Below are 72089 nucleotides of genomic sequence, written 5' to 3'. Positions count from 1 at the left end.
AACATCTATGTTCTATGTTCTATCAGAAACATCCTCCCCATATCCACTCTATCCAGGCCTTTCAATGTTCGATTGATCTCAATAAGGTCTCCCCCATCCTTCTAAACTCTAATGAGTACAGACACAGAGCCATCAAACACGCCTCGTTCATTAACCCTTTCATACCCAGGATCATTCTTGTAAACCTCCTCCGGACCATCTCGAATGGCATCTCATCCTTCCTTAGATAGGGGGCCAAAAGGTGCTCATAACATTCCACAGGCTGAATACGCTGTGATTTTATTCCTTGGAGTGTAAGAGACTGAGGAGTGATCTGCTAGAGATGTACAAAATCATAAGAGGCACAGTTAGGAAGAATGCACACAGGCTTTTTCCTAAGATCAGTCCATCAAGAACGAGTGAAACTAGGTTCAATGTGAGAGAGGGAAGATTTAATAGACGACTTTTTCACTCAGAGCATGGTCAGTATATTTAACAAGCTGCTAGAGGAAGTAGTTGAGGCAGGTACATTAACCACAATCTTAAAATATTTGGACGCCTGTGTGAATAGGAAGGGGATTGCGCTAAACCTAGACAAGAGAGACTAGCTTAGAAGGGCCTCTTGGTCAACATGGACAAGATGGGCTGAAGGGCCTGCTTGTATTCTATATGAATCTTGGACCTCCATATTAAAGCACGACATCTTATTATCAAAATCCTCTCCACCCCCATCCCTATAATCATCTTGAGCTCAACAACTCACTGAAAAATTTGCATTTGTTAGAATTAGGATCGTGTCCTTCTACAGTACACAGTCAAACCTGAGGCTGATTCTGACTCTACCATCTCCTCTGGCAGCAACTTCCAGATATCAACCACTCTCTCTGTAAAAAATTTTCCCCTTAAATCCTCTGTAAAACTCCTTCTTCTCATCTTAAGCTTTGGTACTCTTGTTTTCAATATCCCTCGCACAGGAAAAAAGATTTCGACAGTTGACCTGATCTGTATCCCCCTTCATTCTCATGGAGCCATGGGGTCACACAGTGTGAAAACAGGCCCTTTGACCCAAATAGTCCAGCCAATCACAGCACCCTCCCTTCCAGCCCCAGTTGCCTGCATCTGGCCCATAACCCGCCAAGCCCTTCCCTCCATGGACCTACTTAAGTGCCTCTTTAATGTTACAGTTGTACCTGTCCTTGGCCAATTCCTCTGGCAGATCATTCCAGGTACTCACTCACCTCTGTGTAACAAAGTTACCTCTGAATTCTCTTAAATCACTCCCTTCTTGCATCTGTGCCAAACCTGGGGAAAAGACTACCTTATCCCTCTACCGTATCTGTACCCCTCATGATATTCTGTGAGGACATCCTTCATTCTGCTATAATCCAGGGAATAAAGATCCAGCATGGCTAACCTCTCCCTGCAGACATCCTTCATCCCACATCCGCATTGGTGGCCTTTGAACACAGAGCACAGAGCAGAGGCCTAAACTCTGGCTTGGCCTCTAACTCTCCCACACCTCTGTCCCTAAACCCTAGCTCCTCCCTCTCTGTCCCCTAAAACAATCCCTACAAGCCTAAAAACAATTAAGTCTGAACTACAACCTTAACGGAAACCCCAGCTCAGCCTGGCCCTGGGAAAGTGGCTCCCAGAATGTAACAAGACCTCTCTGAGTGATGATTACTGTGGCGACGACTCTGGGATGGAAAGGGTTAACAGCTTTTTTTTTTATCCTTTGCATGGGACTGGGGGGGGGGTTTTCCCTGGTTACCAAGTCCACACCCATTAAATTATCCATTCGATGTTATCAACCCATCTGCTGTAAGGTCAGGCATGGATGATCAGACAGAAACTGATATAGACTATCTAGAGCTTTGATGGTTACACTGATGATTACTTGTGAGGTTAGCCTTCCTTTGCTGCAGGCTACATGTGCTTCACTGCATTGCAGTATTCGAGTTCTATTAACGGAATCTCTTCAGCCGCAGATACAAGATTCCCACTGACCCACCTCCACCCCAGCCTCGCCACAAGAGCCGGTCGTGACAGAGGGCCATGTTTGTTGAGTTGTATCGCAAGCTGCTCGGAGACAAGCTGTGGTGCTAAGTGAGAAGTGGAGTGGCCCTGCGATTTAGAGACCTAGATTATGGAGTCACACAGCAGAGAAGCAGGCGCTTCATCGCATCAAGTCCATTACAGCTGTCAGCCCCATTTATCACTATTACTCCCTCTCACATTCCCATTAACTAACACGCTCCCCCCCCAACCCCATATCTACCACTCACCTAAACACCACAATGGCTACTTACAATACCATTCTATAGATCTTTGTCATGGGGGAGGAAACTGGACCGTGTGGATCCTAGAGCTGTGTGCAGTGTACAGACTTTAATAATAAATGATCCTTTGAAACCCACACGGTCATGAGGAGATCTTACAACTTCTCACAGGCAACGGCGGGAATCAAACACCTATCAGCGATATCTGGCGCTGTGAAGCAATTGCGCTAACTGCAATGCTACTGGGCCGCCTTGATTCCCCGGAGCACAGGAGAATGAAGGGAGATTGGATAGAGGTACACTGCTCAATACAAGAGGACACGGCTTTAAGGTAAGGGGTGGGAAGTTCAAGGGGGATATTGGAGGAAGGTTTTTTACTCAGAGAGTGGTTGGTGCGTGGAATGCACTGCCTGAGTCAGTGGTGGAGGCAGATACACTGGTGAAGTTTAAGAGACTACTAGACAGGTATATGGAGGAATTTAAGGTGTGGGGTTATATGGGAGGCAGGGTTTGAGGGTCGGCACAACATTGTGGGTCGAAGGGCCTGTAATGTGCTGTACTATTCTATGTTCTATGTTCTATACAAAATTATGAGGGGTATAGATAGGGTAAAGGCATGCAGGCTTTTTCTACTTAGGCTGGGTGAAACTAGAAGGGTGAAAGGTGAAATGTTTAAAGGGAACGTGAGTGGAAAATTCTTCACTTGGAGTATGGTGCGAGTGTAGGATGAGTTGCCAGCGGAAATGGTGGACGCAGGTTTGGTTTCAATGTTTAAGAGAAGTTTGGATAAGTACATGGATGGGAGGGATATTGTCCAGGTACATGTCAATAGGACTAGGCAGATTAATGGTTCAGCATGAGCTACATGAGCCGAAGGGTTTTTAAATTTTAGTTTACTTATTTTATTTGAAGATACAGCACTGAACAGGCCCTCCTAGCCCAACTAGCCACACCACACAGCAACCCACTTCTTTAACACTAGCCTAATCACAGTTTACGAGGACCAGACAGCTCTGCTAACTGGTACTGTTTTGGACTGTGGGAGGAAACTGGAGCATCTGGAGGAAACCCACACAGAACTCTGAACTTCAAACTCTGACACCTGAGCTAGCCATTACGCTACCGTGAGTTTTCTGTGCTGTGGTGTTCTATGCCGCTATGTCTCTAAGGTGAAGAGAGCAGTGGATTCTGCCCAAAATTTCATAGGCAAATGGCAACATCCATTAACAAAGATATTGACCCTCTGGATCATCCCACCTTTCCCTCCACAGATCCTGACCTGCTGCGTTCCTTCAGCATTTTGCATGTGTTGCTCAAGAACATAGAACGTAGGATATGGCACAGTACCCATGATGTGACTTTCAATCTACCCTGCTACATAACCCAAGCCACTCCATTTTTCAATCCTCCATGGCCCTAAAACTCCCTGAAATGTCCCTAATGTTTCCAACTGAACCACCACCCCCCACTGTAACTTGGAGCAGTTCAGCAGAGTACAGGCTCTTTGGCCCATCAGGTTGTGCTATCCTTTTAACCTAATACAAAATCATTCTAACCTTTCAGGGCGCAGGCCTGGGCAAAGTTGCATGGAAGACCAGCAGTTGCCCATGCTGCAAGTCTCCCCTCTCCACGACACCAATGTTGTCCAAGGGAAGGGCATTAGGACCCATACAGCTTGGCACCAGTGTCATCGCAGAGCAATGTGTGATTAAGTGCTCAAGGACACAACACATGTTGCTTCGGCTGGGGCTCGAACTCACGACCTTCAGGTAGTTAGTCCAATGCCTTAACCACTTAGCCACGTGCCCACACATAGTCCTGCACTTTTCTATCATCCAGGTGCCTATCTAAGAGTCCACTTAAATGCCCCTAATGTATTTGCCTCTATCACCAACCCCGCCAGGGCCTTCCACACACTCACTATTCTGTGAAAAACTATACTTCCCATCGCTCACCTTGAATAGATGTCCTCTGGTATTAGCCACACTGAGAAGAAGCTGATGGCTGTACACTCTGTCTATGCCTCTCAATCTTATCCACCTCTCTCAAGTCACCTCTCTTCCAGTATCTGCAGAATCTCTCGTGTCCCAGGCACAGAAGAGCCTGAAGTCTCACAACACCAGGTTCGAGAACAGCTAATTCCCTCCAAACATTAGGTTCTTGAACCAACAGACACAACCCCAATCACTACTTCACTACTGCAACACTATGGCCCGTTTACACTACAATGGACTATTTCTCTTATTGTGTACTTTTCTGCATTATCTTTTATCACTTACACTCTGTGGCCACTTCATTCCTTATTTCCTCCATCTAACAATGTGGCCATTGAGTGTATGTTTGTGGTCTTCTGCTGCTGTAGCCCGTCCACTTTAAGTTTCAAAACGTGCATTCAGAGATGCTCTCCTGCACACCACTGTTGTAATGGCTGGCTGTTCAAGTTACCGTCAACTTCCTGTCAGCTTGAACCAGTCTGGCCATTCTCTGATCTTTCTCATAAGTGGGTTTTCCCCCACATGGCCCAGTTTGTTTCCATAGTCCAAAGATGGGTCAGGTGAGAAAATAGACCATGAGACCATAGGATTCATAATGATTCTTTTAGTTGCTCTGTGTAGGTTTTTAACAGCTTCCCAATCCTCTATCTTCCCACTAATTTTTGCTTTGTTGTATGCCCTTTCCTTTGCTTTTACATTAGCTTTGACTTCCCTTATCAGCCACGGTTGTACTATTTTGCCATTTGAGTATTTCTTTTTTGGAAAACCTTCCTCATTTTTTCCCAGGAAGTCGTGCCATGGCAACTCTGCTGTCATCCCTGTCAGCATCTCCTTCCAATTTACTTTGGCCAACTCCTCTCTCATACCACTGTAATTTCCGTTACTACACTGAAATACTGCTAGGCCAGACCTACTTCCTCCCTATCAGTTTCAAGTTGAACTCAACCATAATGTGATCTTTGACTCCTAAGGTTTCCTTTACCTTAAGTTCCCTAATTACCTGCAGTTCATCACATAACATCCAATCCACTATAGTTGGTCCTTTAGTAGGCTCAATGACAAACTGCTCTATAAAGCCATCTCATTGGCATTCAACAAATTCACTCTCTTGATGTCCATTACGAACCTGATTTTCCCAATTTACCTGCATGTTAAAATCTCCATGACTATCCTAACATTACCCTTTTGATACATTTTCTATTTCCCATTGTATTCTGTAGTCCACATCCCAGCTACTGTTTGGAGGCCTGTATATAACGGCCATCAGGGTCCTTTCACCCTTGCAGTTTCTTAACTCAACCCGCAAGGATTCAGCAATTTCTGATCCTATGTAACATCTTTCTCATGATTTGATGCCATTCTTTACCAGCAGAGCCACGCCGCTGTCTCTGCCTACCTTCCTATACCCCGATACAATGTGCAACCTTGGAAGTTCAGCTCCCAACGACAAACATCCTTCACCCATGATTCAGTGATGGCCACGGCATCATGTCCAACAATCTGTAAAAGTGCAACAAGATCATACACCTTATTTCCTTCAGTTCACTGCATTGAGATATAATATTTTGAGTACTGTATGCGCTATCCCTTTTGATTCTGCATCCCTAACGCACTGATACTCACCCTGCTGGTTGCAATTTTGTCTGATCATCTGCCAGCCTTTGCTGACAGTCTGACTGCACGCTATCTTTGCTTTCTTACCATCTGTCCCAAACTGTGTCCCTTCACTCCAGTTCCCATCCCCCTGCAAATGAGTTTAAACCCTCCCCAACAGCTCTAGCAATCCTACTCGTGAGAAGATTCGTCCCCTTCAGGCTCAAGTGCAACCCATCCCCTTTGTACAGGTCATACCTCCCCCAGAAGAGATCACAATGATCCAAGAATCTGAAGCCCTTCCCCCTGCACCAGCTTCTCAGCCACCCATTTATCTGCCAGATCATCCTGTTTCTACCCTCACTGGCGCATGTCACAGGTAGCAATCCAGAAATTTCTACCCTGGAGGTCCTGATTCTCAGCTTTCTGCCTAGCTTTCTAAATCCTCTCTTCAGAACCTCTTTGCTTCTCCTTCTTACGTCATTGGTACCACTATGTACCAAGACATCTGGCTGCTCTCCCTTACCCTCTAAAATGCTGTGGATGTGATCCGAGACATTATTGACCTTGGCATCTGGGAGGCAGCATACCATCCTGACATTCCGTTCAGATCCACAGAATCTCCTGTCTGTTCCTCTGATTATTGACTCTCCTATTCCTACTGCTCCCTGCTTCTCCCTCTTTCCCTTCTGCACCAAGGACCCATGCTCAGTGACAATAACCTGGTCTCCCTGGTGTTCCCCTGGGAGGTTATCCCCCACGACAGCTTCTAAAATGGTATACTTATTAGTGAGGGGAATGGCCACAGGGGTGCTCCGTGCTAACTGCCTATTCACCTTCCCATTCTTTCTCCTGACAGTCACCCAGATATCAGCCTCCTGAAACTTCAGGGTGACTGCATTCCTATAACTCCGATCAATGATCTCCTCAATCTCCCAGAACTCCAACCTCTGGCATGAAGAATACACAACTATAATTCAAACTATACTAAGAGCAGCTGATTCATTAAAAAAGAAGGGAAAACTTAACAGAGACCTACCCGCACAATTTACCCAGAGCTAACACCTCTTCTGAGCTGAAGCCTCCTTTGAGCCAAAGTCTGACACTCCCATTCGGCTACTGGTCCACTCCCAACAATGGCCGCTCCGCTTGTCCTTTCTGTAATTTTATTTACTCCTTTTTGCGCTGCCACCTCGGCTGATTGGCCACAGGAATGATGGTGGTAGGTTAATTAATCATTGGAGTTAATTGGATTTGTTGGGGATGGCTGGGGTGCATGGCTCGAAGGGCCAGAAAGGCTTGCTCCGCATTGTATCGCTAAATAAATATATACACAAGACATTTTTGCCCACAGAACTGCTGCTCAATGGATGCTTTTTTTTTGTTTTTTGCACAATTCTCTATAAACTCTAGGGATTGTTGTGTGTGAAAATCCCAGATCAACAGTTTCTGAGATACTCAAACCGCCCTATCTGGCACCAACATTCATTCCATAGTCAAAGTCACTTAGAGTACTTCTCTTCCCCATTCTGATGTTTGGTCAGAACAACAACTGAACCTCTTGACCATGTCTGCATGCTTTTTTGCATTGAGTTGCTGCCACATGATTGGCTGATTAGATATTTGCACTGAAGTGCAGGTGTACAGGTGTATCTAGTAAGGTGCAATGAGTGTACATTTAATTTACATTTATCTTCTGAATGTTGTGTCTCTAATGCTCTCTGATGCTGCTGCAATTAGCCTTTTTTTTATCATTCTCTATGCCAACATGACAGTAAACTCAATAAACCCATCTACAGCAAGACACAAAAAATGTCAGAGCAGCTCAGCAGGTCAGGCAGCGTCAATGGAGAGAAATAAAAAGTTGACATTATGGCAGTCTCAGTCCAAAGCACTGACTGTTTAATCCTCTCCACAGTTACTGCCTGACCTGTTAAGTTCTTCCCTCGATCAAGTTCTCCTTGCAACTTTTGTGTCCACTGGCCAGGCCTCTATCATTCCCTGAGTCATTTAAAGGACAGCAACTTCTTCACCCAGAAGGTGATCTTTATTTGGAATGAGCTGCCAGAGAAAGTGGTTGAGGCAAGTGCAGTAGTGACATTTAAAAAAAAACATTTATTTAGGAGGGGTTTAGAAGGATATAGACCAAACACAGGCCAATATAACAAGCTTGCTTGGTACTATGGTGGGCATGGACGAGTTGAACTGAAGGACTTCTTTCCATACTGTATTACTCTGTGACGCTACAACTCTAAGGCATTCCTATTCCCTGCCAGCCTCACAGCCAATTTCTGTACCGTCCGCAGATTTATTTACATTGCCTTCCGCTCTGAAAGTGACTGCAAGAAAGGGCAGAGAGTTGTGGACGCAGCTCACCACATCGTGGGAACCAGCAACTCCCCCCCCATGGACTGTCCATACTTCTCACAGCCTCAGTAAAGCAGTTAGCATAATCAAACACACCACCCAGTTCAGACTTTCTCTCTTCTCCCCTCTCCAATAGGGCAGAAGATACAAATGCCTAAAAGCACACATGAGCAGACTCCAGGAGCTCCTGTGCATTCAGCAGGACTCCTAACCTCACAATTGGCCTCATTATAATCTTACACTTTGTTGTTTACCAGTATTGCATTTTTTTTCAACAGCATTTACACTTCATTCTGCATTGGTATTATTTTACCTTATTCTACTCTATGCACTGTGTAATGATCAGATCTGTATGAACAGTGTGCAAGGCAAGCTTTTCACTGTATTTCGGTACACATGACAATTTGATAAAACCAATACCAATACCAAAGCTGACTCACGCTCTGTATGTATGCAATGGTCGTCAAGGATATGGTGAGCAGAACAATTCCTCTATTGTACAGTGCTGTTAGCACTAACAACAAAGATCAAGTCTGAGTCACCAATATCTTTGAGAAAAGGTATGGGGAAATATTCTATTTTTTGAAAGCAAGAAAGAAAAACATATAATGAAAGCACTTTGTCTGTTGGAAAGCATTGGCAAGATACAGTAGAATGATAGGGTGGTACACCTCGGCAACAGGCCCATCAGTCTGCAGTCCATCCTGACACCAAACACACATCTTAACACTTATCATCATCATCATGTGCCGTAAGCGATCACACGATGTGGGCGATCATGGTGACCATGATTGTTCGTGGGAATTTTTTCTGAAGGAGTGGTTTGCTAATGCCTTTATCTGGGCAGCGTCTTTACAAGACGGGCGACGCCAGACCCTATCAATACTCTTCAGAGATTGTCTGTCTGGCGTCAGTGGTCACGTAACCAGGACTTGTGATGTGTACTAGCTGCTCATATGACCATCCATCACCTGCTCGCATGGCTTCATGTGACTCTGATAGTGGGGCTAATAAAGGTGCTACACCTTGCCCAAAGGTGACCTGTAGGTTAGTGGAGGGAGTACCTTACACCTCCTTTGGTAGGGGCTTACCTCCATCCCTCCACCCAAATTTTTAATAAATAGATTAATGTTTATTTTTACGCTAATCATACTTTAACTCATTCCCATCAACAAGGCAAGATATTTCTCCCCGTAATGACAATATGTAGCTTTTTTCTTGAGAAATAATTGAGAGGCCTAGATAGAGTGGACGTGGAGAGGATGTTTCCAATAGTGGGAGAGACTAGGATCAGAGAGCACAGCTCTGAATACAAGGACATCCCTTTAGAACAGAGATGAGGCTAAGATGTGGACAGTATCCAACACGGTGTACAAGGAATAAAGGGGACAAAGAACAAGTGAAAACCTGAAGGAGATGTAGTGTGGCCAATGAGACCCTGGTCCACATCTCTGGGAGATGCGTGGAGGTGAAAAGGAGCCAGATTAAGAGGCATAACAAGGTGGCTGAAAGATTGAAGGACAAAGCCTGTAAGCTTGGATGGGATGCATACATCGAACCTCATATTAGAACAGAGGATGGATTGCCATGGAAGCCGGACCTGATCTTTGTTAAGAGAGGGAAAGCGGCCATAGTCGATGTGACCATCAGGTATGAGGACAACCATCAGTCCCTAGAAAGAGCGTGGAAGGAGAAGGAGGAAAAGTACAAACATCTCACATGCCAAATAAGAGAGCTTACAGGTGCAGAGTCAGTGGAGTACTTTTTGGTTTCGTGGTTGGAGCGAGAGGTCCCTGGAGGAATTTCTTTTGCCAGAAAGTGGTGAATCTGCGGAATTCATTGCTATAGACGGCTGAGGAGGCCAAGTCATTGGGTTTTTGATTGGTTCTGGTGCCAAAGGTTACAGGGAGAAGGCAGGATGATATGGCTGTGAGGGATAATAAGTCAGCCATGATTGAATGGCAGAGCAGATACAATATGCCAAAAGGCTGAATTCTGCTCCTATGACTCGTGGACTTAAGAGAGCCCTTGAAACTATTTTATCTCTAAGTTAACATTTCTCCTAGTCCCATTTGAGGCATGATGGCATGGTTCAGAACAGTAAAATTGTGTGAATGAGATAGCCCATCCAAACCCTAGGGAAGTAGTTGAATAAAGTGCCCCAGGTTATGTTGACTGGGTCAAGGCTGGGAATCGGAGATCAAAGGGCAGTCACTTCCTGTTTTTCTTGTCCTCTTTGTTCGTGTTCAGTGGTCACGGTGAATGATGCTCATGACATTCCATGGTGACTTGCTGGAGTTTGACTGGATGAGAAGTGTAAACACGGGAGGTGGGGGAATACACATCCTGCACTAAGCTAATGCCAGTCCAGTGGTTTTTGACCCCAGAGAGATTATTATATGATTAATTCCTCAGGAGAAATTGAACTTAACTCCTCTGAGTCATTAAACGCTTCAGGGAAAAGCATTAAATCATACTGGGTGGCACAGTAGCATAATGGTTAACACAACTTCCTCACAGAATCGGAGGTCTCTGATTACAGTTCAATTGCCACTAATGTCTGTAGGTTTATATGTTCTCCTTGTGACCACGTGAATTTCCTCTGGGTGTTCTGTCTGGTCTTCTTTATACCTGCTTCAATATTTTGGGACCAGGTTAGATCCTCAGATATGTTGACACCCAGGAACTTGAAATTGCTCACTCTTTCCACTTCTGATCCCTTTATGAGGATTGGTCCCCTCGTTTTACCCTTCCTGAAGTCCACAATGAGCTCTTTGGTTTTACTGACATTGAGTGCAAGATTGCTGCTGATACACCACTCAACTGGCTGGTATATCTTGCTCTTGTGTGGCCTCTCACCTCATCTGAGATTCTGCCAACAATGGTTGTATCATCACCAAATCTATAGATGACACTTGAGCTATGTCTAGCCACACAGTTATGGCTATAGAGAGAAGAGAGCGGTGGGCTAAGCACACACCCGTGGGGTGCTTCAGTTTTAATCATCAGCAAAGACAACATGTTATTACTAATCTGCATGGATTGTGCTCTTCCTGTGAGGAGGTCAAGGATCCAATTGCAGAGGAAGGTATGGAGGCCCAGGTTCTGTATCTTATCAATCAGGACTGTAGGAATGATGGTGTTAAACGCTGAGCTGTAGTCAATGCTGATAAAGGTGCTTGTGTTGTCCAGATGATCTAAGGTATCACAAACAATGATCCCAATGGCACATTTCATGGCATGGTTCGATGTTTCGATGCGCATGTGCATGTGACAAATGAAGGTAAACTTTACCTTTATTTTATTCATTTGTTTGTTTGTTTATTTATTGATTGTGTGTGATACAGCATGGAATAGGCCCTTCTAGCCTTTCAAGCCACAATGCCCAGCTATTCACCCCCCCCCCCACCCCGATTTAACTCTAGCCTAATAATTGGACAATTTACAATGACCAGATAACCTACTAACCTATACGTCTTTGGACTGTGGGAGAAGACGGAAGCATCCTGGAGGAAACCAATGTGGTCATGGGCAGAACGTACAAAACTCCATATGGACAGCAGCTGGGATTGAACCCGGGCTGCTGGTTCTGTAAAGCATTGGGCTAACCACTATGCTACCGTGACGCCCCAGCTTCTCAGTCAACATTCCAGACTACAAGTTACAAGGGTGGGGTGTCCCCTGATGGATAAACAGAGAGGGCAACAATCACAACATTGACCTGTGTTTATGTAGCACCTTCAATGGGATAAACAGACCATAACATTTTATGCTGGTTTCAAAGTGGTTTATTGTCATATTCACAAGTACTGTCCATGTGTACACAGGTGCAATGTAAAGCTTGCTTACAGTAACATCACATGCATATAGCATATTTATTTATTGAATATTGATTTCTCCTACTGGTAACAAAAAAATTCCCTCCCTCCTCCTTCTATTCTCCACTCAGGCCTCGTACCTCTTCTCACCTGCCTATCACCTCCCCCTTTCTCCTGTAGTCCACTCTCCTCTCCTGTCAGATTCCTTCCTCTCCAGCCCTTTACCTTTCCCACGTGACTTCACCTATCACCTTCTAACTATCCACCTTCCCCTTAGCCTATCTTTTTATTCTGGCATCTTCCTTCTTCCTTTTCAGTCCTGAAGAAGGGTCTTGGCCTGAAAAATGTCGACTGTTTATTCATTTCCATTGATGCTGCCTGACCTGCTGAGTTTCTCCAGCATTTTGTGAGTGTTGATTTTCATATTTCTTCATTTATTTATTTAGTAATACAGTGAAGACTGGGTCCTTCCGACCCTTCAAGTTACGCCACCCAGCAAACCCACAACCTCAATTAACCCTAACCTCATCCCAGGACAATTTACAATGACCAATTAACCTTCCCAGTACAGACAAGAGAAAATCTGCAGATGCTGGAAATCCAAGCAGCACACACACAAAATGCTGGAGGAGCTCATCAGGCCAGGCAGTTTCTATTGAAAAAAGTACAGACGACGTTTCAGTCCGAAAACCTTCGACAGGACCTGCCGTTACGTCTTTGGACTGTGGGAAGAAACCACAGAACCTAGGGAAAACCCCAGCTTTCCACTGAGATGACGTACAGAGGCTCATTACAGAATTGAACTCTCAGCACTGGAAAGCATCGAGCTGTAACGGGGTCATGCTAACTGCTACACTACCACGGTGCCCAGCATTCACAAAAAAAACATAAATTATGCGCATGTTTTACAAGAAAGAACACAATTAGAACAACAACAAGCCCATCTTACTGCCGAGTGATCAAAGTGGTCATCGCGTTACCGTTCTGAGTTAGAGATTAAGGTTGCGCTGGTTAGTTGAAGAATCAAATGTTGAGGTATCTCTTCTTGGAAGTCCGTCGGGAACGATGACAGCGATGACAGCATTCCTCTGCTGAAGTGGCTAATAATAAACACAAGAGATTTTGCAGGTGCTGAATATCTTGACTTATACACACCAATCGCTGGAGGAGCTCATCAGGCCAGGCTCCATCTATGGAGGGGAATCAGCAGTTGAAATTTTGTGCCGCGTCTGGAAGCTGTTCTTGGACCTGATGGTATGGGACCTTGTGCCTCTGTGTTTCCTGCCCAAAAGGAGCTGTGAGGAGATGGCATGGCCCGAATGGTGTGGAACTTTGCTAGTGGACTTTGCCTTGTTGAGGCAGCATCTCCTGTATAGTACCGATGGTGGGAAGGGATTACTGGGCTGAATTCACTGTTCTTTGCTGCTTCCTACAATCCTGCATATTTCAATTGCTGTACCAGACGATCAGTCAGCTGCAGTTCAGCAAATAGCACACTTGTCTCTGAGGCAAGCATTTGAAGGTTTGTGTTTCCTTTAACTGAGGTCAATGTCAATTGCACACAAGTTCAAGTTTATTGTCATTCAACTGTATACATGTACACGACCAAACAAAACAAAGTTCTCTTGACCAACCCGCACAACACAGTACATGCACCACACACAAAGTAAAATTCCCACAAATAAATTAACAAATAATAAAATGTATTCCAGAAGATTGCCGGTTAGCATAAGTTGCATTTACAAAACAAGCTAAAAAGTAAACAGTAACACTGCTGGTGTTTCTTAAGTGATGAAACCTATCTGGTAGCAGGGAGTTCAGTCGTCTCACAGCCTGGGGGAAGAAATTGTTTTCCATTCTAGCAGTCCTTGTCTGTATGTTACGGCACCTCCTGCCTGATGGTCGGGGGTCAAAGAGATTAAGGGATGGATGGGCTCTGCGTACTCAACGTTCCTGACAAATATCTCAGGTAGGTGGAGAGGAGACACCAATGATCCTCTCAGCTGTCTTCGCAATTTTTTGTAGGGTCATGCAGTCAGATGCCTTGCAATTCCTGTACCAGACAGTACTGCAGCTGGTCAGGGCACTCTCAGTGGTGGCTCTGTAAAAGTTGGTTAGAATTGGTGGGGGGCATCAGGGGGCAGGGGGAGGCTCACTACTTTCCATGGCCATGTACAACAAACTTCCTGGAGTTGGTATGAAAGATTCTTTCAACTGAATCCAAAAGTTTTGGAATATCCCCTCAGAATTTTTGACCAAGCTTTTCATTATCTCTGCCAGTATGTCAAGATTTTCCAGCAATACATCTGTGAGGTATCTATTCTGTCATTTAATTATGTTAAGGACACCAAATGTTCATGATTTTCTACTACTGTAGCCCATCAAGAGTCGACATGTTGTGCATTCAGAGATGCTGCCTGCACATCACTGTCCTAACACATGTTCATTTGAGTTACTGTCGCCTTCCTGTCGGCTAAGCCAATCCGGCCATTCTCCTCTGACCCCTCTTATTAACAAGACTTTTTCACCCACAGAACTACCACTCACTGGATTTTGTTTTTGTTTTGCTTTTCACACCATTCTTCATAAAATCTAGAAACTTATGTGTGAAAATCGCACAAAATCAGCAGTTCCTGAGATTCTCAGACCACACCATCTGGCGTCAACAATCATTCCATTGTCAAAGTCACTTAGATCAGATTTCTTCTGCATTCTGCTATTTGGTTTAAACAACAACTGAACCTCTTGACCATGCAATTAGGCATTGAGTTGCTGCCACATGAATGGTTGATTAGACATTTGCATTAAGGTAAAAGAACCCTGAGGGGATGTGATCATAATATGATTGAATTCACCCTGAAATTTGAGAAGGAGAAGCTAAAGTCAGATGTATCAATATTACAGTAGAGTAAAAGGAGTTACAGAGGCATGAAAGAGGAGTTGGCCAGAACTGATTGGAAAAGAACACTGGCAGGGTTGATGGCAGAGCAGCAATGGCTGGAATTTCTGGAAGCAATTCAGAAGACACAGGATATATACATCCCAAAGAGGAAGAAGTGCTCTAAAGGAAAGATGACACAATCGTGGCTAACAAGAGAACTCCAAGCCAACATAAAAGCCAAAGCGAGGGCATATAATAGAGCAAAGATTAGTGGGAAATTAGAGAATCGAGAAGCTTTAAAAAACCAACAGAATGTAACTGAAAATGTCATTAAGAAGGTAAAGATGGAATACAAAAGTAAGCTAACCAATAATATTAAAGACGATATCAAAAGTTTCTTCAGATACATAAAGTGTAAAAGAGCGGCAAGGGTGAATAACAAAGTGCTGGAAAATTATGCTGGAGAAGTAGTAATGGGGGACAATGAAATGGCAGAAGAACTGAATAAGTATTTTGCATCAGTTCCCACTGTGGAAGACACTAGCAGTATTGTGGAAGTTCTGAAAGATGTGGCTGAAGAGATCGTAGAGGTATTAATAATGATCTTTTAAGAATCTTTAGGTTCTGGAATGGTTATGGAAGACTGGAAAATTTCAGATGTCACTCCAGTCTTTAAGAAGTGAGAGAGGCAGAAGAGAGGTAACTATAGGCCAGTTAGTTTGACTTCAGTGGTTAGGAAGATATATTAAGGATGATGTTACATGGTACCAGGAGACATATAGGCCATAGTCAGCATGGTTTCCTCAAGGAAAAATCTTGTCTGGCAAATCTGTTGGAATTTTTTGAAGCCATAACAAGCAAGATAGACAAAGGAGAATTGGTTGATGTTGTGTACTTGGATGTTCAGAAGACTTTTGGCAAGGTGCCAAACATGAGGCTGCTTAACAAGTTACGAGCTCATGGCAGCCATTACAGGACAGACACCAGCATGGATAAAGCAGTGGCTGATTGGCAGGAGGCAAAGGCTGGGAATAAAGGGAGCCTTTTCTGGTTGGCTGCCAGTGACTAGTGGTGTTCCACAGGAGTCTGTGTTGGGACCAATTGTTTTAAGTTGTATGTCAATGATTTGGATGATGGTATTGATGGCTTTGTTGCAAAGTTTGCAGACGATATGAAGATAGGTGGAAGGGCAGGTAGTTTTGAGGAAGTAGAGAGGCTACAGAAGGACTTAGACAGATTAGGAGAATGGGTAAAGAAATGACAGATGGAATACAGTGTTGGGAAGTGTATGGTCATGCACTTTGGTAGAAGTAATGAAAGAGTTGATTATTTTCGAAATTGAAAGAAAATACAAAAAGAAAAGACTGAGGTGCAAAGGGACTTGGGAGCCTTTAGGTAGGATTCCCTAAAGGTTAATTTGCAGATTGAGACTGTGATGAGGAAGGTAAATGCAATGTTAGGATTCATTTCAAGAGGAATAGAATATAAAAGAAAGGACGTTATGGGGAGACTTTAAAAAAACACTGATGAGGCCTCACTTGGAGTATTGTAAGCAATTTTGGGCCCCTTATCTTAGAAATGATGTGTTGAAACAGGAGAGGGTTCAAAGGAGGTTCACAAAAATAATTTCAGGATTGAATGGCTTGTCATATGAAGAGCACTTGATGGCTCTCATAGTCATAGTCATACTTTATTGATCCCAGGGGAAATTGGTTTTCATTACAGTTGCACCATAAATAATTAAATAGTAATAGAACCATAAATAGTTAAATAGTAATATGTAAATTATGCCAGGAAATAAGTCTAGGACCAGCTTATTGGCTCAGGGTGTCTGACCCTCCAAGGGAGGAGTTGTAAAGTTTGATGGCCACAGGCAGGAATGACTTCCTATGACGCTCTGTGCTGCATCTCGATGGAATGAGTCTCTGGCTGAATGTACTCCTGTGCCCACCCAGTACATTATGTAGTGGATGGGAGACATTGTCCAAGATGGCATGCAACTTAGACAGCACCCTCCTTTCAGACACCACCATCAGAGAGTCCAGTTCCATCCCCACAATGTCACAGGCCTTACGAATGAGTTTGTTGATTCTGTTGGTGTCTGCTACCCTCAGCCTGCTGCCCCAGCACACAACAGCAAACATGATCGCACTGGCCACCACAGACTCGTAGAACATCCTCAGCATCGTCCGGCAGATGTTAAAGGACCTCCGTCTGGGCCTTTATTCACTAGAATTCAGTAGAATGAGGGGTGACCTCATTGATACCTATTGAATAGTGAAAGGCTTTGATAGAGTGGATGTAGAGAGGATGTTTCCTGTGGTGGGAGAGTCTAAGACCAGAGGACACAGGTTCAGAACAGAGGAGGCGTCCTTTTGGAACAGAGATGAGGAGGAACTTCTTTAGCCAGAAAGTGGTGAATCTGTGGAATTATTTGCCACAGGCAACTGTGGAAGCCAAGTTTTTATGTATATTTAAGGCAAAGTTTGATAGGTTCTTGATTGGTCAGGGCATGAAGGAAGAGGAGAAGAAGGCTGGAGACTGGGGCTGAGAGGAAAATTGGATGAGCCATGATGAAATAGCGGAGCAAACACGATGGACTAAATGGCCTACTTCTGCTCCTATATCTTATGATCTTATGGTCTTAATCTTTCAGCTCTGTGTCCCTTCATCAGAACACAGAAAAAGAGAAGTTAGACCATAAGACATGGGAGCAGAATTAAGCCACTCGGCCCATTAAGTCTGCTTCACTATTTCATCATGGTTGATTTATTATCCCCTCAATCCATTCTTCTCCCTTCTCCTCATAACCTTTGACACTCTTATTAATCAAGAATCAATCAACCACCACTTTAAATATATCCAATGACCTGGCCTCCACAGCCATCTGTGGTGATGAATTCTATCAATTCACTATCCTCTGGCTAAAGAAATTCCTCCTCATTTCAGTTCTATCTAAAGAGATGTCCTTCTATACTGAGGATGTGCCACTTGGTCCTAGACTCACCCACTATAGGAAACATGCTCTCCACATCCAATTTCAATATTCTAGACCTTTAAATATTCAATAGGTTTCAATGAGATCTCCCCTCACTCTTCTAAACCCCAATGAGTACAGACCAGAGCCATCAAACATTCCACATCGATGATGTTCCATTCATTTCTGGGGCCTTCTTCAACATAACTCTTCTATTTATATTGAATTAACAATCACATTCCTCAAGAGAGATGGCCTACAGGGATTAGATACTCGAAATTGTCAAGTTGTACAAACAGCCAGGGTTCCAAATGAATATAAAAGGTTGGATCAGACTTCTGGGAGAATAAAAAGATTAATATTGCCTCTGTGACATAGTGCTACAAGTCTGTATTTAATCACATTCACTAATTAAAGCTACTTCTAAACACAGCTGAATGGATTCAGATAGGCATCGCATTCGCAGTGCAGCACAATAATACTTAGCCCAATCACTTTACAGCGCCGCTGATCACAGATCGGGATTCAATTCACAGACTGCCTGCAAGGAGTTTGTATGTTCTCCCCGTGACTGTGTGTGTTTCATCAAGGGTGCTATGTTTCCTTGCACTTTCCAAAAATGTACAGATAGGCTTAGGGTAAGTAAGTTGTGGGCATGCTGTCTTGGCACCAGAAAGATGGCAACTCTTGTGGGCTGCCCCCAGCACAATTGTCACCAATTTGACTTGAGGTAAGTGACTCTTTCTACTGTGTATCTCAATGTTTCGGTGCACGTAACAAATAAAGCTAACCTACTCCTTAAAATAGATGGGCTGAACAGCCTTGTTCTGTGTCCTGTCTTCTAAATCGGCGTTTTTGATGTAAGGGAACAGGAGCCAAGTTCTTTCTCGATTTGTATGAGTGAGACTGCCTGAATACAGTACGTACCAAAATAATGCAAACCTATAATTAAATGTCAAGACTCAAAACTGCTTACACTGAGGTCACACTTCCCAATCACCCGTTCCTGGTGTATACATGGATTTCTGCACAGCACACTTATACCCATTTAATGTCTATTGTGCTCCAGTTCATTCGGGTCAAACATTGTATGCTGCCTGATTAGTACGTCCGTTGTCCACTCAATTGCCCTTTACTAGGGTCACCTGTATACTTACTGCCCATTACGCCACTGGTGTTTAGGACGGCAATGAAGCTCCTCTACCTCTGGCAGCGTTCACGGCTTCCTTCATCATGGCAATAGCTTCTCAGTTTTCACTACTGTCTATCATGCAAGTCCCAGGTGGAGACTCAGGAATACCGTCACACCCAGATGTACAAAGTTTCTTTATTGCTGTTTCCGTAACAATTTTGTTTTACCGGTCTGGGTTTTTAGCCCTGACCTGCCCATCTAACCTAGAGGACAAGTGGACCACTGTTAGTCTGTCCTCTAACCTTTGACTTCTTTGGTATAGGTGACCCTACCAAGAGCCAAAGCGTAAATCCAACATTCCTTGGGTCATTGAGGCATGCAAACCTCCAAACCCAAATACAAGATTGTGGTCTTCTTGGAGGAGGTACACCTGTATGTGTTTTAATACAAATATTGAATCAGCTAGTCACGTGACACCAATTCAATGCATAAAGGCTTGCAGACATTTTCAAGAAGTTCAGGGGTTCAAACCAAATACTAGATTGGAGAAGAAATGTGATCAAAGTGGCTTAGACTGTGGAATGATTGTTGGTGCCAGATGGGCTGGTTTGAGTATCTCAGCATCTGCTAATCTTCTGGGATTTTTGCACACAGCCGTCTCTAGAGTTAACAGAGAATGGTGAAAAAAAAGCAAAAAAAAATCCTGCGAGTGACAGTTCTGTGGATAAAAACCACTTTGTTAATGAGAAAGGTCAGCGGAGAATGGCCAATCTGGTTCAAGCTGACAGTAACTCAAATAACCACGTGTTACAACAGTGGCGTACAGAAGAGTATTTCTGAATGCACAACGTGTTAAACCTTGAAGTGAATGGACTACAGCAGAAGAAGACCACGAACATACAGAAATACACTCTGTGGCCACTTTAGTAAGTAACAGCTGTATCTAATAAAGTGGCCATTGAACATATGTTCTGTTTTCTAGGAGCGTGGATGGTTGGAGAGTTTTCTTAGTGAGCTGGGGTAGAATCGAACGAGTGGTCTGCTGTTGCACATTGTCTCATTGATCGTCAAAGTCAACACCTTCAGAAGGCAAGGAGAAATGTAATCAACATCACCGTTGGTCTTTCAAAATCAAATTACTCCTTATCTGCATTTCAATATTTTCCATTTAAACTGACTCAGATTTTCCACCGATAACATGCATTATGCAATCTATCTTAAAATATTCAGTTTTTCAGAATCCATGTGTCACTTGTAACAGCGTCAGCAAACGTTGTCTTTTTCTGTCTTTATTTTTTAATTCCCTCCTCCCTTACTTATCTTAGGATCAGGAGCCTGTATGTATCAATTAGGAAGCAACGTTACCGTAAACGCACTGCATATTGTTGTAATTGTGACCTCAGACACTTGATGCAACCAGGAATAGTCATTCTCTGAGCGCTCAAACCTTCAAAACAGGATGTGCATATTGAAAAATTTGACAGCCAAAATTGCCTCTACTAAGTGCTGCGACTAACTGTCAGGTTGTGCAGAAAGTTAAATACCATTCAAACAAATGGCAGATTAAAGGGGCTGGATTATGGGGCAGGCTGGGGCTTCGTTCCTTGGAACATAGGAGACTGAGGGGTGAATTTACAAAGGTGACTATAATCACGAGGGGGCATGGATCGGGTGAAAATACACAGTCTTATTTTTTTTCTCATGGAAAGGGAATCGGAAAATCTAGAAGGCATAGGTTTAAAGTGGGAGTGGGAAGACAGAATAGGAATCTGAGCGGCTGCTTCTTCATGAAGAGGGCGGTGTGTATATGGAGTGGTCTGCCAAAACAAATGGTAAAAGCAAGTACAATAACAATATTTCAACTATAAGACCAGAAAAAGTGGGAACAGAATTAGTCTCAAATTTGCTCTGCCACTCCATCACGGCTGATTTATTATCCCTCTCCACACCATTGTTACCCCCCTCCCCCTTCTTCCTGTAACCATTGATGCTCTGACTATTTATCAACCTCCACTTTGACTTGGCTCCACAGCAATGAACTCCATAGATTTACCACCTTCTAAAGAAGCTCCTCCACATCTCTATTCTAAATGGATGTCCTATTCTGAGCCTGTGCTCTCTGGTCTTAGACTCCCCCACATCCTCTCCACACCCACTCTACCTAGGCCTTTCAATATTCAACAAGTTTCAATGAGATCCCCCATTCATTCTTCTGAACTGCAGTGAGTACAGGCCCAGAGCTATCAAACACCCCTCATACATTAACCCTTTCATTCTCAGAATCATTCAAGCGAACCTCCTCTGGACCCTCTCCAATGCCAGCACATCTTTTCTTACATAAGGGTCACAAAACTGTTCATGATTTAAAAAGCACTTGGACAGAAGCATGGGCAGATAAGTTTGGGAGATTTGTGGAGCAAGGGTGGGCAAATAGGTGTAGGTCAGTTAGTTGGGCATCTTGGTTGGTGTGGATGGGGTGCAGAGCAGTGAAGGACCTGCTCCTGTTCTGTTCCTCTCTGTGAGTCATACACAGAGAAAAGAATAGGCCCATTAGCCCTGTGAGTCCATGCCAGACATCAAGCACCCATTTGATGTCTCATCCCTCCTTTTTCCTCCCACATTCCAAACCATTCCTCCTCTTTCCCAGACCGGGAAGGAAAAGCACAGTAAGGAGACGAACAGGAGCGAGGCGGATCAGCTGGTTGAGCAGTGTCATAGCAACAACCTTGCTCTCAGTGTCAGCACGACCAAGGCATTGATAGGAAGGGGAAGTCAGGACAACACATCCCAGTCCTCCTGGATGTTGACTCCCTGGGATTTTATTTACTTTATTTTTAAATTTAATTAGAGATTTGGCACGGTAACAGGCACTTCTGGCCCAACAAGCCCAATTAACCTAATAACTGATACGTCTTTGGTCTGTGGGAGGAGACCATAGCACCTCAAAGAAGCCCACGCGGTCATGCAGAGAAGAGACCATCTCCATACAGACAACAGCAGGAACTGAACCTGGGCTGCTGGCACTGCAGCTGCGTTACGCTAAGCGCTGTATTACCATGCTGCCCTCGCTGAAGGGAGAGCATCTCCACATTCCAGGGTGCCAACATCCAGGAGGGTTTGTCCTGGGCCCAACATATTGATACAATCATGAAGAAAGCATGCCAGTGGCTATACTTCATTAGGAGTTTGAGGAAATTTGGTATGTCATCAAAGACTATCACATTTCTGTAGACGTATGGGAGGCTCAGGATCAAATGACCCTACAGTTGCAGGGTGTTTTAGACTCAATCAGCTTCATTACGGCCTCAATCTTTCACATCATCAAGGACATCTTCCAGACACGGTCCTTAAGAAGGCAGGCATCCATCAGTAAGGACTCCCATGACCCAGAAGGTACCCTTTTTTTGCTACTACCATCAGAGAGAAGCTACAGGAACCTGAAGATACACACCCAATGTTTTAGGAACAGTTTCTTCCCATCCACCGTTAGATTTCTGATTGCTCCATGATCCCATAAACACTGCTGCGCTATTCTTCTTTTACACAATCTATCTATCTATCCATTCATTCATCCATCCATTTGTCTTTCAATATATTTATTTATCTATCTACTTATTATTTTATTGTTGCTGTTCCTTCTCGTACCTTGTGGTACATCAGGCGGCATTTTTGCCATTTCCGTAGCGTTGGACTGTTTTTTTATGAGACCAAGTTGTTAGCTCGACGCTCAACCCTCAACCCAGTGTGGACAGACAACATGCAAGGAGTAGGCCTGGAAGTCCAGGTGCTGATGCCAATACACCACCGGCTGGCAAATTTATTTATTGTAACATACTAATTGCTATGTCTTGCACTCTATTTCTGTCACAAAATCACAGATTTCACAAAATATGTCAGTGAGTTGCCGAGTCTGAAGAGCCAAACTCAGTGTCTTAGAAACAGTTTCTAACCCTCTGCAATCAGATTCCTGAATGACCCATGAACTGAGGAACACCACATCGCTTTGCCTCTTTTTCACTATCTATCAATCTATTCATTCATTCACCCATTTATCTGTTTATTTATTTTGTTGTGACTGATAGAATTTTTTATATCTTGCACCTTACTCTTCACAAAACGACAGAATTTATGACAGACGTTAGTGATAGTCCTGGACTTATTTCCTGGCGTAATTTACATATTACTATTTAACTATTTATGGTTTTATTACTATTTAATTATATATGGTGCAACTGTAATGAAAACCAATTTCCCCCGGGATCAATAAAGTATGACTATGACTATAATAAACTTGATTCTGATTGTAATTTACCAGGTGAAAGTCTACACTATCATGAGGAGAGAGTGTGAACCCCACACAGACAGCACTGGTGCTTCAGATTTTACGTGGGCACCTCGGATCCTGTCCCTAATATCCATCCCCCTCTTCAAGTTGAACTTAAGAACCAACTTTGTTAACAATCCCTCCCTTCACGTATCCATTTTTTTTTCAGTGGCTCGGTCAAAGATTTGGTCGAGGCTGCCCCTGTTGGGTTCCTTGAGAAATCTGTGTTAGATGTACGAATTGGTAAATTGGTTTATTATTGTCACACGTGCGAAGGTGCAATGCAAATCCTGCATTCTGTTATTACTGCTCAAACGATTGCAACAGCACATTGAGGCAGCGCATGGAAAACCAATAAAAAATGCAGAATAATGCCATTAGTTTCAAGGTTTTGTCCTTGGGCTGAGATTCTAAATTAGAGAAGTGCCAATTTTGAAGGCATCAGAAAGGATCTGAAAAGTGTGGATTGGGCCAGGGTGCTTTCTGGCAATGGTGTACTTGGTAAGTGGGAGGCCTTCAAAAGTGAAATTCTTAGAGTACAAAGCTTGCATGTGCCTGTCAGAATAAAAGGCAAAGATTACAAGTGTAGGAACCTTCAGTTTCAAGAAGTAGCGAGGCCCTGCTTAAGAGAAAAAAGGAGGTACATTGGATGTATAGGCAGGAGAAAGAAATGAGGTGCTTACGGAGTATAGGAAATGCAAGAGAATATTTAAGAAATATATCAGGAGGGCTAAATGAAGGCATGAGGATGCCCTCGCAGACAAGGTGAAGGAGAATCCTAAGGGATTCTACAGATCTGTTAAGAGAAAAAAGATTGCAAGGGACAACACTGGTTCACTGGAAGGTCAGAATGGTAAACTCTGCATGGAGCCAAAAGAGAAGGAGGAGACCCTAAATGGATTTTCTTTGCACCTGTACTCACTCAGAAGATGGACACAGAGTCTACAGAAGAGAGGCAAAGCAGCAGCGAGGTCATGGACCCTCTACAGGATACAGATTGCTGGTGTTTGCTGTCTTGAGCCAAATCAGGGTGGATAAATCCCCAGGGCCTGTAAGGTGTTTCCTTGGACCCTATGGGAGGAAAGTGTAGTAACTGGAGGGGCCAAATCATCCTTAGCGACAGGTGAAATACCAGCAGATTGGAGCGTAGCTAATGTGGTTCCACTGTTTAAGAAAGTCTCTAAGAGTAAACCAAGAAATTATAGGCTGGTGAGCCTGACATCATTAGTGGGAAAGTTATTGAAAGGCATCCTAAGGGACCAGATTTATGAGTATTTCAATTAAACAGAGACTGATTAGGGATAGTGAGCATGGCTTTGTGTATGGTAGGTCATGTCTAACAAATCTTGTAGAGTTTTTCAAGGATGTCACCAGGAATGTTGATGAAGGCAAGGCAATGGATGTTGTCTACCTGGAATTCGGCAAGGCATTTGACAAGGTCCCACATGGAAGGTTAGTCAAGAAGGTTCAGTCACTCGGCATTCAAGAAGAGGTAGTAAACTGGATTAGACATTAGCTTTGTGGGAGAAGCCAGAGAGTGGTAGTAGATGGTTGCCTCTCTGACTGGAGGCCTGTGACTAGTGGTGTGTGCAGTGGTCGGTGCTGCGTCTGTTGTTGTTTAGCCTCCAATCTGATGGCATGTACATCGATTTCTCCTTCTGGTGAACAAACTTCAACCCCCACCCCCACTTCCTCTATTCCGCACTCTGACCTTTCAATTCTTCTCATCTGCCTATTACTCACCCCTGGATCCCCTCCTCATTCTCTTGCTCCTATTACCCACTCCCCTCTCCTATCAGATTGTTTGTTTTCCAACTCTTGACCTTTCCCACCCAACTGGCTTCACCTATCGCCTTCCAGCTAGCCTCTTTCCCCTCCCCTCACCTCTCAGTCCTGGAGAAGGGTCTCGGCTCAAAACGTTGACTGTTTACACTTTACCATAGATGGCCTGCTGAGCTCCTCCAGTCTCTTGTGTGTCACCATAGTGAGTATCCTGACAGGTTGTATCTCACCCTAGTATGATAACTGCTGGGACTGGCAGAACCTGCAGAGGTGCAACCTCTTTTAAACATCTCTTTTGGAAAATTAGCAACCCAGCGTATATTATATGATCTTTGAATAGATTTCTATGCTCTAACTCTCTCATGTAAACCTCCAACGCCCTGACCTTCTGGCTCAGAGGCGCAAGCGGAATGAAGGAACCAGGCAAGATCCAGCGGCGTGCTATTAAGCAACACACATCAAAGTTGCTGGTGAACGCAACAGGCCAGGCAGCATCTCTAGGAAGAGGTACAATTGACGTTTCAGGCCGAGACCCTTCAGTTAGTCCTGACGAAGGGTCTCGGCCTGAAACGTCGACTGTACCTCTTCCTAGAGATGCTGCCTGGCCTGCTGCGTTCACCAGCAACTTTGATGTGTGTTGCTTGAATTTTCAGCATCTGCAGAATTCCTGTTGTTGGCATGCTATTAAGATGCTTTGAGATTGCAACTATGTGCTCACTTCAGGGGATGTGGTATTGAATAGAAAAGTGCAAAAGGAAAATAGTTTATAACATAAACTGGTGTAAGTATTTTGCAGTGAAGTTTGCTTCTCCTGTCAGCACATCATAATTCATTCCTCAAGGCATGGACACAGTTGACTTCAGCACATCTGGGGTGGGCTGTTGCATGACTCAGTTTTGTTAGACTGTCAGGAAATGTGGAGGAGGCTTGACGCAAAAGCAGAGCTGAAGAGACGATATAGCGGCCAGCGCTAACTTTAATAACGGACTGCGAAATAATGAGCCGTGAGGGGCCACAAAACAAGAGAGAATAGAAACTAAACACCAGAGGTAACGAGGTAACTGAAGGATAGGTGCAACTGGTTCAGTCCAGCTGTTTCGGTGAGCGAACAAGGACTGTGTCTGAGAGCTGGGGCTAAATAGGCCACAGGTGATGAGTTAGAAACAAGAGGCAGGTGACTCCCCTTCGCTGGGTGGAGGTTGGGAGATTGGGAGATGAGTCTATATGCAGGAACCCCCTCCTACAGCTGGCCCTTGATGTCCCAAGATGATCCGGGTGGGTCTGGTGGAACTCCTCGATGGGCACTGGACTCTGGACGTCACTGGATGGCACCCAAGACTGCTCCTCCAGGCTGCACCCTTCCCAGTCAACCGGAACACTGCACAACCCACCCACGATGCCATGTGCAACATGGGCACCGAGGGCGCAGTGTGGGCTGCTGGGATCCAGAGGGCCACTGGTCGGAGGAACGGGACTGGGCACTTTGCGGGCAGGCAGCAGCAAACCAACGCACATCTGTGATCATGGTAGAACACCAGAACCAGCGTCACAGAAAATCCAGAGTCCGCCGTACGCCTGGATAGTCAGAGAGGAGTCCATGAACCCATGAACACCGTCTCGCTATTCCTCTTTTACAGTGTCTATCTATCTGTCTATCTACTGTATTGTTTATTTATATGTCTATTTATTGTTTATTGCTTTATTTACTTGTTTATTCTTTATATATTGCAAACTTATAATTTTTTATGTCTTGCCCTGTACTGTTGTCGTTAAACAACAAATGCCACAAGGTACGTCAGTGATAATAAACCTGATTCTGATTCTACACTGCAGTCCTTAGATGCATCAGATTTCCTTCTATGATCCTAGTTCACGATGCTCTTCCTCATCATCTTATTGTAGTTTTTTCTCAAATGAATTACTTTCAGGATCATTGCTCTAGTTCGACTCTCAGGGTAGAACAAGCTGACTGATACGTGCTACAATAATAAAACCAAGAAAGCTCACCATTGCCTTGACTTTCTGAGGAGGCTGACGAGAGCTGGACTTTGCACGTCTATAGTCAGGACATTTGGCAGATGCTCAGCAGAGAGTCTCCTAACGTGCCGCATCACAGCCTGGTACGGAAAGTGCACTGCGGTGGACAGGGAGGCTCTGTGACGGGTAGTCAAAATGGCCTGATGCTCTCCAGCACCAGTCTACTGCCATTAGTCAAGTCAAGTTAAGTCACTTTTTATTGCCATTTCAACCATAACTGCTGGCACAGTACACAGTAAAAATGAGACAACATTTTTCAGGACCATGGTGCTACATGAAACAATACAAAAACTACACTGAATTACGTAAAACAACACAAAACTACACTAGACTACAGACCTACCCAGGACTGCATAAAGTGGACAAAACAGTGCAGGCATTACAATAAATAATAAACAAGACAATAGGCACAGTAGAGGGCAGTAGGTTGGTGTCTGTCCAGGCTCTGGGTATTGAGGAGTCTGATGGCTTGGGGGAAGAAGCTGTTACATAGTCTGGTCGTGAGAGCCCGAATACTTCGTGCCTTTTGCCAGATGGCAGGAGGGAGAAGAGTTTGTATGAGGAGTGCGTGTGGTCCTTCATAATGCTGTTTGCTTTGCGGATGCAGTATGTGGTGTAAATGTCGGTAATGGCGGGAAGAGAGACCCCGATGACCTTCTCAGCTGACCTCACTATCCGCTGCAGGGTCTTGCAATGCGAGCTGGTGCAATTTCCGAAACAGGCCGTGATGCAGCTGCTCGGGATGCTCTCAATACAACCTCTGTAGAATGTGGTGAGGATGGAGGGTGGAAGGTGGACTTTTCTCAGCCTTTGCAGAAAGTAGAGATGCTGCTGGGCTTTCTTTGCTATGGAGCTGGTGTTGAGGGACCAGTTGAGATTCTCCGCCAGGCGAAAACCAAGGAATTTGGTGTTCTTAACGATCTCGACAGAGGAGTCGTCGATATTCAGCAGAGGGTGGTCGTTCCGTGTCCTCCTGAAGTCAACAACCATCTCTTTTGTTTTGTTCACATTCAGAGACAGGTTGTTGGCTCTGCACCAGTCCGTTAGCCGCTGCACCTCCTCTCTGTATGCTGACTCATCGTTCTTGCTGATGAGACCCACCACGGTCGTGTCATCAGCGAACTTGATGATGTGGTTCGAGCTGTGTGTTGCAGCACAGTCGTGGGTCAGCAGAGTGAACAGCAGTGGACTGAGCACACAGCCCTGGGGGGCCCCCGTGCTCAGTGTGATGGTGTTGGAGATGCTGCTTCCAATCTGAACTGACTGAGGTCTCCCAGTCAGGAAGTCTAGGATCCAGTTGCAGAGAGAGGTGTTCAGGCCCAGTAGGCTCAGCTTTCCAATCAGTTTCTGAGGAATGATTGTGTTGAATGCTGAACTGAAGTCTATGAACAGCATTCGAACGTACGTGTCTGTTTTGTCAAGGTGGAGGGTGATGGCAATGGCGTCGTCTGTGAGGTTGGGACGGTACGCGAACTGCAGGGGGTCCAGTGAGGGGGGCAGCAGGGTCTTGATGTGCCTCATGACCAGCCTCTTGAAACACTTCATGATGATGGATGTGAGTGCGACGGGACGGTAGTCGTTGAGGCAGGACACCGAAGACTTCTTCGGCAGGGGGACACATATAAAGAAAGGTGCCAGGAAACGGCCAGCAAAATCCTGAAGGATCTCACCCACCCTCCTCATGGTCTCTTACTACAGTACCAGGCAAAAGTTTTCAGCACCCTTCCTATATTCTATTCTATTCTACTGATTGAGCTACAGCATGGAATAGGCTTTTCCAGTCCTTTGAGCTGCACTGCCCAGTAATCCCCTGATTTAACCCTAGCCCATTCAAGGGACAGTTTACAATAGACCATAAGATATAGGAGCAGAATTACCCATTTGACCCAGTGAGTCTGCTCCATCATTTCATCATGGCTGATCCAATGTTCCTTTCAGCCCCATCTCCTGCATTCTCCCCGTATCCTTTCATGCCCTGTCCAATCAAAAATCTATCAACCTCTGCCTTAAATATACATAAAGAATACTTCTGTGTATTTACAATATTTACCAACCAGTAACTCTTTGGACTGTGGACAGAAACTGGAACACTCGAAGGAAACCCACATGGTCACAGGGAGAATTCACAAACTCCTTACAAATAGTGACGGGAAGTGAACCCTGTGGCTGGTACTCTAAGATGCTGTGCTAATTATTACTCTACCATGCATCTGTGTAAAATAAAAATGTTGCCTCTTGATTTCCTACTAAATTTCTCCCCTCTCACCTTAAACTTCTGCCCTATGGTTCCTGATTCCCCAACCCAGGGAAGAAAGCCCGGGGAATTCACTGAATGCATCAGATATTGTGTGACATCAAGTCATGCAAGGAAACATTCATATAAATAGCCAAAAGTTAGGGAATTTTTATAGAGCAGCTTTTACGTGAGAGAGAAGGATAAAGAGACAGAGGGGAATTTGGAAGAGATTCCAGACTTCAGAGTTTCGGCAGCTCAAGGCTTGTTGGGAAGGACCTTGAACATATCTCCAGTCTTACTTAAACCTATGTTCTCTACTTAAAAACTGCTCTACTCTGAGGCTATCCAACCTATTTGTGCCTCTCAACCTCCTACGCTCCAGGGAAAACTGTCCCAGCCTATCCAGTATCTTCTTATAACTTACTGTATGACCGTCAGTCCTGCTGACACCCACGTGAATCTTCCAGCACCCTCTCCGACTTAGGCCCCATGTTACACGAGCAGAAAAGCATGAAAGAATCAAGAAGCTGAAGAAACTGGCAATTTGAAATAAAAGAAAAGAGAAAAAGCTGGAAACACTCAACAGATGATGAGACCATAAGATATAGGAGCTGAATTATGCCATTCGGCCCATCAAGTCTGCTCACCATGGCTGATTTATTATCCCTCTCATCTCTATTTTCCTGCCTTTTCCCCATAACCTTTAACACCCTTGCTATTCAAGAGCCTATCAACCTCCACTTTAAATATATCCAATGATATGGCCAACACGTTCATCTGTGACGATGAATTCCACAGATTCACCACCCTCAGGCTAAAGAAATTCCTCCTCATACAGTATCTGATCTAAAGTTGATGTACTTCTATTATATATCCATAAGACCAGAAGACATAGGAGCAAAATTAGGCTATCAGGCCAATCGAGTCTGCTCCATCATTCAATCATGGCTGATCTTTTTTTTTATCTCCTCCTCAACTCCCAGTTCCCGGCTTTCTCCCCACAATCTTTGATGCCATGTCCAATCAAAAACCTATCAATATCTGCCTTAAATACACCCAATGACCTGGCCTCCACAGCTGCCTGTGGCAACAAATTCCACAAATTCACCACCCTTTGGCTAAAAAGATTTCTCTGCATCTCTGTTTTGAAAGGGCGTCCCTCTATCCTGAGGCTGTGCCCTCTTGTCCTAGACACTCCCACCATGGGAAACATCCTTTCCACATCTACTCTGTCTAGGCCTTTCAACATTCGAAAGGTTTCAATGAGATTCCCCATCATCCTTCTAAATTCCAGTGAGTACAGACCCAGAGCCATCAAACGTTCCTCATACAATAACCCTTTCATTCCTGGAATCATCCTCGTGAACCTCCTCTGGACCCGCTCCAATGCCAGCACATCCTTTCTAAGATGAGGAGCCCAAAACTGTTCACAATAGTCGAGGTGAGGCCTCACCAGTGCCTTATAAAGCCTCAGCGACACATCCTTGCTCTTGTATTCTAGACCTCTTGAAATGAATGCTGACGGGGCATTTGCCTTCCTCACCACTGATTCAACCTCCAAGTTAACTTTCAGGGTGTTTTGCACAAGGACTCCCAAGTCCCTCTGCATCTCAGATTCCTGGATTTTCTCCCCGTTTAGAAAATAGTCCACATCCAGGCAACACCTTTGCAAAGAGAGAGAGAGAGAGAGATAACTCCTCCCTTAAGTCCTTTACAACTCCTCCCTTGGAGGGTCAGACACCCTGAGCCAATAGGCTGGTCCTGGATTTATTTCATAACTTACTGGCATAATTTACGTATTACTATTTAACTATTTATGGTTTTATTACTATTTATTATTTATGGTGCAACTGTAATGAAAACCAATTTCCCCTGGGATCAATAAAGTATGACTATGACTATAATATTTTGGGTCAAACTCCTACTGTTAGAGCATGGACCTATTTGACTCCAAGCTCACAAGCTATGAACCCTAACATAGGCTTCTTTCCTGAGGTCAGGAAATTAGTAATGGTTAAAAAACGTCAACACCAGCCTGTAATATTTGCACCCTGTGAATGAATTAAACATGTACATAGAATGTGGAATAAGAGATGATCCTTCTTACAGGGCAAATAAGAAGAAAGAAGGAACCTAAGGGGAATAAAACCTTCGGTGAGGGATCTCTGAAGCAGTCTGACCAAGGAAACGGCACAGATGTGGAAGGAAATGCTCTCATTTGGACTAAGCCTATGTTAATTGGATTAAAAACTTTTATGGAGGCCCTGAGGAATTCTGAAGGAGGATTCTTCCCTAAAATGAGGGTCAATTTCTTCACAGGAATCTTGGGAGGATGCTGGGAGCCAGCAATACTCATTCAGCCTCTGCAGTCTACAACATTGAATGGTTCCTAGTACAATAAGATGGACTCTTGACTTTACAATCTACCTCATCAATGCTTTGGACCTTGTTGACTACCTGCACTGCACTTTCGCTGTAACAGTAACACTTCCTTACTGTTGTAAAGTCATAGAGCACTACAGCACAGAGGCAGGCCCTTCTGCCCATCTAGTCCATGCAGAACCATTTAATCTCATTATGCCCATTGACCTGCATCCAGACCATAAACCTTCATACTCAATCATCCATGTATCTATCCAAACTTCTCTTAAATGTTGAAATCAAAATCCTGTCTACCATTTGCACTGACGGCTCATTCCACATTCTCACTACTCTCTGAGCGAAGAAGTTTCCTCTCATGTTCTCCTTAAACATTTCACCTTTCATCCTTAACCCATGACCTCTTGTTGTAGTCTCACCCAACACCAGTGGAAAAAGCCTGTTTGTATTTATTCTACCTTTACCCCTCATAATTTTGTATACCTCTATCAAATCTCCCCTCAATCTTTTATATTCTAAGGAATAAAGTCCTAACATATTCAATCTTTCCTTATAACCTAGGTTCTTCAGTATTGGGAGCATCCTTGTGAATTTTCTCTGTACCCTTTCAATCTTATTAACATCTTTCTTGTAGGTAGGTAACCAAAACTGCACAGAATACTCCAAATTAGGCCTCACCAACATCTTAATACAACTTCAACATAACATCCCAACTCCGGTACTCAATACTTAGACCTATGAAGGCAAATGTACCAAAAGCTTTCCTTACAACCCTATTTACCTGTGATGTCACTTTATAGACCTGCATTCCCAGATCCCTTTGTTCTACCAAACTCCTTAGTGTCCACTGTGTACTTATCGTGATTGGTCCCCTAAAGTGCAACGCCTTGCACTTATCTACATAAATACTATCTGCCATTTCTCAGCCCATTTTTTTCCAGCTGGTCCAGATCCCACGACAAGCTTTGATAGTCTTCCTTGCTGTCCACTACACACCCAGTCTTGGTGTCATCCAGATCTTTGATATAGATGTCAAGCAACAGAAGACCCTGCACCAATCACTGTGGCACGCCAAAGTCTGGTGGCACACCAAAGTCTGGTGGCAGACTTCTTGGTAAGAGTGACCACAACTCCCTTAGCTTCAGCATAGCTATGGAAAAGGATAAAAACAGACAAAATGGGAAGTGCTTAACTAGGGAAGGGCTAACTATGAAGGGATGAGGCAGGAACTAGCGAGAGTAAATTGGAAACAGATGTTCAAGGGTGAATGCACAGAAGTAATGTGGAGGAAGTTTAGGGGCCACTTGTGCTGGGTTCAGGATAGGTTTGTCCCACAGAGACAAGGGAGAAATGGTAGGATAAGGGAACGGTGGCTGACGAAACACGTGAGGCAACTCGTCAAGAGGAAGTAAGAAGCATATGTTAGACATAAGAAGCAGGAAGCAGGAGGGGCTCATGAGAAATATAGGGTAGCCAGGAAGGAGCTTAAGAAAGGACTTAGGAGAGCTCAAAGGGGGCATGAGAAGGCCTTGGCATGTAGGATTAAGGAGAACCCCAAGGTGTTCTATGCGTATGTGAAGAACAGAAGGATGACAAGAATGAAAGTGGGACTGCTAAAGGATAAAGAAGGCAACATGTGCCTGGAGGCGGAGGAGGTTGGGGAGTTCTAAATGAATACTTTGCTTCAGTATTCACAAGTGAAAAGGACCTTGATCAGGGTGAGGTCGAAATAGAACAAGCCTGTGTTCGGGCCAATGCGGACATTAAGGAAGAAGAAGTGTTGGATCTTCTTAAAAACATCAAGATTGATAAGTCCCCAGGGCCGGACCTGATATACCCCAGGTTGCTGTGGGAAGTGAGAGAAGAGATTGCTGAAGCAGTGGCTATGATCTTTGAATCCTCTTTGGCTGTAGGGGAGGTGCCAGAGGACTGGAGAATGGCAAATGTAGTTCCCTTGTTTAAAAAAGGTAATAGGGAGAATCCTGGGAACTATAGACTGGTGAGTCTTATGTTGGTGGTCTTCAAACTTTTGGAAAGGATTCTTAAGGATAGGATCTACGAGCATTTGGAGAAGTACAATCTACCAAGGATAGTCAACATGGCTTTGTGAAGGGAAGGTCGTGCCTCATGAGCCTAATTGAGTTTTTTGAAGAGGTAACAAAAGAAATTGATGAGGGTAGAGCAGTAGATGTGGTCTACATGGATTTTAGCAAGGCATTTGACAAGGTCCCCCACGAGATACTCATCCAGAAAGTCATGAGTTATGGGATCAGTAGAACCTTGGCTGTTTGGTTAAAAAACTGGCTTACAGGAAGAAAGCAGAGGGTGGTAGTGGAAGGAAAGTATTCTGCCTGGAGGTCGGTGACTAATGGAGTGCAGCAAGGACCTGTCCTGGGACCCCTGCTCTTAGAGATTTTTATAAATGACCTGGATGAAGAGGCGGAAGGGTGGGTGAGTAAGTTTGCGGTTGACACGAAGATTGGAGGAGTTGTGTGTGGAGCCGTAGGTTGTCGAAGGTTACAAGAGGATATAGACAGGATGCAGATTTGGGCAGAAAAGTGGCAGATGGAGTTCAATCTGGATAAATGTGAGGTGATGCATTTTGGAAGGACAAACCAGAAGGCTGAGTACAGGATTAATGGTCGGTTACTTAACAGTGTGGATGAACAGAGGGACCTTCGGGTTTAAATCCATACATCCCTCAACGTCGTGGCACAGGTTGATAGGATAGTTAAGAAGGCCTATGGGATGCCAGGCTTCATTAATAGGGGGATTGAGTTCAAGAGTAGAGAGGTCATGTTGCAACTCTACAAATCTCTGGTGAGACCACACTTAAAGTATTGTGTTCAGTTCTGGTTACCTCATTATAGGAAGGATGTGGAAGCTATGGAGAGGATGCAGAGGAGATTTACCAGGATGTTGCCTGGATTGGAAAACTAGTCTTTTGAGGCAAGGTTAACAAAGCTGGGACTTTTCTCTTTGGAGCATAGAAGGATGAGAGGGGACTTGATAGTGGTCTACAAGATTATGAGAGGCATAGATAGGATGGATAACCAGTACCTGTTTCCCAGGGCACGAATAGCAAACACCAGATGGCATATTTACAAAGTTAAGGGAGGGAAGTCTAGGGGAGACATCAGGGGTAAGTTTTTTTACACAGAGAGTTGTAGGTGCCTGGAAGAACTTGCCAGGGATGGCAGTGGAGGTTAAAATATTAGGGGCATTTAAGAGCCTCTTGGACAGGCACATGTATGAAAGAAAATTGAGGGTTACGGGGTAGTGTGGGTTTAGTACTTTTTTTAAGGAATATATGGGTCGGCACAACATTGAGGGCCGAAGGGCCTGTACTGTGCTGTAGTATTCTAGTGTCTGGTGTCTAATGCCAGGTGGAACTCCTAACTCAATCGCCCTGCATTGTAATAACATCTCATTAACCGCTCAGCTACCGCGGTGACCGTCGGATCAAATCTACCTTGACCACTTCCTCTGGCAGCCTCCTCTATATTCGCACATCCTCTAGGTGCCTTTCAAGTTCCTCTTAAGTCCAAACGTCTTCTAAATGTTGTTTTGTATCTGCTTTAATCAGTTCCTCTTGGAGATTATTCCATACACAAATCACTCTCAGCATGAAGGTGTCCCTCAGATCCCTTTAAAACCTTTTTCCACTCTCTGGAGCCAGTTCCTCTCAGAACAGAGGAACGACCCTTTGGAACAGAAATGAGGAGGAATTTGGCCAAAGGGTGGTGCATCTGTGGAATAATTCATTGCCGCAGACGGCTGTGGAGGCTATGTCACTGGGTATATTTAAAATAGAGGCTGATAGGTTCTTGATTAGTAAGGGGGTCACAGGTTACGGGGAAAAGGCATAAACAAAGTGGACAGACAGTGTCGTTTTCCTCAGCTTAAAATGTCTAATACCAGAGGGCATGCATACATTAAAGGTGAGAGGCATCATGTTCAAAGGAGATGTGAAGGGCAAGCTTTTCACACCGAGAGTGGCGGGTGTCTGGAATCTGCTGCCCGGGGTGGTGATAGAGGCAATTACATTAGGAGCTTTGAGAGATGTTTAGATAGGTGCATGAATGTCAGAGAACCTATGTAAGAAAAAGATATGAGTTTAGTTGGCCATTTCAGCATTAATTTAGCATTAATTTAATTGCTTCAGCACAACATTTTGTGGTGTTCTATATTCGATGTTCTGTGTTCTAAGGCAGGAGAATGGGGTTGCGGGATAACAAGTCAGCCATGATGGAATGGCGGAGCAGACTCGAAGGGCCGAATGGCCTACTTCTGCTTTTATTTTCTCTGATCTTATATTCAAGTAGTTTTGAGTTCCTTTTCTCTAGGAAAATGTCTGGGTGCCGTCAGTTTAGCTCTGCCTCTCACAGAACCTGAAACGTCGAACAGTAGAGCACAGTACAGGCCCTTAGGCTCATGATCTTGTGCCAACCTCATAACCCTTTCCAAGATCTTTCTAACCCCTCCCTCCCACATAACTTTCTGCTTTTCTTTCATCCATGTGACTACCTAAGATTCTCTGAAATATCCCTAATGTATCTTTTTCTGCCACTATCCCCCCCCTCACCTGGCTGTGCATTCCAGACACTTAGCAATCTCTGAGTCTAAAAACTACCTTTGACATCTCCCCTCAAAGTTCCAAGAGGACCTCGATCTTGTCGTGGTTTGGAGACTTGCAAGTCTCAATGACCTGGAGAGCTACACTGGCTGGGGTCAGGGCTTTATGCTTTGGCTCTTGGTAGGGTCACCCACGCCAAACAGGTCAAAGGGTAGAGGCCAATCAAAGAATGGGCCACTGGTCCTCCTGGTTCAGGGGTTCAGCCCAAGGCTAACAACCCTGACTGGTAAAACAAAATTGGTATGGAAACAGCAATGAAGAATCCTTCTACATCTGAAAGTGATGGTATTCCTGAGTCTCCACCTGGGACTTGCATGGCTGATGATAGTGAAAACCAAGAAAAGTGGAAGCTACTAACATGACGAACGAAGCCCTGAACACCACCAGAGGTGGAGGACCTTCACTGCTGCCCGAAATGCCAGTGCTGTAACAGGCAATAAGTACCTTGATGAAATTTAATCTCTTAATTGAGAATGTCAATTCATTTTAGCTAGCTCTGTTTCATGCCCTTATTTAAGTTTAAGATACCCAGTTAAGAGCCACTCTGTCTCATAATTAATGTAAGATTCAGTCATATTCTGATTACAAATACCTTGGTGTCCTTTCACTACAAGATCATAATTAATCTTATCTATCTTATCAGGTAGAGATGTTACGGAATAACTGGAATCTGAAGACTTGGACTCAACAAAATGTCATCTTACTTGAGCACAAGGAGAACTACAGGGCCCCTGTCGCTCACACTTGTCTGAATTCCGCACAGGGATATGCCATTTTTATATAGAATTGACCAGCAGTTTCAGATATTGACCATTTAATAAACTGTGCATGTTTCAATTCCTTACATGCGAGACAAGACCAGTCACTGTCCACAACAGAGATGTTCAAAGTCAATAGAAAATTAAAGCGAAGCACAAATGATACTTTGAAGTCAGTAAAGTAAATTGTCCCTTAGTTGCTGTGTTCCTTGAATTCTTCCATTAGGTTCTTATCTTGTCTCCAGTAAGTGAAGTGGTTCTGGCCTGCCTGCTGTGCAAAGGAAAGCTTTGCTCTTCAAAGACCTTTCTTGTCCAGGCTCTCTGCAATCTATCTGCAATCTCCCTTTGCCTGGATATCATGTTAACACTTCCCTTGCCACAACTTCCACAAAGTATAACTTTCTTTCTGGTTTACTCCACATTCTGCTGTTAGAGGCATAGAGTCATAGAGCACTACAGCACAGAAACAGGCCCTTCAGCCCATCTAGTCTGTGCCAAACAATTATTCATCCTTGTCCCATCTACCCTCAACTGGACCATGGCCCTCCAAACCCCTCTCAGATTTAGAGTCATGGAGCATGTCCTAAGTAATTTTCCGATTGCAAATGAATTGATTGTAATCTCAACATTACATTCTTGGTAACCGTTCACCCTTTTGTTCTACAATCTCTTTATCTGGGTTATGGTTTCCCAGTTCCCAGTCTATGTAGACTAAAATCCATCTTTATTATAGAACATTGAACAGCAGAGCACAGTAAGGCTCCTCTGTCACATAATGTTGGGCCAACCTAGTCCAGGATCAATCTAACCCTTCCTTCCCACACAGCTGTAACCTTCATTTTTCTTTCATCCATGTGCCTATTTAAACGTCTCCTAAACATCTCTAATGTAGCTACCTCTACCACTACTTCTGGCAGCACATTCCAGGCACCCACTTCTCTGTGTAAAAAAAACTATTTAGACCCCCACCCCCACATTGCACTTTCCTCCACCCACCTTAAAAGAACATCCTCCGGTATGGACTGTTGCTGCCTCTTATCACTATATCTTCTCATTAGTGTCTGCCTTTGATGTTGTGGTGTATGGCCGAGCCTGGTGATTAGCTTGTAGACGTTTCATCACCGGTCGAGGCGACATCCTCAGTGTGCGGTCGTTGGTGTTCCTCTGGAGTGTTCGTGTTTCTATAGGCCCCTGCTCACTTGCCTCCATCCTGATGGGCTGCCCCTTCAGTTGACGTCTGAATTCTATTGGCCTGCGGTTCTTTGGCTCTTAGAGGTTCGCAGATGGCATCTATGTCAATATGTTTGCTTACGGGGTCATCAGAAGAGAACCACGCTTCTAAAAACTCTCATGCCTGCTTCATGTTCGCCTGCGCCAGACACTCCAAAGTGTAGCAGTTTTGTGTTTCTGTAAACAAACATATTCAAATAGACACCACCTACGAACCCCTAAGAGCCAAAGAAATGCAAGCCGGTAGAATTCAAAGATCGACTGAAGGGGTAGCCAATCAGGACTGAGGCAAGCGAACGGCGGCTACATGAACACGAGCAGTCCCCGAGAGAAACATCAACAACTGTGCACTGAGGATGTTACCTCAACTGGTGATGAAACGACTGCAAGTAATTGCCAAGCTCGGCAGACACTGCAACATCAAACGCCTCAACCAAAACTACGGGTATTCACCATCATCCTTATCTACCTGTAATCATCTCATCTTCCAGTACCTGGTCTATCGCCTTCTCTGCCTGGGTGATTCAAATGCTTGTCCAGACACTTCTTAAGTGCAGTCAGTGACTCTGTTTCCACTGCTCTCTCAGGCAGTGCGTGCCATGTATTCACCACTTCTCGTTGCTACCATCGAAGAGGAGGTACCGGAGCCTGAAGACACACGCTCAATGTTTCAGGAACAGCTTCTTCCCATCCGCCATCAGATTTCTGAATGGACAATGAATCCATGCACTCTATCTCACTAATTTTTTCCTTTGATTCTTGCTCTCTTTTTGCAGGTACTTATTTAATTTAATTTTTTTATATACACTACATTTCTTATTGTAACACACAAAATGCGAGGAACTCAACGGATCACGCAGCATCCATGCAAAGGAATAACATGTGGACATTTTGGCTAAGACCCTTCTTCAGAACTGGAAAGGAAGGGGGAAGATGCCAGAATAAAAAGGTGGGGGGAGCTGGAAGGCGATAGGTGAAGCCAGGTGAGTGGGAAGGATACAGAACTGGAGAAGAAGGAATCTGTTAGGAGAGGAGAGTGGACCACAGGAGAAAGAGAAGGAGGAAATGACCCAGGCTGAAGTAGTATGCAGGTGAGAAGAGGTAACAGGCCAGAGAGGGGATACAAGAAGAGGAGAGGGAGAGGGAAACATTACAACAATTACAAGATTTATAATTTTTTTTATTATGCATTGCAATGTACCACTGCCACAAATTTCACAAAGTATACCATATATCTCTCTGGGTGAAAATGGTCCCTGTCAGATTCACTTTAAATCTTCCCTCTCCCCCTTACCCTAAATCTATGTCCTTCAGTTATATCACCTCGGGCATGGGAAAAGTTTCCTGCAACTTACTTTATCAAGATTCCTCATAATTTAATTCACTTCAATCATGTCACCTCCTTATCTCCTCTGCTCCAGGGACAGCAGAGATGTAATTGTGAATAAATGCATATTATATAAGTAAATTAAATGATTAAACAAGTAAATGTGTTAGACAAAACCTGATATCAGAGTGATGAACGATAAATAGATCTGACTACTGTGCCGTGATTAAATGTGATGCCCTGCAGGTAAAGCAAGCCATTTACACATGGGAGTGGACCATCGCAAGAAATGAGTGCCCAAACTTTCTTCACTTGCTACACTGTTTTGGAGAGCAGGTAAGAGTCAGCCACATCAGGCCACACTTGAAGAACAGCGCCCTGTATCTTAAACATAAGAAGTTCTACAAATGTTGGAAATCCTGAAGAAGGGCCTCGGCCTGAAATGTCAACTGTTTATTCATTTCCATGGACGTTCCTGACCTGCTGAGTTCTTCCAGCATTTTGTGTGCGTTACCTCATATTTATCTTGGTGGTCTACAACCAGTGGGATAAGAACTGAATCTTCCAATTTCAACCAAACCTTCCTTTCTATGTTCCTCTCTCGTGCTTTCTGTCTGATCTGCTGACAGTCCTCCGATATTTTCTGCCCATTCACAATCCCGTTTCCAGTTCCATTCACCTACCCTCCACCTACCCTCCACCATGTTTCACCCACCTATACTGTCATACAGCACAGTCACAGGAGAGTTAGTGGAAGAGTCGAGGACCAGAGGGCACAGACTCAGAGTAGAGGGGCAGCTTTAGAACAGAGATAAGGAGGAATTTCTTTAGCTGGAGGGTGGTGAATCTGTGGAATTCAATGCCACAAACAGTGGTGAAGGCCAAGTCATGCTGAATATTTATAGCACAGCTTGATGGGTTCTTGGCTGGACAGAGCCTCAAATGTTAAGGGGAGAAAGCAGGAGAATGGGGTTGAGGGGTTAAATAAATCAGCCCTAAGGCAAAGCCAGAGCAGACTCAATGGGCTGAATGGCCTATTTCTGCTCACATGTCTTATGGTCTTTGGTCCAACTGATTGATGCAAACCAAGATTCCCATTTTCGCTGGTCTATGTTTGCCAAAGTTTGGCCGATATGGCTCTCAATCTTTCCCATCTACGTACTTCTTCAAGTTCCTTTTAACTGTTGTTATTGGACCAGCCTCAATCACTTTTTCTGGCATTTCATTCCACATACAGACAAACCCCCAGGTGAAAATATGGCTCTTCATGTTCCTACTATTTTTTCCCCTCTCTCAAGTCTATGCCCTCTGATTCTCAATTCCACAAGTCTGGGAAAACATTATGGACATTCATCCTTTCTGTGTCCCACATGAATTTATGCACCTCTACAAAATCCACCTTTCAGTCTCCTAGGGAATTAAGTCAACACACACAAATGCTGGAAAAACTCAGCAGGTCATGCAACATCAATGGAAATGAATAACAGGTCAACATTTCAGGCTGAGACCTTTCCTAACCTGCCCAGTCTCCCCGGATAAAATAGTCCCTTGAGTCCTGGAAACCCCCTTGTCAATCTTTCCTGCACTCTTTCCTTCTTAATGACATCTTTCTTCTAACAGCATGACCAAAACGGAGCACCATTCTCCAAGTGAGGCCTGACAAAGAACTTATGCAGATGTACTCTGTACAGAATCCGAACCAGATTCACATTTACCGTCACTTACATAAGCCATGAAATTTGTTGTTTTGTGACAGCAGTACAGTGAAAGTCATAAAATAACTGTTATAAAGGAATAAATAAATACTAGATAAATAGGTGAATTGGTACATAAACAGATATAGAGGTAAATAGATGAATAGATAGTGCAAAAGAGGAATAGTGAAGTAATGTTCATAGACCATTCAGAAACTTAATGGCTGAGGTAAGAAAGAGTTCCTGAAACCTTCATTATGTGTCTTCAGTCTCCTGTACCTGATTGTACTGATGAGAAGCAGGAACGTCCCAAAAGGCTCAAAGGTTCATTTAATTTCGGAGTATGTAAACAGTATACAACGGGAAATTCGTATTCTTCACAGACATCCATGAAACAAGGTTCTTTAATGGTGGAAACTGCTTTCTTGAGGCACTTCCTTTTGAAGATGCCCTTGATGGTGGGGCAGGTTGCGCCTGTGATGGAGATGTTTGAGTCCACAACCCTCTGCAGCTTTTTCCGATTCTGCACGTTGGACTGTCCCTACTAGGCTGTATAGCAACCAGTCAGAATGCTCTTGATTGTACTTCTGTAGAAATTTTCAAGAGTGTTTGATGACTTATTGAATCCCCACAAAATAGCTGCCTTCATCCTGATTGTATCGATGTGATAGATCCTCCAAGGCATTGAGACTGGGGAGCTTGACACTGCTCACAATTTCCACCAGTTACCCATCAAAGACTGTCTCCCGATCGGAGGAAAGATGCCATTGTAATGGAGAAAGGTGAGCTTTTTATTTATTTATTGAGATACAGTGTGAAGTAGGCCCTTCCCCCCCTTCAAGCCACTTAGCCCAGCAACCCTAGCCTAATCACTGGATAATTTACAATGACTGATTAACCTACCAACCGGTACCTCTTTGGACTGTGGGAGGCAAATGGAGCACCCAGAGGAAACCCACACAGTCACGGGGAGAACATACAAACTCCTCACAGACAACAGGTTGGAAATGAACCCGGGTCGCAGGCACTGTAAAGTGTTGTGCCATCCCTTTATTCCAGATTTATTCCATCCCTTTATTGGTGAGTTATTCCAGGGTGACGTGTTATCCCATATCTATCAAGCAATAAGCAGATTAAGTAATATTGGGCCTATATGTCGTTAGGGGTGATTTCACTGAATCATACAAAGTTCTTACTGGGCTTTACAGGTAACTATAGAGATTTTGGTTAATCTGGGATATCTTGAGCAGGGGCTATAGACTCCAAACTAGGTGTTGCCTATCACAGTATAGATAGACAGGGGTTTATGTGCCCAGTAGGTAAAGAATTATTCTATCCCTCCACCTAAAAGAGCTACTGATGTTTAGTCATTCAAAAAATCAGAATCAGAATTGGAATCACTCAGTGGCCGCTTTATTAGGTACACCTATATACCACTTGTTAATGCAAATATCTAATCAGCCAATCATTTGGCAGCAAGTCAATGCATAAAAGCATACAGGCATGGTCAAGAGGTTCGGTTGCTGGCTAAACATCAGGTGGGGTAGAAATGTGATTTAACTGACTTTGACTGCGGAATGATTGCTAGTACCAGATGGAGTGATTTGAGTACATCAGACACTCATCTCCTGGGATGCTCACACACACCACTCTCTAGAGTTCACAGAGAATGGGGCAAAAACCAAAAAAAAATCCAGTAACCAGCAGTTCTGTGTGAAAAAATGCCTTGTTAATGAGCGAGGTCAGAGGAGAATGGCCAGACTGGTTCAAGCTGACTGGAAGGCAAGAGTAACTCGAATAACCACACATTACAACAACTTGTGTGCAGAACAGAATCTCTGAGTGCACAACACGTTGGACCTTGTGTACACTTACATGGAGCGCTGCCACAAGAAAGAAGCATCCCTCATCAAGGACCTACCCCATCCAGGCCATGCCCCCTTCTCTCTTCTACCACTGGGCAGGAGGTTCAGGAGCCTTCGGTCCCACACCACCAGGTTCAGGAACAGTTATCACCCTTCAAACATCAGACCCCCGAACTAGTGAGTGTAACCATTCACTTCAACGCTGTACCGATTCTACAACCTACAGACTGACTTTCAGGGCCTCTTCCAAACTTGTGTTCTCAGTATTATTTTTTATTTGTACAGTTTGTCTCCTTTGGTTGTTTGTCAATCTTTATCTGTGTATAGTTTCTCATAAAATTCAATTGTATTCGTTTTTGCTGTGAATAGTAACATGTACGTACTGATAATAAATACTTTGCACTTGGAACTTTAAACTTTGAAATACGACAGTGGTGATTAAAGGGCTCTTAGACAGGCGCATCGCAGAACAGGCACAAAGTTGTCAAAGTCTGTATAAGATCATGATAGGCATTGAACGTGTGGATAGTCAGAGGTTTTTCCCCAGGGCTGAAATGGCTAACATGAGAGGGCACAGTTTTAAGGGGCTTGGAAGGAGGTACAGAGGAGATGTCAGGGGTAAGTTTTTTACGCAGAGAGTGCTGAGTGCGTGGAATGGACTGCCAGTGACAGTGGTGGAAGCGGATACGATAGGGTCTTTTAAGCGACTCCTGGATAGGTACACGGAGCTCAGAAAAATAGAGGGTGATGGGTAACCCTAGGTAATTTCTAAGGTAAGGACATGTTTGGCACAGCTTTGTGGGCCAAAGGGCCTGTATTGTGCTGTAGGTTTTCTATGTTTAAAATGTCGACAGTTTATTCACTTCCATAGATGCTGCCTGACCTGCAGAGTTGCTCCAGCAGCCTGTGTTCTGTGTTCAAAGTCTTTGTGGTCACAATTACAAATGTGGGAATTTTCTTTTAGTGCCTGATTATGAGTTTAAATTCCACAGCTGCATTCTGTCTGTTCTCTGAACAGCTCTATCCAGGCCTCTGAATTACCAGCCTAGTAACTTAAGAACTGTATTGGTTCGAAGTCTCTCCAGGTTTGTGTCAGAGCCTCTGATTGTTTATAAAGGGTAATTAAAAACCAAACCGATCTTCGCAACAATTCCATGGCTTTCCAGGGAATACGACCTGAAACTGAGGTTTTCTGATGCCGTGGGAGGGGAGAGAACAGGAGAAACTCAGAAGTTCCCTGGGGAAGTTTGTGGTTAGTGAATGAAAGCTGTCAGGGATTATTTTCCAAGTGGTACTGCAGAAAGGGAAATCCCGACGAAACACATGGAGTCATGTTGCTTGTTCGACGTTCAATTTGTTGGCTCAGTTCTCCTGAGCTTGACAATGTACACACACATTCACAGACACGCATACACACATACACACTCACATACACACACACACACACACAAAACAGTAATCCTTCTATGATCATTGTGTTACAAAAGCCACAAGGCAGTGTTCTGAGCCTCAGTTTAGACCATGTCCCCGAACTCCCTAACATCATCTAGATCCTTGGCAGAGGGTAGCATGGTAGCGTAGAGATTATCCTGATGCTTTACAGCACCAGCGACCAGGAGATCGAGGTTCATTTCCCACTGCATTCCCAGAAGTTTGTATGCTCTCCCCTTGACCGCATGGTGCTCCAATTTCCCCCTATGTTACTGAGATGAATGGGTTAGGGTTAGTAAGTTGCTGGTATGTGATATTGGCACCGGAAACATGGCAACACTTGCAGACTGCCCCCAGCACATCCTCGGAATGTGTTGGTCGCTGATGCAAATGATGAATTTCACTGCATGTTTCTTCATTTCAATGTGCACATGACAAATAAATCTAAGCTTTATCACAACCTAATCTTCTTTGTAAATAATTTCCTCAGAACAATTAGAAAGCTGATGTTATACATTTTTATACATTCTGGATGTGTTTAGAACCAGACGGGCACATCCACAGAATACAAGCACATCCACTTAGAACAGAGATGAGGAGGAACTTCTTCAGCCAGAAATGGTGAATCTGTGGAATTCTTTGCCACAGATGGATGTGGAGGACAAGTTTTTTAGGGAAACTCAAGGAGTAGGTTGATAGGTTCCTGAGTAGTCAAGGCATCAATAAAGTCACGGAGAGAAGGCAGGAGAACAGGGTTGAGATGAAAGTAAATCAGCCATGATGGAATAGTGGAGATAACTCAATGGGTCAAATGCTACTCCAATGCCTATGCTCTTATGATAGGAAAGGTTTAGAGCAAGGGTTCCCAACCTTTTTTATGACATGGATCTATATCATTAAACAAGGGGTCCATGAACCCCCGGTTGGGAACCTCTGGTTGAGATGGATATAACCAAATAGGACTAGTTAGGGTAGGCATCTTGGTTTGTGATGTAAAGGGTTCATTGTCCACTTGTTCTGAATGTGTTTTCTGATAAAAATTATATACAATATTTTGTTTAATTTATGTTCATCTCATGTTGATGCTATGAACATTTTATGCTGATGCAAGTAGGCTTTTTATTGCAGCTCCGAATCAGAATCAGATTTATTACATATTATATTATTAAATTGTGAAATGGCCTCCACGGAGCCCTAATCTCAATATCATCGAGGCTGTCTGGGATTACCCCAAGCAAACGAGACAGTCAAAGTCTGCAGGAGAACAGAGGCAAGTTCTCCAGGATGCTGGGAACAGCCTACCAGCCGATTTCCTTATAGACCTACACAATAGTGTACCGAAGAGAACTGATGCAGGTTGAAAGGTAATGGGGGGGAGGGGCCACACCAAATATTGATTGATTTAACTGTTTACTGCTCTTTATAGTAATTTTTTTATATTTAGGAAGTTTTCATTACATTATTTTTGAAAGAATTTTGTTTCACATTATTTTTTTCATGTGCCAAAGACTTTTACACAGTACTGTATATACAGTGTATGACTGATGAACACAAGACTGAAGGTGCAGAATAAGGTAGATAATCTTGTAGCACAGTTAGAGATTGGCAGGCAGGGCATTGTCAGCATCACAGAGATGGGCTGAAAGAAGATCATACTAGAGTGCTCAACATCCACATTGTTTCGAAAGGACAAGTAGGTAGGCAGAGGAGGTGGGGTGGCTGTGGTTGGTAAAAAAAATTAAATTAAATTCTTAGAAAGAGGTGACATAAGATCAGAAGGCATAGAATCTTTGTGGGTAGAGTTAAGAAACTGCAAGGGTAAAAAGTCCCTTTTGGGAGTTACGTACAGGCCCCCAAACAGTAGCTGAGATATAAGCTACAAATTACAATGGGAGATAGAAAAGGCATTTTAAAAGGGCAATGTTATGATGGTCATGGGAGATTTCTATATGCAGGTACATTGGGAAAACTACGTTGGTGCTGGATCTCAAGGCAGGGAACTTGGAGAACGTCTATGAAATGGCTTTTTAGAGCAGCTTGTGGTAGAGTCCACTCACTGAAAGGCAATTCTGGATTGAGTGTTGTGTAATGAACCAGATTTGCTTATGGAGTTTAAGGTAAAGGAACCTTTGGGAGGCAGTGATAATAATATAATAGACATCACCCTGCAGTTTGAGAGGTAGAAGATAAAGTCAGATGTATCAGTATTGCAGGGATTTACAGAGTCATGAGAAAGGAGCTGGCCAGAGTTCATTGGAAGAAGACAGCATCAGGGATGACAGCAGAATGGCAATGGCTGGAGTTTCTGAGGGCAACTCAGAGGCAAAGGATTGATACATCCGAAAGAGGAAATATTCTAAAGAGAGGATCGGGCAACCGTGTCTGACAAGGGAAGTCAAATATAGCATAAAGGGAAAAGAGAGGGCATAGAATACAGAAAAATCAGTGGGAAGTTAGAGCATCTGGAAGCTTTTAAAAACCAACAGAAGACAAATTCAAAGGCACAAGGTAGGAAAAGATGAAATATGAACGTAAGCTAGCCAATAGTATCAAAGAGGATATCAAAAGTCTTTTTCAGATATATAAAGGGTAAAAGAGAGGCGAGAGTGGATATTGAACCACTGGAAAATGACACTGGAGAGATGGTAATGTGGCACAATGAAATGCTAGATGAATGTAACAAGTATTTTGCATCAGTCTTCACTGTAGAAGATACTTGCAGTACGCAAGGAGGTCTAGAGCGTCAGGAGGCTGAAGTGAGGGTAGTTGTCTTTATTAAGGAGAATGTGACTGGGAAGCTAAAAGGTCTGAAGGTAGATAATTCACCAGGACCAGATGGACTACATCACATTGTTCTGAAAGAGGTAACTGAAGAAATTGTGGAAGCATTAGTAAAGATCCTTTAAGAATCACTAGATTCTGCTATGGATCCAGAGGACTAGAAAATTGCAAATGTCACTTCACTCTTTAAGAAAGGAGGAAGCTAGATGAAAGGAAATTATAGACCATTTAGCCTTGCATCATTGTTGGAATCCACTATTAAGGATGAGGTTTTGGGGTATTTGAATTTGCACAATAAGGTAGGACAAAATCAGTGTTGTTTCCTAAGAGGGAAATCTGTTGAGGAAATAACAGGCAGAATAGACAATGGAGAGTTGGTTGATGTTGTTTACCCGGATTCTCGAAAGTCCTTTGGCAAGATGTCACACTGAAGGCTGCATTGCAAGGTAAGAGCTCATGGTATGACAGGAAAGCTACTTGTATGGATGGAAGATTGACTGATTGGAGGCAAAGAGATAAAATAAAGGGAGCCTATTCTCGTTGGTTGCTGGTGAATAGTGGTGCTCGACTGCGGTGGTTACTGGGACCATTTCTTTTCACGTTATATATCAATGATTTGGATAATGGAACTGTTGGCTTTGCGGCCAAGTTTGCAGATGATACAAAGATATATGGAGGGGCAGGTAGTGTTGAAGAAGCACGGGATCTGCAAAAGGACTTGGACAAATTGAGAGAATGGGCAAAGAAGTGGCAGATGGAATATAATGTAAGGAAGTGTATTGGTAGGAGGAACAAAGGCACAGGTTATTTTCTAAATGGAAGGAAGTTGTAAATCAGAGGTGCAAAGGGACCTGGGAGTCCTTGTGCAGGGTTCCTTAAAAGTTAACTTGCAGGTTGATTTGGTGGTAAGGAAGCAAATGCAATTTTAGAATTCATTTTGAGAGGACGAGAATACAAGAGCAAGGATATGATGCTGAGGCTTTAAAAGACATTGGTCAGACCACACGGTGTATTGTGGGCCCCTTATCTAAGAAAAGATGTGCTGAATTTGGAGAGGGACCAGAGGAGATTCACAAAAATGATTCTGGTAATGAAAGGGTTAATATATTAGGAGCATGTGATGTCTCTGGGCCTGTACTCACTAAAGTTTAGAAGATTTAGGGAAAGTAGTTTAGATAGAATGGATGTGGAGAGGATACTTCCTAAAGTATGTGAGTCTAGGACCAGAAAGCATAACTTTAGAATAGAGGAATATCCATTTGGAACAAAGATATGGAGGAATTTCTTTATCCAGAGGGTGGTCAACCTGTGGAATTCATTGCCACAGATGGCTGTGGAGGCTAAGTCTTTGAGAATATTTAAAGCAGAAGTTGATAGGTTCTTGGTTAGTCAGGCTACCAAAGGTCATGGGGTGAAGGTGGGAGACTGGGGTTGGAAGCGATAATAAATCGGTCATAATAAATGGTGGCGCAGACTCGAAGGGCCGAGTAGCCTCATTCTGTGCCGCTGTCTTATGATCCTATATATTTATAAAGTAGTTGAAAAAGAAAGGTAAAAATAGTGAGGTTGTGTTTATATTTGGTTCAAAGCCCATTCAGAAATCTAGTGGCAGAAGGGAAGAAGCTGTTCCTAAAATGTTGAGTGTACTGTATGTCTTCCAGCTCCTGTACCTCCTCTCTAACAGTAGTAATGAGAAGAGAGCACCTCCTGGGTGATGAGGATCCTTAATAATGGGTGCCACCTATTTGAGGCATTGTGTATTGAAGATGTCCTCGATGCTGTGGAAGATAATGTCCCTGATGGTGCTGGTGAAGTTTGCAACTTTCTGCAGGTTTTTCTGATCTTTTGCAGTGGTCCTTCATACCAGATGGTCGTGCAGCCATTTAGAATGCTCTCCACCATAAATATGTAGATATTTACGAGAGTCTTTGGTGTCAATCACTGTCAAATGGGACTTGCTTAGATGAAAATCTTGCTTGGCATGGATTAGTTATGGTAAAGGGCCTGTTTCCATGCTAAAATGCTCTATGACTCTGAGTGGTTGGAAAATGGTGTTGATGTAACAAATGGAATGTCAGTTAATAAAAAGCATCAGGTTTAGAATGTCAAAAAGCCAACAGTAACTTTTATGCCATAGACCAATGTCATTAAACAAGAGGTCTGTGGACCCCATGTTGGGAACCCCTGCCCTAATGTATCTGCCTCTAACACCACCCCAGACTGTGCATTCCACACTCCATGTAAAAACACCTGCCTCCAACTGCAGCCTGTACTTTCATCCAGTCACCTTGAAATCATGCCCTTTCACTTTTCCCTGGGAAAAAGTTATTGGTGCTCCATTCTGTGTATGCTGATACTAACGCCTTTTACAGAAGAATGTCTGACATACTTCCCAGGAGTACTTGTGTGTTATTCTACAAAACGTTTCTGTATTACCTGCTGTCTGAAATAGTAATAAAGTACAAAATCCTCAGTCAAATGGCCTCATTGTGATATTTCCCCAGCATAATCTCTGACCAATGATCACTAACTTTGACACTGTCAGAAGAGTGATTCAGCATCAATGACAATGGAAGTGGGAAAAAAATACATTGAGGAAGGAAATAGCCTCCAAGATGTTTAGGGAACTCTAGGTGCGCTGGGGACTTTCCCCGCACCACAGATTTTCGGTTTCAGGAATAACAAAGATGAGTCACTTCAATGACCTAGCATAGATTTAATGTGCCACATGGTCTTATTCTGCACTCTCTCCACCATCATGGTCACCTGGTTACAAGTAGCTTCCCACCACCCCCACCCTCCCAGTTCCACATTGACATTTCTGTCCTTGACATCCTCCACTGCCAGGGTGAGGCCAAATGTATAACACCTCATGTTCCACCTAAGCCGATGGCATAACCATTGAATTCTCCAAGTTTACCCAATTTTTTTTAGATTATGAAGACACGCAGTCCTCTTTTATTGTCATTTAGTAATGCATGCATTAAGAAATGATACAATATTTCCTCTGGTGTGATATCACAAAACACAGGACAGACCAAGACCAGTTTGCTCTCTGTCTGGATGCGCGGCAGCTTGGTGCGCCAACCTCTCCATCCGTGACCGCAAGAAATTGCAGAAGAGGTGTGGACGCAGCTCAGCACATCACAAGACCAGCCTCCTCTCTACGGATTCTGTCTATACTGCTCGCTGCCTCAGTAAAGCAGTCAGCATAATCGAAACCTCAGCCACCCCGGACTCCCTCTCTTCTCCCCTACCCCACTGGACAGAAGATACAAAATCCTGAAAGCATGTACCACCAGGTTTCCATCTGATTCTCAACATATTCTTAATCTGTACAATAAGGTGTACTCTTGGCTTCACAGTCTCTCGTTATGATTTTGCTTACCTATTGTTTACCTATACTTCATTTTTCCAGTAGCTTTTACACTTCACTCTGCATTATTATTGTTTTAACTAATTCTAGCTCAATGCACTGTGTAACAATATAAACAGTTTGCAAGACAAACTTTTCAATGTATCTTGGTACACTTGTCAATAATAGGTCACTTATAGATAATAGGGCAAACAGTTGGTCCATGGCCTCCTCTTGTGCCACGATGAGCTCACCCTCAGAGTGGAGGAGCAAAACTTTATATTCCATCTGTGTAGCCTCCAACCTGATGGCATGATTATCGATTTCTCCTTCCAGTAAAAAAAATCCCTCCCCATCCCCTGTTGTTCTACTCCCCACTCTGCCCCACCTTCCTCACCTATCAGATTATCACATCTGCTGCCTCTGTTGTCTCCAGCTCTCACCTCCCAGCCTCTGTCACACTCTTCAGCCTCCCCTCCTCCGTTTGCCTAGCACTCCTCCACAGCTGGACCCACCTATCACCTGCCAGCTCTTGATCCACCACCTTTCCTACAATCAATCTTCTCTCTACCTTTCAGTCCAGCTGACGAGTCTTGACCTGAAACCTCAACTGTCCATTTCCATCCAGAGATGCTGCCTGACCCATTGAGTTCCTCTGAACAAGTCTGTTTGTTCAGATTCTGGCACCTGCAGTCTCTGTGAACTCGTGTGTTGTAAGGAACCGTAACCTCTCATCTCAACACTAAACTGTCCCATAACACACGGCCTCACTTTCAAGGACTCTACAACTCATGTTCTCAGTGCTGTATTTTATTATTGGCACAGTTCGTATTCCTCGGTTGTTTGTCAGTCATTACGTGTAGTTTTTTTCATAAATTCTATTCCATTTTCTATATTTTCCTGTAAGGTGGCAGGGTGGAGATATGCTTCTACCAAAGGAGGTGTAAGGTGGTCCTTCCGTCCGCTAGCCTGCGGTCACCCTTGAGCAAGGTGTAGCATCTGCTTAGCCCTTCGCCCCCACCAACAGGGTCACACGAACCCATGGGAGCAGCTGGTGCACATCACAAGTCCTGGTTATGTGACCACTGGCACCAGACAATCTTTGAAGAGTATTGATCATGGCCAGGGTCACCAATCTTGTAAAGACACTGCCCAGAAGAAGGCGATGGCAAACCATTTCTGTAGAAAAATTTGCCAAGAACAATCATGGTCATGGAAAGACCATGATCAGCCAGACAATATGGCACAACACATAACAATCAAACAATATCTTCTTGTAAATGCTCGCAAGGAAATGAATCTCGGTGTAGTATATGGTGACATATACATACTTAGATAACAAATTGTGGTAAAATCTAAGCATGCTGTAAAAAAGTCCATGAGGCTGATTCTTTAAAAGGATTCATCTTGAAACATTAACTTGGTTCTCCCTCCACAGATGCTGCCTGACCTGCTGAGTATTTCTAGCATTTTTCATTTATATCTCAAATTTCTGGCATCTGCAGTTCATTTCTTTGATATATGTATCCATTTTTAGATTCAACAGCCCAGTCTTCAGGAGAGCATGGCCAGACTTTCAGACCTGAAGTGGCAGCATAACAGAGCATTGCTGTTGTCGAGGAACGTAAAAGGAAAGGGAGGGGTGGATGTACTACTAATCAGGGACAATATCACAAATGCACTCAGAGGAGACATAAAATAATGCAGGTCTCATTCACTGAGTTTATATGGATGGAACTCAAAAATAGGAAAGATGCAATCACTCCGATGGGATTGTACTGCAGACATCTCAATAGCTACCAGGACATCAAGGAATAGATATGCAGGTAGATTAAGGAAAGGTGTAAAAACAATAAGGCTGTTGTCATGGTGGACTTCAACTTCCCTAGTATAAATTGGAACCTTCCGAGGCAAGGGGTTTAAATGGGGCAGAATTTGGTAAGTGTATTTACGAGGGTTTATTAAATCAATATTTAGGTAGTCCAACAAGAGAATGGGCTGTACTGGATCTGGTGTTGGGTAATAACCCTGGCCTGGTGACCACCCTTTCAGAGGTGAACAGTTAGAGAATAGTGACCATATCTCCCTAATAGATAAGGATAACTATGATCCTTGTGGGAGAGTATTAAACTGAAGCAGGGCAAATAATGAAAGCATTAGGCAAGAACTCGGGAGAGTTCATTTGGAACAGGTGTTTTTGGGCAAGTCCACATCTGACATGTGGAGGCTGTTCAAGGATCAAATGCACAGTGTACAGGACAGATATGTTCCAGTGAGAAGGAAGGACAAGGTGGGCAAGCTGAGAAAGCCTTGGATGTCAAGGGAGATGATGAAATTAGTGAAGAAGAAAAAAAAAATGTACATAAAGTTTAGGAAGCTAGAATCAAACAGAGCCTTTGAGGATTATAAAGAAGTCAGAAAAGAACTCGGGAAGGGAAGTAGGAAAGCCAGGAGGGGGATGAAAAGACTTGGGTGGGTAGGATTAAAGAGAATCCCAAGGCATTCTCTACGTACATCAGGAGCAAGAAGATAAGTAGGGAGATGGTAGGACCACTTAAAGATAAAGGACAAAGGATCCTTAAAGAGTACTTTACATCAGTATTTACCAAAGAGAAGCTTGTAGAGGATGAGGAGATCAGTGCAGAATGTATTAATATTCCAGGGCATTTCAAAGTAAAGGAGGGAGCAGTGTTGGGTCTCTTAAAGAGCATTAAGGTGGACATGTCCCCAAGGCCTGGCGGGATGTACCCCAGTTTATTGAGAGGTAAGTGAAGAGATTGCTGAAGCCTTGACTTACATTTTTATGTCTCCTCTAGCCACAGGTGAGGTCCAAGAGGACAGGTGAGTAATTTATGTTATTCCATTTTTCAAGAAAGAAACCAGGAATAATCCTGGAAACTATAGACAATTGAGTCTCATATCTGTGATAGGGAGGGTGCTGGAGAGAATTCTTAGGGATAGGATTTATGAGCATTTGGAAAACCATGCCCTAATTAGGGAGAACAAGCATGGCTTTGTGCAGGGCAAGCCATGTCTTACTAACTTAATTGAGTTTTGACGAGGTAACAAGAGTGATTGACAAAGGTATAGCTGTGGATGTTGTCTACGTGGATTTTAGTCAGGCATTTGACAAAATCCCTCATGGGCGGCTCATCCAGAAGATTAAGATACATAGGATCCATGGTGAATTGGTTGTTTGGATTCAGAATGGCTTGCTCATGGAAGACAAAGGCTAGTGGTCGAAGGGGCTTATTCTAGCTGGAGTTCTGTGATTAGTGGTATTCTGCAGGGATCTGCAAGGGGATCTCTGCTGTTTGTGTTATATATAAATGACCTGGATGAAAATGAAGATGGGTGGATTAGTAAGTTTGCAGATAATCTGAAGAATAGTGGTGTTGTGGCTAGTGTAGATAATACAAATAAAACAATGGAATATAGATCAGTTGCAGATATGGGAGGAGAAATGACAGATGGAGTGTAACCCAGCCAAATGCACCTTGGTACAACGAACGTAAAGAGACAGCACACTGTTAAGAGCAAGACCGTGATGAGCAGACAGTGTTGATGAGCAGAAGGTCCTGAGGTCCAAGTTCCTATCTCCTTGAAACTGGCTACACCTGTTGGTAGGATGGTTAAGAAGACATATGGCATGCTTGCCTTTATCAGTTGAGGCATTGAGTTCAAAAGTCAGGAAGTTATGTTGCAACTTTTTAAAACTCTAGTTAGGCTGCATCTAGAGAGGTTGGACAAACTTGGGTTGTTTTTTTCCAGAGCAGTGGAGGCTGAGGGGAGATCTGATAGAGATTTATAAGATTATGAGAGCCATAGATCAAGTAGACAGACAGTAACTTTTTCCTCGTGTAAAAATTTCCAAAACCAGAGGGTATGCATTTATGGTGAGAGGGAATAATTCCAAAGGAGATGCAAGGGGCTAGTTTTTTATACAGAGAGTGGTGGGTTACTGGAATGTGCTGACTTGGCTGGTGGTAAAGGCAGATACTATACATTAGAAACTTTTAGGAGATGTTTAAATACACACATGGTTATGAGGGAAAGGGAAGGATATGGACATTGTATAGGCAGAAGAGATTAATTTAATTGGCCATTTTAGTATGGCACAACATAGTGGGCCAAAGGGCCTGTTCCTGTGCTGTACTGGTTTATGTTCTATGTTTAACATACACCATATGAGAAAACGTGGCAGATTTTCCACCCATAGTCACGTCTCTGGGCAGCCCACCATGCATATAAAGTCATAACTCCCCATGCTCCCACTCAGTATTGAAACTCTGACTTATGGAGTTTCAGGGCAGCTAGAAATCAAAGTCAAAGTAATTGTCATACGCACAAGTGAACAGTGAAAACTGTGTATTTGATATAAATGTTGGCAAAATAAAGGCTGTAGTCCAAGATTTAAAGAAAATGAGATTCCTGCTCTTTCTCAGACTAATCATCAGACAGAGATATCCATGTCAAAATTACGTTTAGGCTCATCAGCACAAGTATGTGAAGGTGCAATGAAAAACTTACTTGCAGCAGCATCACAAATGCACGGTGTTTCTGCAGTGTTTCACAAGTGATTCTGCAGTGCTGGAAGTCCTGGGGAACATGCCCAGAATGCTGGAAGAACTCAGCAAGCCAGGCAGCATCTATGAAGAGGAACGAACAGTTGATGTATTGAAAGGAGGAACACACTAGTACAAGAAGGTGGGGGGGGGAAGGGCAATGAAGTAAGAAGCTGGGAAGGGATAGGTGGAAAAGGTAAAGGGCTGAGGAAGAAGGACTCTGATAGGGCAGGAGAGTGGACTATGGAAGAAAAGGAAAGATGAGGGGCACCGGCAGGAGGTGATGGACAGATAAGAAGAGAAGGAGCGAAAGGGGAGCCAGAATGATGAATAGCAGAAGAGAGAGGGGGAAGGGAGATGAAATTACTGCAAGTTAGAGAAATCAATCTTTCTGCCAAGAGTTGAAGGCTACCCAGATGGAATAAGAGGCATTGCTCCTCTAACTTGCCTCATTGTGGCAGTAGAAGAGATGGTGGACCGACATGTCAGAACAGGAATGGGAAGCAGAGTTATAATGGATGGTAAGAAGGGAAGCCCACCTTTTGTGGTGGACAGAGTGAAGGTGCTTGACGAGGCATTCCCAATCTACTGATCTCACTGATGTGGAGGAAGCTGCACCAGGAGAGTCGGATACAGTAGGTGACCCAAACAGACTTGCAGGTGAAGTGATGCCTCACCTGGAAGGACTGTCACGGCCCTGAATGAAGGTGAGGGAGGAGGTGTATGGGCAGGTGTAGTACCACTTACGCTTACAGTAGTATGTGTATCATGTATGCAGCCTTTCGCAAGAATAACATAAATTAAACACAATTTTTATAACAAGAATGTAATTTAAACAAAACTGACCGTGTAATGCAAAGTAACCATTGTGCTATTACACTCAGTGGCCACTTTATTTGGTACACCTGCTTGTTAAAAGCAAAACGTCTGATCAGCCAATCATGTGGCAGCAACTCAATGCATAAAAGCATGGAGACACGGTCAAGAGGTTCAGTTGTTGTTCACACCAAACATCAGAATGGGGAAGAAATGTGATCTAAGTGATTTTGTCTATGGAATGATTTTTGGTGCCAGACAGGATGGTTTATGTCTCCCAGAAACTGCTGATGTCCTAGGATTTTCATGCACAACAGTCTCCGGAGTTTTACAGAGAATGTTGAGAAAAGGAAAAAAAACACCCAGTTAGCGCATTTCTGTGGGCGAAAATGTCTTGTTAATGGGGGAATTCAAAGGAGAATGGTAGACTGGTTAAGGCTGAGAGGAAGGTGACAGTAACTCAAATAACAACGCATTACAACTGTGGTGTGCAGAAGAGCATCTCTGAATGCACACATGTCAAACCTTGAAGTGGATAGCTGTAGCAACAGATGATCACAAGTATAACTCAGAGGCACTTCATTAGGTATAGGAGTTACCTCACAAATTGGACAGTGAATGTGCATACTTTGATAAGAAACAATACTTTGTGCTGTTTTATGTGGTAGTGATTTAGGTTGAATGGAAGTAGCTGTTCTTGAAACTGGTGGCATATAGAACTATGAGAATTCTTTTGGCTTCTGTACCTCCAGCCCAGTGGTAGCTGCAACAAGATGGCATGGCCCGCGTGGTGGGGATCTTTGTTGATAAATGTTTCCTTTTCGAGGCAGCAGGTCCTGCACATATCACCGATGGTGGGGAGTGATGTGTCTGTGATGTATTGGGCAGAGTCCACTACCCTTAGGAGTTTTGTACATCCTTGCACATTCGAATACCTACACCAGTCCATAAAGCAACCAGTCAGGGTACTGTCAACAGTACTTCTGTTGGAGTTTAGTGACAAGCCAAACGTCCCTAACCTTTTAAGGAAACTACGTTCCCAAATACAAAACAGTGATTCCTTTATATGTGTGTGTGAGAGAAATTCTCAGCCTCCTCCTGTGCAGTCTGATTCCACCCTGAAATAAATGAGCAAATTCGGTCTGCTGATCCCATAAGTCAGAATCATGTTGCCGTGGCAACAGATTGGAACATTATTCAGTCAAATCAACAAGGTGTTTCATTCCATTTAATCTACTCATGCTTTGAAATCAGACAGTATAAATAAGAATGCACCAGTCCTTAATGCTTCTTGACAATGTGCTGTCTTGGTCAATTTAGCAGATATATTAATCTGTTTGAGTTAGCAGTTGTAATGTTTACAAAGTGTAATTTCTAGGCTGCATTGATGTTTAAGGTATTAATATTTCAGCTTATGCTGAGATCACAGGAAAAGCCTCGCCCACCATTGAGCACATCTACAAGGAGTGTTGTCACAAGAAAGCAGCATCCATCACCCAGGACACCCCACCATCTGTTTATCAATGGCCATTTTATTACTAAAGAACAAAGAACGAACAATGAAAAGACAGAGAAAATGAAGTTGTGGTAGCCTCATATACAGACTAGAGATAACAATGTTCCAGTGATAACAAGAAACCTATGAAACAGTCAGAGTCAAGAGGTGCAACACTTGTTGCAGAGAAACTGAGAAGCTTCTAGAAAAATACAGAATGTTAATCAGAATCAGGTTTGATATCACTGGATATGGCATGAAATTTATTAAAAGCAACAGCAGGACAACACCATACATGCTAATATAAAAAAATAAATAAATAACTTGCAGTAGATACATATCTGTATGTTAAATAGTTAAATTAAAAATAGTGCAAAAACAGAAATAATTTTTAAAAAGTGAGGTTGTGTTTATGGGTTCAATGTCCACTTAGAAATCAGATGGCAGAGAGGAAGATGCTGTTCCATAATCGCTGAGTGTGTGCTTCAGGCTTCTGTACCTCCTTCCTGATGGTAACAATGAGAAGGGGGCATGTTCTGGGTGAGGTGTGTCCTTAATAATGGACACAACCTTTCTGAGTTATCACTCCCTGAAGTTGTCTTGGATACTGTGAAGGCGAGTATAAGCAATACTGCAATTACTCAGAAATTTACTGAACAAATATACATACATTGTGTTTATATAAAAATACAAGCAAACATAGGGAAAATATTAGAAAATAATTTTATTAATAATCTAATAATGGTTATTAATTACTAATTATTACTAATATTAATAATAATCCAACCATGGGGAAAGGTTTAAAGGGGACCTGAAAGACAAGCAGTTCACACAGAGGGCAGTGGGTATGTGGAATGAGCACCCAGTAAATAATAGAGTGTACAATTATGCCATTTAAAAGGCATTTTGGCAAGTACATGGGTGGAAAAGGTCCAAGCCATGCTCTTTTCTCCTTGCTGCTAATAGGAAGGAGGCAAATGAGCCTTTGGTCCTACACCAACAGTTTCAGTAACAGTTATTACGCCTGAACTATCAGTCTCCTGAACCAGAGTGGATAACTTCACTCACCTCCACGTTGAACGAATTCTATAACCTATAGACCCATCTGCAAGGTCTGAACAGTTCATGTTCTCAGTATTACTTATTTACTTACTTATCTATTTATTATTTTTTGTATATACGCTGTTGGGCTTCTTTTGCACATGATTGCCAGTCTTTGTGTGTAACTTTTCATTGATTCTGTTGTGTATTTTTGTTCTTTCAAGGAGTGAATCATAGTGTAGTATATGGTGAAATTTATGTACTTTGATAGTAGATTTACTCTGAACTTTGAACCCAACATATTTTGTTCTTGCAGCACCGTTCCTGTAACAAATGCTTCTCAAGATGCTTTTCAGGAGTGTTGTTGGACAAGGGACACAGGTGTTAAACCACAAGGAGGTTCAGGAGGCCCAAGAGACTGCCGATGTTGGAATCTGGAACAATCAGCTGAAGGAACGGAGCTAATCAAGTGACAACAGTACGAGGAAAGGAATGGCCAGTGTTTCAAAGCTCCTGCTGCCAGGTTTCGAGCCAAAATGTCAGCAAGTCCTTTCCTCTCACGGCATGTGCTCGACCCGCTGAGTTCCTCCAGCAGGTTGTGGTAAGGAGAGACTGGGGGAATGGTCCTAAGTTCACTCAAAAACAACGGATTTTAAGTTACATCTCAAGCAAGAGGAGATTCCTGGAAATGTGAAGGATCTGAATAACAGTGGAACCATTAATTTCAGTAATAATCGAAAGGAAAACCAATGGTCTAGAGGTTGAGACACAAAAGACTACAGGTGCTGGATTCTGGAGCAAAGAACTTGCATGTGAAAGAAAGATTTAACTGTCTCATGTTCAGTACAGTGGAAAAGTCTTTCGCAGAATACTGTATTTGTCAACGTAAAGCGGAGAGTGAGTTTGTAAATCTGGTGGGACCAAAGGATGTTGGGAATATGAGATGGGTGTGGGACAGGTGGCAGAGAAGGAGTGCCAGGGTTGGGAGTGGGTGTGGGTGCAGACACAACTTGCCCTGAGACTCCAGACAAGTTCATTTGGAATAAAACATTCTGGCAGTCCAATCAGCAGTGCGAGCAGATCACAGCGACAAGGTGTATGGTATACTGCCTCCCAGGTGCCAGGGTCAGGGACGTCTCAGGTCATGTCAGTCAGATATCTTGTTACATATTGGTACCAATAACCATAAAGCCATAAGACCCTAACACATAGGAGCAGAATTAGGCCATATGGCCCGACGAGCCTGCTCTGCCATTCAATCCTGGCTGATCCTTCTTTTCCCCTCCTCAGCCCCACTCCCGAGCCTTCTCCCCATAACCTTTGATACCATGTCCAATCAAGAACCTATCAATCTCTACCTTAAATACATCCAACTACCTGGCCTCCACAGCTGCCTGCAGTAACAAATTCCACAATTTCACCACCTTCTGGATACAGAAGTTTCTCCGCATCTCATTTTTAAAATGGATGCCCCCTATCCTGAGGCAGTGCCCTCTTGTCCTAGGCTCCCCCACCATGGGAAACATCCTTTGTGGACATGCTTTGTTGCCTCTGGAAGTGTGGTAGCACTTGTGGGCTGCCCAGCACAGTCCTTGTGATTTGATTTAGATTAGATTAAATTAGATTATGAGGACATGCATTCCTCTTTTATTGTCATTTAGTAATGCATGCATTAAGAAATGATACAATATTCTTCCGGTGTGATATCACAGAAACACAGGACAGACCAAGACTGAAAAACTAACAAAAAACGCATAATCATAACATATAGTTACAACAGTGCAAACAATACCATAACTTGATGAAGAACAGGCCATGGGCACAGTAAAAAAAAAGTTCAAAGTCTCTCGAAAGTCCCACATCTCACACAGACAGGAGAAGGAAGAAAACTCTCCCTGCCATGCCTGACAACAGTCCGACTCTGAGTGGTCCGAAAACTTTGAGCTCTGATCAGCCCTCCAACACCGAGCACCAAGCACCATCTCTGCCGAATGCTTCGACCTCATCCCCAGCCGCCAACAGCAGGCAAAGCCGGGGATTTTGAGGCCTTCCCTCTGGAGATTCTCGACCACACAGTAACAGTGGCAGCGAACCGGACATTTCAGAAATTTCTCCAGATGTTCCTCCGTGCTTCTCACGTCAGTCTCCATCAAATCAGAATTGTTCACGGCAACCTACTTACAAATACGATATCATTTCACCGGAGAGCTGTCCGTACTGCATCGCGCCGCCATCTTCTCCTCCCACCGATTTAAGCCGAATGCCATATTTCACAGTATACTTCAATGTTTTGTGACAAGTAAAGCTAATGTTTCTTTCTTTCCTTCCATACATCTTTCCTTTTTTCCTCCTCCTGTACTTCAGGTTTCTATAATTCAAAGCGATCAGAATTGTTCCTCATAAAAAAAATCTTATAAGAATTTGTTGTCACAGTCGCTTAGTGGTTAGCACAATGCTTTACAGCACCAGCAACCCAGATTCAATTTGCACTGCTGCCTGAAAGGAGTTTGTACGTCCCCCTGTGTCCACGTAGGTTTCCTCCGGTGCTCCGCTTTCCTCCCACAGTCCAAAGACGTAGCAATTAGTAGGTTAATTGGTCATTGAAAATTGTCCTGTGAGTAAGCTGGGATGTTGGGCGGTGCAGCTCAAAGGGCCTGAAGGGCCTATTCCATGCTGTATCTCAATAAATAAATAATAATAAATCATAATATGAAGCCAATTATTGTTAAGTCCTGTTCTTTAAGGAACTCATTAGTGAGTGAGCTGAAATGAGGCTGTGGCCCGCAACTAATGGGCTCCTGAATTGGCTGCAGCGATGACTGGCTCACTTTTGCGAACTTCAGCTCTGAATGCTATTTGCCTAATTTTACTGTTTACAGATTTTGTTTTATGTCTGCACATTGAGTGTTTGACAGTCTTCTTTTTTCAAATGGGTTCTATTGGGTTTCTTTGTTTTGTGGCTGCCTGTAAGGAGATGAATCACAAGGTTGTATAAAGCATATATAATTTGATAATAAATGTACTTTGAATTTTGAACTTTGAATTACACTCCTCACTGGTTTGCTAATCTATCTTTCTTTCTTCTTATCTTCCTTTATTCCTTTCTTCTTTCCTTACTAACTTCCTGCCTTCCATCTGTACTTTAGGTTTCTGTAATTCAGTTTGAGTGAAATTTTTGCATATATAAAAATCAACATAATATGAGGCCCATCTCTGTTGCTTCCTGCTCTTTAAGGAACTCATTAGTAATTACAGTCCTTGTTGCTATCATCAGTACAGCTTATTTAGCATTCTGTGGCTTGGGAGGATTATTTCAATGTGACATCTTCCTATACTTGGTGATTCATATCACTACCCTCTGCTTCCACTAGCATGCTGACTGACACTGATTGCAATCATTAAATTCTCTCTGGGTAAAGTGCAACTGCTGACCTGATTTGTTCTTGGCTAAATCCCCTATGGTGGCAGTGTGTTTGTCATATTAAAGAGGCATCGCTGGTCATTTGATGACAAAGCAGATGGTTCATTTCAGACTAGTAATCTACAACCTTTTCCCCTGTGCTGAACGTGTCTGAAACCGATGGGGAGCAAAACCATCCCATAGATCTGTAAGCAAGCCAACTTGTGCAAAACCTGTAACCCGAGAGCTTCAAGTTCCTGGGTGTGCACGTCATAGAACATAGAATAGTAGAAAACAGCACAGACATACAATTTATGCTAACATTTAATCTACCCTATATATCAATCTTACCATTTCCTCCCACATTTTTCTGTCACCCATGTGCTTATCTAAGAGTCCCTCTAATGTCCCTAATGAATCTGTGTCTACCACCACCCCTGGCAGTGGTTCGATATATTCAATAAGACATAGAAGCAGAATTAAGCCATTTGGCTCATCAAGTCTGCTCCCCGATTTCACCATGACTGATCCATTTCCCTTTCAAGCCCATTCTCCTGTCTTCTCCCCTTAACCTTTCACACCCTCACCAATCAAGAACCTAGCAACCTCTGCCTTAAATATATCCAGTGACCTGACATCCACAGCTGCCTAAGGCAACGATTTCCACAGATTTACCACCCTGTGGTTAAAGAGATTTCCACCACTCTCTGTTTAAAAAGCCTATTTCCTGACATCCCTCCGATACTTCCCTCCAATCACAAGTCCATCTTGTTCTATCGTTCTATTGAAACAGCGCACCCTAACACATTCACCATCATTTTGGGAAATTTTAACAAGGCCAGTCTGAAAAAAATCACTAAGCAATTACCATCAACAGATCAATTGCAATACCAGAGGAAACATCACACTGAACCATAGCTACACCACCATCAAGAATGCCTACCATGTATTCCACACCCTCACTTCAGGAGGTCTGATCACCTAGCTGTACTTCTACTCCCTGAGTATAGGCAGAGACTGAAAACTGCAGCACCAGTAGTAAGGATCAAGAAGGTATGGACAAGGGAAGCACAGGAGCGCCTACAGGACTGCTTTGAATCGGTGGACTGGACTGTATTCAGGGATTCATCTTTGAATCTGGATGAGCATGCTGCAGTTGTTACCGACTTCATTAAAACCTGCGTGGATGAGTGTGTGCCTACAAAGACTTACTCTACATTCCCAAACCAAAAGCCGTGGATGAACCAGGAGGTACGTCGTCTGCTGAAGGCCAGATCTGTGGCATTCAAGTCTGGCAACCCAGGCCTGTACCAGAAAAGCAGGTACGATTTGCGGAGGGCTATCTTCAAGGGCGAAGAGACAATTTCGAATGAGATTGAAGGCAATATCAGATGCACGGCAACTCTGACATTACTTCTTACAAAGCGAAACCCAATAGCATGAATGGCATCGATGCTTCACTACCAGATGAACTCAACGCCTTCTATGCACGCTTTGAAAGGGAGAACACAACCACAGCTGTGAAGATCCCTGCTGCACCTGATGACCCTGTGATCTCTGTCTCAGAGGCCGATGTTAAATTGTCTTCAAAGGGAGTGAACCGTCGCGAGGTAGAAGGTCCTGATGGACTAGCTGGTAAAGCTCTGAAAATCCATGTCAACCATCTAGCGGGAGTATTCAAGGACATTTTCAACCCCTCACTGCTACAGGCAGAAGTTCCTACTTGCTTCAAAAAGGCAAGAATTATACCAGTGCCAAAGAAGAATGATGTGGGCTGCCTTAATGACTGTCGCCTGGTATCACTCACATCGACAGTGATGAAGTGCTTTGAGAGGTTGGTTATGACCAGACTGAACTCCTGTCTCAGCAAGGACCTGGACCCATTGCAATTTGCCTATCACCACAATAGGTCAACGGCAGACAAAATCTCAATGGCTCTCCACACGGCGTTAGGCCACCTAGACAACACAAACACCTACGTCAGGATGCTGTTCATCGACTATAGCTCAGCATTTACTAACATCATTCCCACAATCCTGATTGAGAAGTTGCAGAACCTCGACCTCTGTACCTCCCTCTGCAATTGGATCCTCGACTTCCAAACCCGAAGACCACAATATGTGCGGATTGGTGATAACATGTCATCTTTGCTGATGATAACACTGGCGCACCTCAGGGGTGTGTGCTTAGCCCCCTGCTCTACTCTCTGTATACAGATGACTGCGTGGCTAGAGATAGCTCAAATACCATCTATAAATTTGCTGGCGATACAGCCATTGTTGGTGGAATCTCAGGTGGTGACAAGAGGACATACAGGAGTGAGATATGGCAACTAGTGGAATGGTGCCACACCAACAACCAGGCACTCAACATCAGTAAGATGAAAGAGCTGATTGTGGACTTCAGGAAGGGTAAGACAAAGGAACACATACCAATCCTCATAGAGGGATCAAAAGTGGAGAGAGTGAGCAGCTTCAAGTTCCTGGGTGTCATGATCTCTGTGGATCTAACCTGGTCCCAACATATTGATGTAGTTATAAAGAAGGCAAGACAGCAGCTATACTTTATTAGGAGTTTGAAGCGATTTGGCATGTCAACAAATACACTCAAAAACATCTATAGCTGTACCATGGAGAGCATTCTGACAGACTGCATCACTGTCTGATATGGAGGGGCTACTGCACAGGACCGAAAGAAGCTGCGGAAGTTTGTAAATCGAGACAGCTCCATCTTGGACACAAGCCTACAAAGTATCCAGGACATCTTCAAGGAGCGGTGTCTCAGAAAGGCAGCGTCCATTATTAAGGACCCCAGCACCCAGGGCTTGCCCTTTTCTCACTGTTACCATCGGGTAGGAGATACAGAAGCCTGAAGGCGTACACTCAGCAATTCAGGAACAGCTTCTTTCCCTCTGCCATCCGATTCCTGAATGGACATTGAAGCTTTGGACACTGCCTCACTTTTTTTAATATACAGTATTTCTGTTTTTGCACATTTTTTAAAAATCTATTCAATATATGTAATTGATTTACTTGTTTATTTATTATTATGTTTTATTTGATTTATTATTATTTTTTTCTCTCTCTGCTAGATTACGTATTGCATTGAACAGCTGCTGCTAAGTTAACAAATTTCACGTCACATGCCGGTGATAATAAACCTGATTCTGATAATGATTAAAACCGTTCCTATGTTCAGATTTATTATTGACATTTGCACATGTTTGAAGTTTGATTATTGACACTTGCACATGTTTGTACTTCTTCCTCTGCTCCCCCCACCTTCTTACTCTGTCTTTTCCTCTTCCTCTCCAGTCCTGATGAAGGGTTTCAGCCTGAAACGTTGACTGCTAACTCATTTCCAGAGATGCTGCCTGTCCTGCTGAGTTCGTTGCTCCCTGTAATGATGCTACCCAACCCGTTCAGTTCCTCCAGCAGCTTGCTTTTAGCTTCAAATTCCAATATCTGCAATCTCTTGTGTTTCTATTCCTTATCTTAACTTTATCCTTTAAATATTGTAATCCATAAGTAAGACATTCAGCCCATTCAGTCTATACCGGGTCCCACAGGAGTCATCTTATCCATCCTAAAGGCTGAATTTACTGGCAACTGTGCCCACTAACCTATGTGGTCACTCTGTATCAGAGTCCATCACAGGTAAAACCCTCCCACCATTGACTATATCTACATGGAGCATTGTCACAAGAAAGCAGCATCCATCATCAAGGACCCCCACTACCCAAGCCTTCATCTTCTCGCTGATGCTATCAGGAAGGAGGTACAAGAGCCTCAGGACCCATATGCAGGTTCAGAAACAGTTGTTATCCCTGAACTATCAGACTCTTGAACCAGAGGGGATAAATTCACTCAACTTTACTCACCCCAATTGTTCCACAACCTATGGACTCACTTTCAAGGATTCTTCAACTTATGTTCATGATATTTATTGCTTATATGCTTATTTATTGTTGTTATTATTTTCTTTCATCCTGTATTTGCACATTTTGTTCCCTTTTGCACACTGATAATTTGTCTGTCCTGTGGGGGGGGGGGGGGGTGGCTTTTGTTGACTCCATTGCATTTCTATGTATTTACTGTGGATACACCTCAGGGTTTTATATGGTGACTCTGGAAGTTCCCAGTGCCCAAGCATTTTAATTCTGATTCCCATTCCGATCCATGATCTCCTCTTATGCCAAGATGAGACTGCCCTCATCTTTTATTCCAGCTGGGTAGTCTCCAACCTAATGGCATGAATATCAATTTCTCCTTCAGGTAAAAAAAAATCCCTCCCCCCTCTCTTCTTCTTCTATTGTCCACTCTGGCCTCTTACCTCTTCTCACCTCCCTATCACTTCCCCTTGGGTCCCCTCCTCCTTCCTTTTCTCCTATGGTCCACTCTCCTCTCCTATCATATTCCTCCTTCCCCAGCCCTTGGCTTTTCCCATCCACCTGGCTTCACCTATCACCTTCCAGCTAGCCTCCCCCCCCCCCCACTTTATTCTGGCATCTTCCTCCTTCCTTTCCCTTCCTGAAGAAGGGTCTCAACCCGAAATGTTGACTACTTTATTTATTTCCATAGATGCTGAGTTCCTCCAGCATTTTGTGTGTGTTTCTGTGGTCACATATATTTTATGTACTTTGATAATAAATTTACTTTGAGATATTCCCTTTGTTCTACTGGTTTCTCCCCTACCTGCTCTCTGACTGAAAATTAAATTTCATTTCCCTTCTTCCCATTTCTTACCAAAGAACCTGGACCCAATATATTGATCTGTTACTCCTTCCACAGATGCTGACTGATCAGCTGAGTATTTCTAATTGTCTCTGCTCCCACAGGTCCTTTGAGCATTAGGTAAGGTAATATCACAGAAACATCAAAACATACTGTATATTCAGTGGCCACTTCAGTGGTACACCTGTACACCTGTTCCTTAATGCAAATATCTAATTGGCCTCTCATGTGGCAGTAACTCAATGCATAAAAGCATGCAGACATGGTCAAGAGGTTCACTTGTTGATCAGACCAAACATCAGAATGGGGAAGAAATGTGATCTAAGTGACTTTGACTGTGGCATGATTGTTGGTGGCAGGTGAGATGGCTTGAGCATCTTAGAATCTCAGAAGCAGCTGATCTCCTGGGGTTTTCATGCACAACAGTCTCTAGAGTTTACAGAGGATGGTGAGAAAAACAAAAAAAAAAAAATCCAGGGGGCAGCACTGTGGGTGAAAATGCTTTATTACTGATAGCGTCAGAGGAGAATGGGCAGACTAGTTCAAGCTGGCAGATGGGTGATATACTTGCTCATTGAGAAACAAAAACAAGTGTTAACTGTGACATTTTCTCTTCAATTGAACCTGCATGTATGTAGAACAAAGTTATAATAATTAACTAGGGCACGAGTTCCCCTCTGGTAGTAAGTCATTACTCTTTAGGCAGTAGTTTCCAATAGCAACGAGTAGACATCGAGAACCTCTGGCAACCAATGTACTCAGAGAGTAAGAGGAGGTCATCTTTTTTTTTAAGTTATGATGAAGAATAACAAGACTTGTAACATAATAAAATATCTGAAGGCGAGACATTGAACACGTGTTGGTGTTAATCCATTTCAACACAAAAAATGCGAGAGGGACTCTTTCGGTTAGGTTGCGTCTATGGAGGGAGGTGAACAATCGAAGTTTCAGGCCATGATCCTTCAACGAGACTGGAAAGAAAGAGGGAAAATAGCCCAAGTAAAACGGTGCGGGGAAGGGCTGGAACAAGAGCCGGGTGAGGGAGGGAGAGGGAGGAAATGATGTCACAAGCTGGGAGGTGATAGATGGAAGAGGCAAATGGCTGAAAAAGAGGAACCAGATAGGAAAAGATGGTGGACCATGGAATAAAGAGAAGGAGATGAGGAGAGGAACTGGAGAGGGGAATGTGTGGGTGATGTGCAGATGGAGAGGTTGAGGGTGGGGAAAGGGCCCAGTAGAACTTGGGGTTGGTTGGTTGGTCGGTCAAACAAAGACTTTAAGCAGCACGTTTAAGGGGGAAGGAGAGGTGTAGAACTTTAAGGAATCATTTCCAAAGTCTATCAGATTGCCCACTGAAGACCGGGTCATCAGTTGTATCAGTTGTAAATGCTAGGGCATTGAAGAATGCAGCAGAACAGAAGGATCTAGGAATAATGGTGCATAGTTCCTTGAAGGTGGAATCTCATGTGGATAGGGTGGTGAAGAAAGCTTTTGGTATGCTGGCCTTTATTAATCAGAGCATTGAGTATAGGAGTTGGGATGTAATGTTGAAATTGTACAAGGCATTGGTGAGGCCAAATTGAGTATTGTGTACAGTTTTGGTCACCAAATTATAGGAAAGATGTCAACAAAATAGAGAGAGTACAGAGAAGATTTAATAGAATGTCACCTGGGTTTCATCACCAGAGTTACAGAGGTAGGTTGAACAAGTTGGGTCTTTATTCTTCGGAATGTAGAAGGTTGAGGGGGGACTTGATAGAGGTATTTAAAATTATGAGGGCGATAGATAAAGATGAGATGGATAGGCTTTTTCCATTGAGAGTGGGGGAGATTCAAACAAGAGGACATGAGTTGAGAGTTAAAGGGCAAAAGTTTAGGGGTAACATGAGGGGGAACTTCTTTATTCAGAGAGTGGTAGCTGTGTGGAATGAGCTTCCAGCAGAAGTGGTTGAGGCAGGTTGGATGTTGTCATGTAAAGTTAAATTGGATAGATATATGGACAGGACAGGAATGGGGGGTTATGGGCTGAGTGCAGGTTGGTGGGACTAGGTGAGAGTAAGAGTTCGGCACAGACTAGAAGGGCCGAGATGGCCTGTTTCCGTGCTGTAATTGTTATATGGTTATATGGTTAAATCCAGGCACTATACTGTGTTAAAATTTACAAGGCTGCAATAGCTCTTAGAACATTATAGGGCTGGAAGGGATTTTTGAGCTGGTTTGAGCAAGACAACGGAGTGAGAATTGGGGCAGCATGGTAGTGTAGCAGTTACCACGTCGCTTCACAATGCCAGTAATCGCCAATCGCCATTCAATTCCCGGCGCCGTCTGAAAGGAGTGTGTACGTTTTCCTTGTGACTGCGTGGGCTTCCTCCAGGTGCTCCAATTCCTTCACACGTTCCAAAGATGGACGGTTAGGGTTGGAGAGTTGTGGGCACGCTATGTTGGCACTGGAAGCATGGTGACACTTGAGGGCTGTCCCGGCATATTCCTCACTGATTTAATTTGAAACAAATAGCACATTTCACTGTGGGTTACAATGTTTTGATGTACATGTGACAAATAAAGCTAAACTTTAATCTTTAAAGTAACATACAGAAAATGCTGGAGGAACTCAGCAAGTCAGGCAGCACCTATGGTATGACGTGCCAGCAGCGTTATACTCTTTACCTGGTAACTTGCATCATAAATGCACTTTATTATTTGTTATTTTAGTTGTGGTAATATTACTGTGTGTCTGTGAGTTATATGTACTGTGTTGTGTACCTTGGTCCAGAGGATCGTTGCTTGGCTTGGCAGTATACATGTGTACGGTTGAATGAAAATAACCCGAACTTGAACTTCAATAATGAAGTAAGCACACAGGGTAGAGTGTAAACTCGTCTGGGCATAGGCAGCTGAACTTTGGATGGACTCAGTTTAGAATAGAATGATCAGGTTAGCGTAGAATAAAGTCTGAAAGGTTAATATTGGCCTGAGCAATGGGTGCAGGCTGCTGACTCATTTTCAGCAGAGAAGGGTTGCATCTCGTGAAGAGGGAGAGAGAGAAAGAAGACCTGTCTTTTTTAGGGTAAAATGACATGACAATCAGATAGGCAGTATTCATCTCAGCAAGTGCTTTGTTATTTCTTGACTTTATATCCTCTCCTCCGCTCAGTGACTCATCCAGTCATTTTCTGCTTTTCCTTCCCAATGCTCTGACTAACTCACTGATTACCCTCATTATATCCTTGACTTCTGACTCCAGTAGGAATGCTCCTTTCGAATTTCAATATTCCCTCCTGCCTTGTGCAGTGCCTGCTACCTCTGGCTAATGTGCCTGACTGGCTCAGGGTAAGCTGGAGTGCGACACTGAAAGTACACGCAGTGGCCACTTTATAGGGTACACCTGTACACCTGCACATCCCAATGGACAGTGCTTCTAACTTACAGATACTTGGGCTCACAGACAATTCTCAGAACCCTTAGGTTCACTGAAAGAGGCCCTGTGCTTAAAACTAACAGTTCTCCTGATCAGAGGAGCAATTTCTGCCATCGGGCATTTTCTGTGGCCGGATATCAGTCAGTGCCAAAGGGAGCTTCAAACTATTCTTCCACCTATCTCCCTCAGCCTGTTTGGGCAGCTCAAGGTGATCAGAAATCCTTTTCCATCACTGATTTCTCCTGAATGAGCAACATTCTGAAACATCATTTTTAATTTATATTTGTTATTTACTTTTTTTTTTGGAGATACAACACGAAAGTGACCTTCCTGGCACAACGAGTTACTCCAACCAGCAACCAACCTATTTAACACAGGTTAATTTACAATGCCCCAATTAACCTACTAACCAGCAAGTCTTTGGATGTGGGGGTAAACTAGTGCCCCGGTGGAAACCCATGCGATCACGAGGAGAATGTACAAACTCCTTACAGACAGCGGTGGGAATTAAACCCAGTTCACTGATACTCTAGAGCATTAGGCTAACTGCCATGCTACCATGACAACCATAAAATGCCTATTTGTCCTTCTCTCTCCACCCGTGCTGCTTTACCTCCTGAGTACCTCGATCATCATCTTCTGCCTTGACTTCAGATTTTCTATATAGTCAGTATTTTGATTTTGATTTGGAGCCATTCCAGAGAGTATCGGTTGTCAGATTTCCTCGTCTGAGTGATATCCCAGCCTCCTGTTGAACAGAAACGTATAGGATCCAACCGGCTTGGAAAAATTTTGGGCTCCGCTGGCTGAGAGGTATATTGACTTTCAACATCTGGATGAAAACTTGATGTCTGTTGGCGAAACCAACTCTATCATCATCCACCATCAGGGACCCGACCACCCAGGACATGCCCTCTTCTTGCTGCTCTCATCAGGAAAGGACCTTTAAGACTCATACTACCAGGTTCAGGAACAGTTATTACTCCCCAACCATCAGGCTCCTGAACCAAAGGGGCAAACTTCACTCGGCCCAGATTGAAATGTTCCCACAACCAATGGACTCACTTTGAAGGATTCTTCAACTCATGTTCTTGATATTTATTTATTTATTACTCTTCCTTTCTTTTTCAATTTGCACGGTTTGTTGTGCTTTACACAATGGTTGAACATCCAAGTTGTGCGGTCTGTCATTGATTCTGTTATGGCTATTAGTCTATAGATTTATTGAGTATGCTCACAAGAAAGTGAATCTCAGGGCTCTATATGGTGACATAGATATACTTTGATGACAAATTTACTTTGAATTTTAAAATGTTGAACTTCAGAAAGATTTTAGGGAATGAGTAGGGAGATTATATGGGCCACAATATCAGAATGGGCTGAAACTTGACCCAAAGATTCCTGGTCCCAAGGATAGACAGTTAAACCAACTCATCACTCAAAGAACAAGTATAGATATTCCCAGTCTTGGATAGGATGAGGCTAGATAGGTCTTTTGACCAGCATAGATGCAATGGTCCATATGGGCAATTTTTTTGGTCAGAAATTATACAAGCAGCGTAGTTTTGAATGACATCATGCTTATGAAGGGTGGAAGGCCATCAATGATGTCTTGGAAGAAGAGAATTCAGAGGTAATGTATGAGAAGTGTTTGATGGCTCTAGGCCTGTACTCACTGGACTTTAGAAGAATGAAGGGGATGTCATTGAAACCTTCTAAAAATAGAAAGGCCTAGTGGATGTGGAGAGGATAGTTCCAATAGTAGG

This window comes from Mobula birostris, chromosome 4, assembly GCF_030028105.1.
Source record: "Mobula birostris isolate sMobBir1 chromosome 4, sMobBir1.hap1, whole genome shotgun sequence".
In the NCBI taxonomy this organism is placed as follows: Eukaryota; Metazoa; Chordata; class Chondrichthyes; order Myliobatiformes; family Myliobatidae; genus Mobula; species Mobula birostris.
The sequence above is the reverse complement of the archived record's forward strand: the minus strand, read 5'-3'. Positions refer to the sequence as shown.